This window comes from Gossypium hirsutum, chromosome D11 (assembly GCF_007990345.1).
Source record: "Gossypium hirsutum isolate 1008001.06 chromosome D11, Gossypium_hirsutum_v2.1, whole genome shotgun sequence".
Classification (NCBI taxonomy): domain Eukaryota; kingdom Viridiplantae; phylum Streptophyta; class Magnoliopsida; order Malvales; family Malvaceae; genus Gossypium; species Gossypium hirsutum.
This window is the reverse complement of record NC_053447.1, coordinates 16979342-17051430: the sequence shown is the minus strand read 5'-3', so window position 1 is coordinate 17051430 and position 72089 is coordinate 16979342. Positions and strand designations below refer to the sequence as shown.

Sequence of the window (72089 nt, the reverse complement as noted above, 5' to 3'; positions counted from 1 at the left end):
AATATTACCTCAATTTAAAAAAAATTCCTTTTTTGAAATATGATATTTATACATAATGGAATATTGAACATGATTGTGTGAACAAAAAACAAAACAAATAAAAAAACTAAATCAATTGTGCATATATCATAGCAAATAAAAATATAAAAAAATTAAAACATAAAAAATGGACATATAAGTAAATAAATAAATGCGCATGAAAATTACAATAACAATAAAGGAAGATAGATAAAAATCATAAAATATGAAAATATGAAAATATATATATATTATGAGGTATAAAATATAAGTATTTACATGTATATGTATACAGATTATAGAATACAAAAAAATGTGTGAATTATAAGTATATATGTTGTAAAAAACAGGTTTATGCACATGAATTTATAAAAACATGAAAAATATATGTATGTATTCTAAAATTAAAAATATATGAGTAAACATGTATATATGTACATATAACTATCACGAAATATAAAAATATATGTATAGATATATATAAACATGTAAACAAATTATAATAGGTACATAAAGCACATAAATATGTATACGTACATATATGTATATGAATTGAAACATAGATATTTGTATATATACAAGTGTATAAAAATATGGATTATAAAAATATTTAATAAATAAAAGTATGTACGCGTGAATATTATAAGGTATATATATGTATATAATTATGTATGCATATATATAAGAAATATACATAGGTATATATACATATATTATAAAAATAAAGCTATAATAATAATGAAACAAGTTAACATACTAACCAAAGCAGTGACGAATAGGTTTAAGGAAAATAAAACTAGTAATAATTAATATTAATAATAATAATAATAAAACTAAAGTAATTAATTAAACAATAAATTTACTAAAAAAGGGATCAAATTGAAATAAAAACAAAAAATTGGGCGAATTCGAAAAAAGAAACAAAACAGGACTAAAATGTCACTCGCCAAACAGAGAGGGACCAAAAGGGTAAATAGACCGGAGCCCTCAAAACGCATCGCAGCAATGAGGATTAACTTGAAACATGAAAGAAATTTTAAGATCAAATTAAAAAAAGAAACTTAATTGTAAAATAGTTAAAATGCGGAAGGGCCGAAATCGCAAATAGACCCTCAGGTACAAAACGCGCGGACCTTCATTGGGTCGGGTCGGGTCGGGTCGGCCTGATCCGTGCCAAAACGACACCGTTTTCGGACTATTGGTACTAGCCCTAAACGACGCCGTTTAGGGTGTCTATTTAAGTTGTTTTGTTTTTTTTTTATTTTTCATTCTTATCTGTTTTAAACAAAAAAATTCAAAGTACTCTCCCCACCCCTCTCTTCTCCGGCCAAAGACCCTGCCGTGGGCCACCATGACGGTCGCCGATTATCGGCGCCGGCGCTGCCGTAGGCGGCAGTCAGAAGGCAAAAGGTCGGGTTTTTTTAACCCCGTTTCAAAAGCCTTTCGAAGATCGGGTTTTAAAGACCCCAAGGCCAAAGGAAAGAGCCCCAAAAGCCGCCTTCCTCGTCCGTCCTCAATGACCCAGACTCCGGCGACGCCACGACCGCGACGGATCGGGTATGTTCTTTTTTCTGAAGTTATATTTTATATTTGCAATAAAGAAGAGAAATGAACAGAAACGAATCGAAACCGAAAGGAAACTAAGAAAATCACCTTTGCTGTTTTCTTTTTATTTCTTCAAAAAATTTTCTTGGCTAAAAATCGGAACCTCATTACAATGATTCATTCCTGGCTTTATAGCCGATTTACATAAGTTTTTTAGTCTATTTTTTTGCTTGCTGAAGTTTCCTCTCTGTCATTGTAGGCATGGGCGCACGTGGGTGGAGATGACAGTGGCAGTTGGCGGTGGTTGCGGCGCTGAGGGCAGGTAAGCTAGGGTTTCAATTCTGAAACCCTAGTTTGACCATGGAGGCTGAGACCTTGGACCCAATGCAACTGGGCTCGACAATTGGGTCTAATTTGGGGTATTGGGTTGGTGTTGTATTGGGTTTGGTAATGGGGTTTAATTGTTTTGGGCTGAAGGTTAGTGGGTCATTTAGGTGGGTTAGGTTAGTTGGGTATTGAAAGTTTGGGCTAGGGCAAAATGGGTCTGGTATTTGGGCCTGTTATTTGTGTTTGCTGTTTGTTTGTTTTTTTTGCTTTGCCTCTGCTTGTTGGGCCGGGGATAAATTGGGCTGTACAGGTAGGTTGTTGTTTAAATGTCTGGGTGACACCTTCGCCACATGTGTTTTTGAATGGTTGGGTGACTCGCTTACCACATCCACAAAAAGTTGATTTTGTATATATAGTCAATCAACCCAAGTGCTACGGAAAGACGAGTAGGGAAAGTTACGTAAGTTTTCTATTAACAAAAAGAAAAAAAAAACAAATTTTGTAGTAGCAATCAACTCTAATGCTGAAAAAGACAAGTCACGAATCAACCTCAGTTCTTTGGAAAGTGTAAATAGGCCACAAAGATCACGTCCACCAATCAAATGATGAAAAAGACTTTCATCTCATCTCCGATGGCTACGGTTTGGCTATTTGGCTTTTTCTTTGGTTATTTGTGTGGTTAAAAAAGACATTGAATTCAACTTAAATATCAACAAGATGCATTTCTTCCCCTACTGAAATGAGATTATGATATTTAGATTTCAACATTTTAGATATCTATAAAATAGTATCAAAATGTTATAATATAAAGTGTAATCTTATTACGGTTCATTTCTTAAGCTATTTTAAATTACAAGTGTAATTTTAAATTTTGATCAAATTTACTTTTTGTTTTTATTATTTTAATCAAGTTAATTTTTTTTCTTAAATAAATTTTAAGACTAATTAAAAACAAAACAAAAAAATTTGTTCTTAATAGTAAACCATTATAATTATTATATTTTATTTAATCATTTATTTATTAATATATTAATTATGGGTACAATTATAATTATGGTTGATGTTATAATTACTTTTCATGAATTATTATAATTATGATTTATAATTTTATTTCAACATCATACATTTACTTATTAATATATAAATTGTAATAAAAAGTAAAAATTATAAAAAAAATTTACGGAAATTGAGACTAAAAAATTAAGGAAATTAAACCAATTAAAAAAATTCTATAACAAGGAAAATTAAGTAAAATGTGCTTCTAGGTAATCTTAGTGTAACCTTCCAAACCCGGCCTAAATGTTATGACCAAATCCCGAAGGTTATATTAGTCACCGAAATGGCTAAGTAAAAACGTCTAATTGAAAAACCATTATTTTGTTTGATTTTTCAGAAAACTTAGCTTGGTCAAATAAGGGTTGCTAAAAACACTAGTTTGTTAGGTCATTTATTGTTAACTTCAATTTATTAAAAGGTCGTGTCGTTAGAAATAAAACTCAGTTGATTTCGTCGGAAAACCCTTTTAAAACCTTTGTTTTACCGTTACACGGCAGAAAAAGTATTGCATTTGATTTTTGTAGAAAAATTCGTATTTTTTAAGTCATATTAAGTCAGTTTTAAAATTTGTTCAGTTTTCATAAAAAACTCATGCAAGCAAAATCCAAGTTAAAAGTGTATCATACCACAGTCCATACTTAAATAAAAATTACAATCCCAAAATAATAATACCAAAATAAATAAAATAAAATTCAAAATCCTTTATTAGGTAAAAATACGAGATGAGACCTCCATACGCCGAATCCGGCCCTAGTCCTGAGGGTTATCTGTAAGAAGTAAATTAATGGGGTGAGCTTTAAAAGCCCAATGAGTCTAAGCAATATAAGCATTCAATCAGTCAAATAGGCATACAATTATTATATCATTTCAAACAATTTATCATGGCATTACAACATATGAATAAGGCATGATCAATAATACAGTGCAATAATCCTACTCAACTATCCTCTACACACCACAGGTTCCCTAGAACCAGTCATCCGAACTCCAAAATAGTAAGAGCCGAAGTTCGATGTGGTTAAAACTACCAGTAATAGTATGCAGATAAAACTGCCAGTAAAATGCAATAAATCACCCAATCTTCTCGGTACTATGGTGTAGTGTACTAAAAACAATATTACTGAATTTAAATGTCGTCGGTACTTCATGGAACTCCTCTGTCAACCACAAATACCCACCCTATATAGATGCAATATGTCATACAATCGGTAAGCACATCATGCCTTTAGTAACTATTTTAGTACAATGGCATGTTTAACAAGCAAGTCACTATCGACGTCGATGTATGCTTTGCATGTTTTTCATTTAACGTAACAATTGCATGCTCACATGGTTTCATATAGTCAATATCAATCATGGCATAAGAAATGCATCTTAATCAGTGTTTCAAAATCTAGCAAGCTATAAATGCACCCAATTCAAAATTTCATCACCCAAACAAGACCTTTAATAAACATGCTTTCTAATTAATTACATAACTTGCTTGGCACACCACTTATTTGCACTTAAGCCTTTCAGCCAAACCAAAACCAGTAAGAAAATTTATCATTTAAATATAAATTTATATGATTTTCAAGTTAATTAGACATAGAGGAAGACACTTATTAGCGCTAATCCAAATTCTATCACTTTCTCACAACTCTTATGCTTGAGATTTAGATAGCTCCTACTGAAATCTGTACCCAATAAAGTTTTAATCATTAATAATCAGCCCCCTTTTTCCCTCATAGGGTTTGACCAAGCAACAAATTTTAACCGAAAACTTCAGATCTGAAGCAAAAAATTAATGCTTACCTTAATTGACTTATGATGACTTTGCAAATAGTCTTCCCAACGCTACGGGTGATCTGTATGGTTTGGATCTAGATCTTGAACATTAAAACACCAAATAAAAGATAACTTATAAGATTTGGCCATGCCAACAATCAATTAGCCATATCAGAATATGAAAATAAGAGCAAAAAAAACTTAGATATGAAAGAATTAAAGTAAAATTTCTGCACTTACTTTACTTGCTCAGATCCGTGACGATAGAAAAAATAACGAAGAGTAGAGGAAAATAATCAAAAGGGTGGCAGCGGCAAAGATGATGGCTTATTAGGACAACGATAATGGAGGAGAAAAGGGGCTATAGAGGTGCAATAGTGGCAGTAAAAAATAGCAAATTAAAATAGGAGGCAAGCGACGTTGATGATCAATGGGGCGACACAAAGATGAAGAAAAAAATAAAAAAAATGTAGAGAAATAGTGAGGGAAAAGGCAGGGGACGACAAGGGGAATCAAAAAGTTGGGAAAATTTTTGACAAATGAGAGTAAAAATAATATTTATAGCTAGGTTAAACTAGGGGGTGACAGCTAGGGTTTTTTGGGCAAAAAATCAGTAAATAAAAATTATACGAAAGAGGAGAATCAAACTCGGGTTTCAAGTTCAAATTCATTAACTCCTAACCATTAGACCAGTAACTCATGTTTTCTATAATTTTACAACATTTTCAATTAGAAATTTGGGATGTGACAACTCTCCCCCCTTAAAAGAAATTTCAGCCTCGAAATTTGCCTGATTTGAACTGGTGAAGATACTGTTGACGAATCGACTCTTCTGGCTCCCAAGTGGCTTCATTGGTGTCATAGTTCCGCCAAAGAACTTCAACTAATGGGATATGTTTTTTTCTAAGAAATTTTACCATTTCTGTCTAAAATCTTCATAGGCTTCTCCCCAAAGGACAAGTCTGGTCTAACCTTAATCTCCTCAATCGGGATACTGTAAGAAGGGTCTGATTAGTACCGTCTCAACATCGACACATACAACACTCCATGAATGCGGTCCAACTAAGTAGGCAACTTAAGCTGATAAGTCACCAGTCTAATTCTCTTAAGAATTCGATACGGTCCAATAAACCTAGGGCTCAACTTGTTCTTTCCTCCAAACCTCAATACCTTTTCCTATGGTGATACTTTCAAGAAAACCCGATGGCCGAAAATAAACTCAATTTCCTTCCCCTTCAGATCCGTATAGGACTTTTACCTATCCTAGGCCGTTTTTAATTTATCCCAAATTAGTTTGACAGTACCCTCGGTCTCTTGAACCAACTCCAAACTAAAAACTTTTCTCTCGCCCAACTTAGTCCAACACAAAAGAGTGTGACACCTACAACCATACAAACCCTCATAAGGTTTCATCTATATACTGGATTGAAAATTGTTGTTGTAAGTGAATACAAATAACAGTAGATGCTCTTTCCAACTACCCTAAAACTCAATCACATAGCTCCTTAACAAATCCTCTAAAACCTGGATAACCCGCTCGGACTGTTCATCTGTCTATAGATAGAATGTCGTACTGAAATCTAACCGAATACCCAGTGCCTCATAAAGCTTCTTCCAGAATCGAAATGTGAAACGTGGATCTCGATTTGAAATAATTGACATAGGAACCCCATACAATCTTTCTATTTCGGAGATATAAAGGTTAGCTAGCTTTTTTAGGGAATAGTTAGTGTGAACCGGTAGGAAGTGAGCCAACTTTGTCAATCTATCAACTATAACCCATATCGAATCCTTTTTAGCAAGTGTTAAGGGCAACCCACTAATGAAGTCCATAGTGACTCTCTCTCAATTCTCTTACGAAATTCTAATTGGTTACAACAACCCAAAAGGAAACTGATGCTCAGCCTTTACTTGCTGACAAGTTTAGCACTTAAATACAAAATATGTCACCTCCCGCTTCAGTTTAGTCCACCAATACAACTCCCTTAAGTCCCGATACACTTTATTACCCTAATGATACATAGCGTAAGGGCTATTATACACTTCCTGAGAGATGGACTGTCTAAAATCTGGATTATTCGACACACATTATCTTTTTTTGAAACACATAATACCCTAAGACTTCAACCTGAAATCCTCAGGCTTACCATATTCAATCTATTTAAATCGAGGCAACAAGGATACATCTAAAGGTTGCTTAACCTCAATCCCACTTACCTACTTAGGCTTAACTTGCAACTCAGCTGAAAGACCACCATCCTCATACGAACTCAATCTTGTAAACATAGCCTTAAGCTTAGTCATTGATCTTCTACTTAGAGCATCAGCCGTAATATTAGATTTACCAGGATGATACTCTATAATACAGTCATAGTCCTTCAACAGCTCAATCCATCTCTATTGTCTTAAATTTAACTCCTTATAGGTGAGGAGATATTTGAGACTTTTTTTTGTTCCGTGTAGATAATACACTTCTCACCATAAAGGTAATGTCTCTATATCTTCAAAGAAAACACCACAGTTGCCAACTCTATATCACGAGTCAAATAATTGCACTCATGTGGCTTAAGTTGTCTCAAAGCATAAGCTACCACTTTGTAATCTTGCATCAATACACAACCAAGATTGGTGTGTGATACGTCATTGTATACAACATAGTCTTTCCCAAATTTTGGCTGAATTAAAACTAGAGCTTGAGCCAACACGAATTTAAACTTCTCAAAGATGGCTTGTTGGCCATCTGACCATTTAAAAGGTGTGTTCTTCCTCAATAGCTTAGTTAAGGGATCAGCTATCAAGGAGAAACCCTCAACAAACCTTCGATAGTACCCTGCCAAACTAAAAAAGCTTCGAATATCTGAAACACTCTTAGGCTGCTTCCATTCCAGAATGTCTTCTATCTTTTATGAATCCACACGGATACCCTCAGCATATACCACATGACCCAAAAACATTACCTCTTTTAGCCTAAACTTGTACTTACTCAATTTAGCAAAAAGCTTCTTCTCACGTAAAATTTACAGTTGAAGCATTCGTAAAGCCAAAAGGAATAACCAGGAACCCGAAATGGCTATACCGAGTTCTAAATGTAGTTTTAGGCACATCTGATTCCTTCAATTTAAACTAGTAATACCCAGATCTGAATTTTATCTTAGAGAAAATTGTTGTCCCTCGAAACTAATCAAATAGATAATCAACCCTAGGTAGAGGATACTTATTCTTCATTGTCAACTTATTTAACTGCCTATAATTGATGCACAATCTCAGAGAACCATCATTCTTCTTAACAAAAATAATCGGAGTGCCCTACAGCGAAATACTAGGTCTTATGAAATCGTGATCCAAGAGCTCTTGAAGTTAGATCTTTAACTCTTTGAGTTCTTCTGGTGCCATACAGTAGGGAACAATGTACACCAGTGTTGTTCCAGGTAACAACTCAATTCCAAACACAACCTCACGACCGAATGTAACCTTGGAATTTCCTCGAGAAAAATGTCTGAAAACTCCTTAATAGTTAAGATATTCTCCATAGCTAGACTAGTAACACTTGCATCTCAGACATAGGCCAAAAATACCTTACACCCTTTTCAGACAAATTTCTCTACTACCATAACAAAGATCACATTTGGTAGATAATCCCGACGCTCCCCAACCATGACGATATGTTTACCATCAGAAGTCTTCAATGTTACCCTCTTAGTAGCACACTTTGATTTGACTTGATGTTCAACTAACCAGTCCATACCCAATATCAAGTCAAATTCGTCAAATAGCAGTTCCATCAAATCAGCCCAAAAAATCGCCTCTTGAACTTCCAACGAGCACATCTTATAAATATTATCTACTACCACAAATTGTGCTAAAGGGATGACTATAGTAACAGTACTAGCAGTATTTTCTACCCCAATTCTAGTTTTTCAAATACATTATATGTAATATAAGAGTATATAGCTCCAATTTCAACTAAAGCAAAGTAAGGTAGAAAATGGATAGTGAAGGTACCTGTTATGACATCGATCGCATCTCAGTCCTCTCGGCAACTTGCAACACAAACTAGAACAGATTGCCTAGCCTCTTTTCTGTTTGCACCCTAAACCGGTGCTCGCTGGCCCTACCCATTATTACCATTCCTATTCGAACCACGACCACTCTGAGGTATTGACCCAACCCTCAAATTTTGTAGCTTATTTTGTACTAGAGCTTGCATCTGATTAACCTGGCGAAAGTAGTCCTTAACTCGGTGCTCAATCGAACCACAACCGAAACATGCACCCAACCTCTTCCAACACTCGCCCAGATGGCGCTTATCACAGAACCTATACAACTGAATTCCACCAACCCCAATACCCATGTTGCATCACTCTATTGTGGCTTGACTTCTCTGACCTGCTTCACAGGTTGCAGATTTGGGCCAGTAGAACCATACTCCCTCTTATTTTGAACCTTTTTTTATCTTTCTTTTCACGCTTAACCTCTTCAACAATTTTGGCCTTCTCAACTAAGTTCTAAAATACTCTCTCTTGATACGAGGCCACTTGAATTTTCATATCATACCTAAGGCCCTCATCAAAATACAAACTCTTGTCCTTTTGAGTTGCCATCATACCTGGAGCATAGCAATTCAACCTTAGAAATTCTACCTCATATTCTGACACAGACATGTCCCCTTACTTGAGTTCAATAAACTCCAACTGATGGGCCTCCACATACCTGGTACCCACATATTTTTTCTGAAAGGCCTCTTGAAAATAAGTCCAAGTAATGCGCTCAGCCATGGTACCCCTAACTAACAGTTACCACCAACGATAAGCTCCATCCCTAAGTAAGCACACAACACCCTTAAGCTTCTATTTGGAATGCAATCCATATCCTCTAAAATTCTCTCGGTAGTTTTTATCCAATATTCGACCACTGTAGGGGTTGTTCTAGAAATACCTTTAAATAGCTCAACCCCATTAGATCAGAGACTTTCAATAGTGGGCCCACGATTCCCAGTACCAGTTTAGGCCCCAATGACCCTCTGTATTACCCTTAACATTGCTTAGGATATAACATCATCCCCAATTCCCTTATTAATGCCCTCACTGATAGACGTTTTAGTAGTTTCACTAGTCTCTAGACTGGGCATGTTTCCCAGAAAGGATGACTCAGCCTGAACCACTCGATGACACCCCTACAACCTCACATTCCACAGGCTCGTGTTCCGTGGGTACTCATTATACCATCTCAGTTTATATTTTTTAAATCTCATCTACAGTTTCATAAAGACATAAACACTATATATTTTTAATTTCTAAAGTCTTAAAATTTTGTGCAATTCAATCCTAGTGTTTATCTACAGTGTGATATTAATAGTATTTAATAAAGTTGGCATCGGAGTCTCGGAGTTTAAGAATATTTTTTTAGAAAAATTTTTAAATAAAACACTGTGACAAGTTTTTCCCTAAAATACCCCTTTCAAAAGCATGCATGCAGATTCAGTTTCTTTCAGGCTAAGTTACGAAATCGGGCTCTAATACCACAAAATGTAACCTTCCAAACTCAAGCTAAACGTTATTAGGTAAAAATTTGATATGAGTCCTTGTACACCGAATCTGACCCTAATCCTAATGGTTATTTGTAAGGAGTAAATTAGGGGCGAGTCTAAGCAATATAAGCATTTACTCAGTCAAATAGCCACACAATTATTATAACATTTCAAACAATTTATCATGGCATTACAACATATGAATATGACATGCTCAATGATACAGTGCAATAATCCTACACAACCATCCTCTACACACCACGAGTTCTCTATAACCCGTCATTTGAACTCTAAAACTATAAGAGTAGAATCTCGATGTGGTTAAAACCACCAGTAATAGTATGTAGATAAAATTGCCAGTAAAATGCTATAAATCTCCCAATCTCCTCGATACTCCGGTGTAGTACACTGACAACAATATTGCGGACTTTAAATGCTGTCAGTACTCCACGAAACTCCTCCATCAACCAAAAATACCCACCCCATACAGATTAAATATGTCGTACAATCTATAAGCACATCATGCTTTCAGTAATTGTTTCAGTACAATAGCATGTTTAACATGTAAGTCAATATTCAATGTTGATATGTGCTTTACATACTTTTTATTTAATGGTAAAAATGGCATGCTAACATGGTTTCATACGGTCAATGCCAATCATGGCATAAAACATGCACCCCAGTTAGTGTTTCAAAATCTAGCATGCTATACATACATTCAGTTCACAATTTCATCACCCAAACAGGACCTTTAACAAATAGACTTTCTAATTGTTTATGTACCCTGCTCGGCACCTCACTTATTTGCACTTAGGCCATTCAACCAAACCAAAACCAGAAAGCATATTTACCATTTACAAATATATTATATGATTTTTAAGTTAATTAAGCATAAGGGAAGACCCATACGTTTTAGCACTAATCTGAAATCTGTCGCTTTCTCGCAACTCTTAGACTTGGGATCTAAATAGCTCCCACTCAGATCTGTACCCAATAAAGTTTTAATCATTAACAATTAGCCCTCTATTGCCCTCATAAGGTTAGACCAAGCAACAAATTTTAATTGAAAACTTCATATCTGAAGTGAAAATTAATGCTTACCTTAACTGACTTATGATGACTTTGCGAACAGTCTTCCCAACGCTATGGCTGATCCATATGGTTTGGATCTAGATCTTGAACATTCAAACACCAAACAAAAAGTAACTTGAAAGATTCGGCCATGCCAAAAATCAATCGGCCATATTAGAATATGAAAAAAAAGAAAAAAAAAACTTAGATCTGAAAGAATTAAAGTGAAAATTTTGCACTTACTTTACTTGCTCAAAATCGTGACGAAAAAAGAAATAATGAAGAATAGAGGCAGAGAATCAAAAGGGTGGCAACGACAAAGATGGTGGCTTACTGGGACGACAAAAATGGAGGAGAAAAGGGCTACAATGGTGAGATAATTGAAGTAAAAAAATAGCAGCAAAATAAAACATGAGGCAAGGGAAGTTGATGATTAATTGGGCGGCACAAAAAGGAAGAAAAAGAAGAAAAAATTCAAAGAAACAGTGAGGGAAAATAGAGGGGATGACAAGGGGAGCAGAAAGTGGGAAAATTCTGACAAATGGGAGTAAAAATAATATTTATAGCTAGGTTAAACTAGGGGACGATTCCTAGGGTTTTCTGGGCAAAAATTCAGTAAATAAAAATTATACAATAAAAGGGAATTGAACTTGGGTGTTAATGTCAAATTCACTAAATCTTAACCATTAGACTAATATATCATTTTTGCTATAATTTTATAACATTTTTAATTAGAAATTTAGGATGCGACACTTAGATTTAGTCAACCGTGAATCTTACATTCCAACCAAATGAATCGAACAAGGTAATCCCACATTCCACACGCAATCTTACATTCTCATAATCCTATTACAGGACGTAATTTAATATTTGGCAAACCAAACAAACTCAAAATGATATGGTAGAATAATCTATATGATAATTTAATTTATAAACAAAAAATTAGTTAAATTATTTATTTATTTCATACTTTAAAAAATAAAATAATGATATATATAATTGTTAAAATTTTTCAATAATTATTGTAATATTTTATCACCCATAATGAAGCTAGACAATTATATCTCCGAATTTAAATAAAGTTGGACATCCATTTGTCTACCTTTATTATGAATTTTATTAATTTGTTAAATAACATTTTAGATTTTTTAATTTTTAATTTTTTTGCTAATGTGGTATGTCACATCAGTATACTTATCCATGTGATGTGGCACAAGTTAGCTTCTCATGGAATTAAATTTTTGATATTTTACTGAAGGTTATTTTGACCCTTTAGCCAAAATAATTTTTTAAAGATTCTTTTATAAATTTCTTAAATTACTCATAGAATTTAAAGGCTTAACCCTTAAATTAGTACATAAACTTCAACGCTTGCTTTCTCAACCTGACAAGATTGAAAAAGTTCTTTCATTTGATCAAAACTAGTGTTTTCAAAATCGGACTAGACCAGCCGGTTGGATCAAGAATTGATTGAAGTACTGGTTCAAAGATAGAGGGTTGAACTAATTGATCTATGAACCGATAAAAACCAATTGAAACAAGCTAAAAAATCGATTAAATCAATTTTTTTCTATTTTAAAATATTTTTATGATTTTTTTAATAAATTATTTGATCAAACCAAACGAATCAAACAAACCAGAAATTGGTGGCCATACTAGTTTAGTCATCAATCGAGTTCTAAAAATCTTAATCAAAACCATGAAGCCAAAATGCTCAAACAAGAAGCAAAAATATAAGAGGAAGAAGGAAGAAAAAGAAAAAGAAAATATATCTGTATATATATAAAGAAAAAATAATACCTTTTTGTCTTTTTCTGCCCCAATTTTAATTGGTTATCTTTTTTAAATATACTTAATAGTTGAATTAATAAGGTACCAAATTTAGGAAAAGAAATGTATAAATGCTAAAATTGAAAAATGATATAATTTAAGTACCAATTTGTAGAATAAAGTATTTTTAAAACTTTAACTAATGAAATTAAAGAATGGATAAACTATACATAAGGTTACTAAACTAATAGTAAGTTTATGTTTTGGTCACTTAACTTCAAAAAGTTACAAAATAGTCATTAAATCATTCAAAAGCTTTCACTTAAGTCATTGAGTTATTCAAAAGTTGTTATTTAAGTCATTAGACTGTTAAGTTTATTTTTTAAAAGTCTGACTAGTGAATTCAAAGCGACAATTTGATGATTAGTGTGATGGATCAGTATCCATTGATGAATAGAAGAACATATCTTGTTTCTAAGTTAGTCTAACAATTAATGTCGAAGATTAGAAAAGAAAGTTGTTTGGATTTTGATTTGCAAATTCACGATGTTCAAAACTGTTTTATGGGAAAAAAAACACTTGAATTGTAGAAGTGAAGGGAGAGGAGTTTGTTCAATTAGTGTAGGTGATTTTATCAGTTCAATGACTTAAATGAAAGCTTTTGAATAATTCAATGATCATTTTGTAACTTTTTGAAGTTAAGTGACCAAAACGTATATTTACTATAATTTAATGACATTAAATGTAGTCTAATATTAAAATATTAGGGGGTGTTTAGTAAACAGAGTTTTGGGTCTTTTTTAGCTGATTTGGGCACAAATTAAGGATTGGGTAGTCAAACCCTCTAATTGTAGTATTTGGTGAATGGAGGTTTGTACGAGCTTGTTGAGCTAAAACCTCCAAAATAAAAAAGGCAAAGATGTACAATTTTTTTCACATTTGATTGTGAATGAGATATGTGGAATGGCATATCTGACCATGCTTGCTAAAAGATTACTCCATTTGCCACATGCTCTCAAACCTAATATTTATCTATTTCCTAAATATTCATGTACTCTTAATTTATTTTCAATTTACTTGTGTAAAATGATTTCTTATGCAACTTTACATTAATTGAAATATGCTACTTGACAAATTTATTCAGAGTGTGACATAATTATCACTAATTTACATGCTAAGAGCATGACATAATTATCACCAAGAATATGGTTTACAATTATATTGATACAGTATTAATATTTATCAATTTCCATAATGTTAATATTTACAAATAAGGAACTTAAGAAATTTATTTATTTAAAATTTCAAAAGTATTCACTAATTAATTTCATAATGGATGTTTTAATTTCTTGGTAATAGTGTTTTATTTCAATAATTTCACTCAAAAAAGACTAAAGTATTATAAACAAATAAATATTTAACAATAAAATATGTCATACCCTTATTTATCATTGTACACATATCAACATTCAACCATCAACTAAATTTTAGTTAACACTTTTAAATAATTAATTAATAGAATGAATTAATGATGAATTCATCCACTACCACCTCAGTCAGCCGATTTCAAACCTGGAATTGCAAAAATAAGTAGAACAAAGTTTCGGGGTAGGCCCAAGTTGGCTAAAGTAATCTCGACACACGTCTTAATCTAATATTGTGCCAATTTGTTGAAAACATCACTGCTTAGCTCATTTCATAGAAAAGGGGAATAGAAAAGCAAATGCAGCCTATAATTCCTCTGTTATTTAGGAAACTAATTATTATTCTATTTTATTTTATTTTATTTTATTTGCTTATTTTTAATTTTATTAAATTTTACCAATTAAAAATAATTATAATATCTTTTATAAATAAAATAATTATAATGTTGAATGTTTCTTTTATAAAAATATAGACAAACATTTAATTTTGTATGTGTTGTAAAAAGGTCTTCCATATGTCTATTCACACGTGGTCAAATATGGTGCGTGGAATCGAGTAATTTTAAGAAAATTTAAATTTTACGAATTTGAATGTTAAAATAACTATTCGCTCAAGAGATATCCATTATCCGAGTGTATTGCTTGCAAAATATTTGCTTCCTCAATATATTTTATACATAAAAGCTAGCTTTCACCATCAATATTTACATAAATTAATAAATAACTTAATAAAAATATTTTTTAAAATTAAATATAATCATTTTTATCAAAAAAAATTGGGTAAACTATCAAAATACTCACTTATGTTGAAATGTTACGTTTTAGTCACTTACGTTATCGCCTTGTAACATTTTAGTCACTGAGCTATTAATTGTTGCTAACGGTGCAACGGTAAGCTGATGTGGCACATTAAATCATCATTTCAAATAAAAATTTTAGGTTAATTTATAAAATCGATCCCTATATTATTTCGTTTTGAGTCATTTAATTTTTTTGAACTAGTCCCTATACTTTTATTTTTTTGAACAATTTAATTTTTTTGAGTGAGGAGAGCTTGTGGACTGGTTTTAACAAATGGAATCACGTTAAAAAAATGAAGAAGGGAGGAAAACAAAGGGAGAAGCAAAAGAGAATGGAAAAAAAAAGTTAAAAGAACATAAAAGAAAAAAATTAAATTGCTCAAAATGAAAAAATATAGGGCCAATTGTAGAATTTAACCTAATATTTTCATTTGAAATGATGATTTAATATGCCACGTTATCTTATCGTTACACAGTTGATGGCAATTAACGGCTCAGTGACTAAAATATTACAACACGATAACATAAATGACTAAAACGTAACATTTCAAACATACATGACTAAAATGTAACATGAGGCAAACAAAAGTGTCTATTTTGGTAGTTTATCCAAAAATATTTTCTTTGACATCTTATTCTCTTAAATATTATGCAGCTTCTTTTAAATTATATTCCTTCCATAAAGGCTACTGAATAATGAGATGGATCATAGAATCACTAAATTTAGGCGTACCCTTTATTTTTTTAATCAACTCAATTAATTAAATTATAAAAAATTAATTAATATTTATATAATTAAAATAAATATTACAATATAAATTATTTTATAACTTAACATAATTATATTTATTACATATTATACTATAAAAAATATATACATACATGTTTAGCTAGATATAATATATCAATTTGTTATATATAAGAAAATTATGAATGCATAATATTTAATATACAATTATGTTATTACAAGTGCAATTTTTTATTATATGTAGCTTAAACCATAAACATGTAATAATTCTATGATAAATTATAATATATATAATTATCATTATATAATTAAGATCTATTATGAATGATATGCAATTTTATATACAACTATGTTATTATATTGTACTTTTTTATATTAATGATATGTGAGCTTAAATTTTAAACGTGTAACTAGCTTTATGGTAGATTATAACATATACTGTTAGCATTATATAATTAGAGTATATTATTAGTGATATGTAACACTATATAAATTATTATATTATAATGTTCATTTTTATATTAATGATATTGAAGCCTAAACTCTAAACGTGCTAACTTTATGCTAAATTTTAATTTATACAATTAGCATTATATAATTAAGGTTAAGTAATTAAGTTATTTGGGATTGTTATGAAACTTATAATTATTTGGAATTCTTATGTTTAAGTTGTTAGGTATATTTAAAGTATTGTGAAATTGTTATGTTTAATTTGTTTGGATTGTTATTTAAGTACTTTGGTTAATTTGCATTTATTTTTTTGTTAATTATGAATTATTTTAATTTTTTTTATTTATATTATTTTATAGATTTGGGTATCCGATGGATAATGATATTTAATTCATATTTAAATTTGGAATGTAAAACTCAGATAATTTGCGTATTAATTTTTTTACATGTTTGTGGATTCGAATTCAAATAGTCCAAAAAAACACAGATATTCGAATTTATTGGGGATCAACCTGTATAACCAACAAACAAGAAAAGTGGAGAAAAACAAACACAAATATTTTACGTGAAAAACTCCTCTAAAAAGAAAAAAATCACGGGCAAATGAGGCTTCAGATTTTCACTAAATGAGTAAACAAACAAGACTACAATATAGAGAAAATAAACTTAAATGTACTAAACATACAAACCCAAACCCCAAAAACAAGTCCTAACTCGTGAAAAAAAATTCTCTCCATAGTTACCACGAAACTCTCACCAAACTCATATGCGACTACATCTTGTCACCTTTAAGAAAAACCTTAGTGATTGGCATGTCTAAATCAGGGTTACAAAGGCCTTTTAAATAAGCTCAATACTAAGGGCTAAAACAAATAAAATAACCCTAAAGTAATCAGAGTCCAACTGGGAGAAGAGGTCCTGTTGAGCTATACAAAAAGTGGTTCCATAACATCAGGAATCATTGTAACGTCGTGACGTGTCAGCTCTCCTTGTCAAGGTGTCATCTCCATGTCCATTGCCAAAAATCGCCGCGTTATCCCGACGTTGGGACTTCTTTGTCCCAATGTCGGGCCTATTTTGGCCCTTTTGTTGGTTGCTCATCGATTCCCGTCTAAGGTGCCTGCAATGTGTTCGATAAATGCAAGACACACCCCATAGACTTGCTGCCATTCATAATAGCTTTTGCCATGTTCGATTCAAGTCATTTCGAGTTCATAATCTTTGGGTCATTTTTTAAAATTTAAAATATTTTGGGTTCGGGCTTTTTTAGGATTCTAAGTATTTCGAGCTTGGATTTTTTTTTCAAGTTCATATATTATTGGTTAACTTGTTTCAAGTTTGGGTTTGGTTTAGATTTGTTTACATTAAAGTGTAATCTTTTAATTATATTTTTATTAAAATTTATATTTATCCTTATTAGTTTTAAGCACAAAAATTATATAACATTAATCTTTTATATAAAATTAATTATTTGGTTACAAACACATGGCCATAATAGTGTCCCTGGATATTGTGCATTGATTGGTGTTGAGAACATTGTATGAGATGTGTTTGATTAATCAAATGGAATAGCTGATTCAAAGCATAGTCTACCATGCAATTTCGATTAACTTTAATATGTTTTCACTAAATGAATGTTCAATCATAAGACACCTTCATTTATGCAACCGATTTCCAAGATTATCAAAATCTAGAATATTTTAAAATGGGGAGAGATTGTTGGAACATTTTCAAAATACATATAATGTTCCAATAGTTGCAAATGAAAAGTTATAAGTAACCAAGAATTATCACATTTCATAGTGATAAATTATGTCTTTTAAATTCAAAAAATTACTTCACTTTATTATTAACAATGAATCATGATTATTCAAGGAGGCATCTATTGAATAATTATGTCTATTGTTAGAAGATGTGACTATCCATTTAGATAGTTGTGTTCGTATGAAGAGACATGAGAGCTCCTATAAATAGGAGCCAAATTTTATTTGTCTGATGCAACAGGAAAACATAAAAAAATGTATTTCTATTCTCTTACCATCTTTTATATTCTTAGATTGTTCTATAAAGAATTACTGTAGAAATTTTTTTATAGAAATTTATATCCTTGTTATACTAAGCTCAATGCTCAATGGATTGTTTTTGTTAGTGCAAAACGTAGACTATAACACCCCTCACCCTATCCATTTGTCAAACCCGAGTTATAGGATGCTACAACAGTTAACGAAGCAAATCACATACATTTTCAACTTTAAACATTCAATTAAACAGTAAAAAGAATTCAAAATCCATGCATAATATGGTTACAAACAAATCTGAATATCAGTCGAGCTTATGAAAGCTCTTAAACCAACCTGAGAACAAATAAAGACTTAATTGAAAACTTACTAAAAAGTATAGAAATTTCTACAAACAGGGGTCACACGGCTGTGTACCCAGGCCGTGTGATAAATTGTGACCGTGTAGAAAAGGAGTCGCACGGCCATGTAACTCACTGAAGCTGTGTGGACCTAAATTCAAAAATTCATCAAAATCTCGTGTGGTTGGACTATTTAACATAATGAAACCGTGTGAAAATTAGATGACCAATTTAATAGTGTTCACACGGTATACATGCTTCCTAATTTCTAAAGAGCACACGATCATGTCACTAGCCCGTGTGTGACACACGATCATGTGTCAAACCATGTGGTGCAAAAATAAGTCACTAAATGCATAACACAACTCAACCATTAAAAGGAGCCTAAAATGCATATTTTAACCAACCTATACCTGTTCAAAACATGCATATTTCATGCCAAAATACAACTTATAACATCTGTCACACCTGTTTTACATTAAAGTTTTGAATTTAAAGGAGAGTTTGGAGTTAATTAAATAATACTGTAAGTTTACGGGCTCTACTGGAAAACTTAGAAATATTGGTGCTGATTGACAATTAGTTGAGTTCCAATCCTTATTCAATTAAGTTGGAATCGACTAGTTCCTTAGTGGGAGACAGAATGATTACCGAGTAATGGCTTAATTGGAGCTTTGAGTACCGTGAAAGAAGGGTTATATATATAGGTATAAGAAGTCTTATGCGAGAGACGGTGTAACAACCCATTTTCAATAAAATTAGAACAGTGATTTCAGAACCACAAATTTGATAAGTAAATTATTATTTTATTATTATTTTAGTGTTTACAGGATTTTATTAGGGTCATATTAAAATTTTGTCAAAAATTTTTGACGTTTAAATAGTTAATTAAGTGAAAAGGACTAAATCGTAAAAAGTATAAAAGTTAAGTTCCATTAGTTAAAAGGGTCCAATAGCTATGAAATTTTAAACCAAGGGACTTGAATGGTAAATAAACCATTCAATAAATTAGTGGATATGCATGGCATGGTTTTAATGAAATTTTGTTAGTTTTTAAAGGTTAATTAAGTAATTTGATAATTAATTGAAAATGTTAAAGAATTAAAAGATGAAAAAGGCTATCATCTTTCTTATTTACTTCATCCATAGCCAAAATTCACCATTAAAGGGGAAGACAAGTTTGTTCAAGCTATTTCTTTGCATGTAAGTGTACACAAGTCATATTTTTAATTATTTTTTATGTTTTTGAGTCCGTTTTAGCTTAATCTAGCTAGCCCGGGGATCAATTTGTAAAATTGTTAAAGGTTGAGGGTTATGAAATGAATGTTATTGAATGGTTTTTGATGTTTAATGATAGATTATGGGTCTTTTTTGAAAAATAAACAAGTTTTACAAAGCATTTTTGATGCAATTTGGAATTAGGGACAAATTTGTTAAAGGTATAAATTCTAGGGTTTTATTGTGAAATGATGATAAATGTGGGTTGTTTAAATGTCCCTTAGATCAAAATAAACCACGTACAAACCTAGATTGAGGAAAAAAAAAGCTACGGATTAGCTCAATATACTTTTACGTCCTTAGTTGTCGAGGTAAGTTTGTATAAATAGTTATCGTATTAATGTTATTTCAAATTTTATGTTATTATTTTATTTATAATATAAATTGATTGATGTATAAATAAATCAATGCAATGAAGGTTATCGAGTCCCAGTTGAATCTTAGGAATTCGTAAGATACAAATGACATGTCATTAGGAATTTCATGTTTTGGGTGCTGGTATTAAATGTCCTACCAATGACTGAGGTCCTACATTTGTTACAGATACTCCACAGCTCGTGTGAGCAGTATCGTGAAGCTTACATTCCGACCCACAGCTCTTGTGAACAGACCCATTTCGCAGCTCGTGTGAGCAATGATGTAAAGGAAAGGTTACGGTTATGTAAAGGCACACTTCATGTGAGCTTTCCCGAGTATCCGATGTAATTCTAGATGGTTCAACGAGTATGAAAAGGAAATGAAATAGTAAGTGTTCAAATGAAAGGTATCATCAATTTATGAAAAGGAATGGTGATCTAAATGATGTGAATACATGTATGAATTACTTGTTTATTGATGAATTCATTTGAACCATGTACAAATGTACTAACTTGTGAATTTAATGATGTTGTATAGGCATTATGCCAAACTTATGGTTTTAGTTGGTGTTACACTTATGCTATTTACATTATGCAAATGAAATGGTAAGTTGCGTTTAAGTTATACGAGCTTACTAGCATTAATTGCTTAAATAGTTTCTTTCATATGTTTTATAGATTATAGGAAGCTTGATTGGTTTGGAAGCTCATCGGAGATCTATCACACTATCCAGCATAAATATCGGTAGTTTTTGAATGTTTTAGTCAATGTTATAATGACATGTATAGGTTGAATTGTAATAGCATTTTGTTGAATGATTAGTTGGTGAATTGGCATGTGTAAGTTAACTTTGTTGGTACCATTTGATGCCTTACTAGAGGATCTCATTTTGGTTATGATGCATGTTTTGAATGGCTCATATGGTATGTTTTGAATTGGTATGATTATGTCAAGTTATGGAATGTTTTAGATAGTATTAAACTAGAATTTGATGTCTGAAATTTGGTAAATTTGTCATGTTTAGGTAAGTGTTGATGATTTCATTTGAGGTGCCTTTGAATGGCATATTGGTTAGTTGAGTTAGGACTTTTGGAATGGCAATGTATGTATGTTTTGATAGGGTTTTGGTGCATTGAAATGTGCACAAAAGACCTAAATGTTAATGCATGAAATGGTATAGGAAATGGATTGATTTTAGACAAATTTGGGTCCACATGGCCTGAGACACGGGCGTGTCACTTAGCCGAGTGGGACACACAGCCTAGCGACATGGCCGTGTGTCATATGAGAGCTCCTTTGTATGCAAGTCAGTGAGTTACACGGCCTAGCATACAGCCTGGCACATGGGTGTGTATGGCAACTCAGAGAGTTCGATGCAAAGTCGAAACTGAAACTTAAACGCTTACCCTCACTTATATCTGGCAATACAAGTACTTAAATCAGTAGAGAATCTTGATATGCAATCCCCTCACCTAAGAAAGAGAACCAACTGAACCCTCAAAAATAAAATTGGACAAAACGAGCAGAACAATTTCAGTTTTAACAAATAATGAACAAGAGCGAACATTAGCAGAAATTCGACAACAAACTTACACTGTTAACCTTTCTGTCAAAACAACGAAATATGCAATCTCTTAGACAAAGCCAATTGCGGAGTTATCAAAAAGAAAAAAAGAAAAAGAACCAAAAAAAGAAAAAGAACAGACGGTTTAAAAAAAGAAGTTTTTGAAAAGGAGTTTAGTTATTTTAAAATAAAACAACTAAAATAAAATAGAACAATTTCATACGGCAGCATAAAAAATTATTTTTCTCATAACTTTTGCAAGGACTCGAACACGAGAGTAAAAAGTATACAAAAACTTAACCACCAAACCATTAGACTCATTGTTAACAATAATTGGTCGAAAATATTACTTATGCCAGACGATCAGGGATAGAGGTTAAGATAAAATTAACAAAAATTCCAAAGAAGAAATTTGAACACAATACCTCAGGCACACATTCAAAACACTTAACCACTGAACAAAATTAAATTATTTTGCAAAATTTTCAAAATCCTAACTCAAAATCAAGACATAACTACTATTGGTTTCGCTAACCCAAGTTCTTCTAAGACGATTTTTGGGATGTTACATTTATAATTTTTTTTAAAATATAAATTTTGGAATTTTTATAAATATTTTGAATTTTTTTGTAATTTTTATTGAGAGAGACCAATTTGCTCATTTTGAAACTTGACATGGACCGAAAGGGTATTTACACCAATCCGTTATTTAAATTATTCAAATTGTAAAATTTAACTTGATTCGAACTTGAAACTCGAATTACTTATTCGAGTTGACTCAAATAATTTGAATAACACGATTCAATTAACTCAGAATTTAAAATTTTTTAATTTTTTTCGAATAGAATCAAGTTTTTCTCACCCCTATTTACAATAGAGAAAAAGAAATAGCAAGCGAACTAACACTAAAAATGATAAAAACAAGCAAAATTCAAATAAAGTATAATTAATTCAAAAAACTATAGAATGAAATAAAAACTAATCTAAATGCTAAAATACTATAAAACCTATACTAAAATAACTCTAAATATAAGAGTAATTAAAAAACAAAAGCAAAAATAATTTGATTAAAATTAGGGATGATAATGAAGCAGGACGGGTTGGATGTTGCCAGATCACTACCACTCCATAGTTGGCATGTTTTGCTACATCACCTGTCTCGCTCCACTATGAATGTGTAATCTTGAAAATTGCTACCACTTCCATGGGTTGTTGGATACATTTATTCCAGCTCTGCACCACTCTGGTTCAATTTAATTTTTACTAGTTATTTTTATTATTTTCATTTTTTAAAGACAAATAAATATTTAAACATAATTATTCATTAAAATATATAAATGTAAAACATATGAATTTTTCAATAACATATTTTTATAATTTTACCGTTTTAATAGTTATAAATATATAAAGGTAAAATATTATTTTTCATATAGTGGAGCGGAATAAAACAAGGTAATCAATTACTATAATCTCTTCTTGTCTAAATAAATTTTGCTCTACCTCACTCCACATACGCTTTTCAAAAAAAAATCTTTCCTAGCAAATTGATTTGATATTCATCGAATGGTTCGAATCTCGTCTTCCCTAAATAAAATACTAAGATAAAAAATAAAGGAGAAAGAACTCAAAATTTAGGAAACGATACCACAGAGCTTTTGTATGACAACCACAGTACTTCCTCTAAAGCTACTATTCCCTTTGTATAATATATATCAAAAATTAATTTTTAATTATTTTATTAAAATATTAGAATAAAATTAGTACTGAGAAAAATAAAATAAAATAAAAAATTAAAGTTTTTATAAAATTATTTAGCTAAAATTTGATTAATTTTTTAAGTATTAATTTAGGGTTGAAGTTTAGGTTAATATTTGATTAATTTTTTTTTAAGTTGGAGCAATTTAAACTTTTTGATAGGTTAGTCTTCAAGTAGATTTTGAGTTTAGATTGATTTAACTACCTCTTTTCAATTAAAATTTGACTCGTCTTTTCAATCTTTTCAAGTAGATTTTGAGTTTACCTCTTGTAGCCAAGTAAAGGTTCTCTTCTCAGAAATATATATTGTTCCTATTTATATACCTATATAAAAATAGTGTCCATGTTGTACACCTGTTACGTGTCCACTTTTGCTTTTTGAATTTCAATTTTGATTTCAATATTATATCATTTAAATGACCTAAGATTTTGGAGATTGAAACAAGACTTCTCATTTCTTTTAAGTTCAGAAAAAGAGCATTAAAAGATGATAGCCAAATTTTAATGAAATTCGTGATTTAATCTATTATTGACATAATTTGATCCATTTAATTGTTTTTTTTAATGTCATTAGTTAGTCTGAATAATTACTATTGTTAGTTATTTTTTTAAAAAGTTGATGCTAGATTTTTAGATTTAAAAATTAGAGGGACTAAAATTTTAAAATATAAAAATAGAAGGATCAAGTTTCAAATGTACACTCTGTATAGAAACTTAGAATATATTTTAACTTTATAATTTGACACAAACAAATAATAATGAGATATAATTTTTATTAATATTTTTATATATTTTATAGATAAAGTCAGATTTATATTATTAAATTAAGGACAAAAAAAAATTAAAGAAAAGCATATCCAAGCTTGGTCTGCCTCACTCAGTTTATAACAGGAGAATAGAGGTAGGAAGCGAGCTGATAACACCCATAAGTGCTTGTAGGTATATGAATGGCGAATGAAATCCCCTTCCCCTTGTATCACAAAACTGCTCGTAAAAACACTATCCAAAGAGCACTCGATACCACACTCTTATTCCTTCTCATTTCCCTCCTCTTCTATCGTCTCCTCTCTCTTAAAACCCATGGATTTGTCTGGCTCCTTGCTTTCTTATGCGAGTCATGGTTCACTTTCTTTTGGTTTCTCATTGTCAACGCCAAATGGAATCCTGTGGACATCAAAACCTACCCACAGAGCCTTGAACCAAGGTATTGCAAACAAACCAGCCAAAGATTAATTATGTATTATTGCTTATAAGTGGCTCATAGACGTAGTTCATATAATTTGTTGTCAGGTTTCCGGAGCTTCCCGCGGTAGACATGTTCGTTACTACCGCAGATCCGGTGCGAGAACCGCCTATTATGACCGTAAACACCGTTCTCTCTTTGCTGGCCGTCGACTATCCAGCGGACAAGCTAGCTTGCTATGTATCCGACGACGGTTGCTCCGCTCTCACCTTTTATTCTTTGGTGGAATCTTCCAAGTTTGCTAAGCTTTGGGTTCGGTTTTGTAAGAAGTACAAAGTTCAAGTTAGAGCTCCCTTTAGATACTTCTTGGAGGACCCAATATCCACATCCGCTCCGAATTTGGAATTCAAAGAGGAGTGGGAAAAGATTAAGGTACGTACGTAATCCCAATATTGGGGGAGGGATTTTATCAACCACTAATTATAAAACATGGTATTCCATTTATTTTTGTTATACGATTATTATAATTTATTTATATTTATAATTTATATTTTATTATATAATAATCAGACCCGAGTCCGACGTGGTATGATAAAAAAAGACAAGACTTCCGACCATTTGGGGGTCCTCCTAATCTCTCTGCTTCTTCACCCTCGTCCTACCTTGACATTTCTCTTCCCATCTCTCCATTTCTGTTGATAAATTGTATCAGCAACTTTATTTGGTGTAGGCTGAGTATGAACACCTCTGCCTTAAAATAAAGGAAGCAAGCCGAAAATCAGCTCCATGTAATCTAACTCACGACTTGGCTGTTTTCGCCAACATTGAAACCAGCAACCATCCAACCATAATCAAGGTAACTCATTTATGTTTCAACAGAGGCAAATGTTGTATATTTTTTATGATTAAAATGGAAACAAAATATGATATGGTTAAGAAATGTGTTGTTGTAGATAATAGGCGAGAATTGTGAGGAAGACGTGCCGCATTTGGTTTATATTTCCAGAGAGAAACGGCCAAAATATCCACATCATTTCAAAGCAGGGGCTATGAACGTGCTGGTAATTATTTGAATACGGACTCTTTCAGTCGGACCCATTCTTCACTCATACTTTCGTCCAGAATATTCCATTTCTTAAAAATAAGAAAAATAAAATGTTAGAAATATTTTAATTTAAAATTATTTTGTCAAAATTAAAGCTACCAAATGACTTTTACCAACAAATTTAGTATTTTAAAATCTAAAAAATAAAAGATCAAATTTTTAAAAATAAAACTACAAATATTAAATTTCAAAGTATTAAAATACAAAACCTATGACCTATTTCAAAGTACAAATATTAACTCATATTTCATTTAATTTCTTCTCTAGGAATATTATAAATGAATTCAAAATTATATATTAATTATAATTTAATGTGTAATTTAATACATAAATTTTAGTATGAAGCTTTGATTATGATTCTAATGTATAATTAAATTTTAATTTCGATCTAGTTATACACATTTAAATAAACAAAATATCTCAATTTATTTTATATTAGATTAATATAATTATTTATGTGTGTAATATATAAACATAAAATTATATTATACCAATAATTGTGTTAATATTTGTGAGAATTAGAGTAAATCAAAATTTTATGCATAAAATTATACAAAACCAAAGTTCACATTAAATTTTTTTGAGATTTATCTCTAATTGAAATTATTATGTGAAAAAAAATATTTAGTAACGTTATTTAGAGACGGCGGTGTAAGTAAAATCTCCTAAACTAATCATATATGTATATATTCTCAATGGTCGGTTTTAATGTTAAATTTTGTAAATGATTATTTTATAAAAGAATTTATTTTAATGGGATTGAATTTGATAATAATGTGAAAAACAGAGTAGAGTGTCAGGGTTGATGACGAATGCGCCGTTCACGCTGAACGTAGACTGTGATATGTTTGTGAACAATCCACAAGTGGTTCGTGAAGCATTGTGTCAGCTTGTTGGCCGTGAGAGCGAAAGGGAAATGGGATTTATCCAGTATCCTCAATGTTTCTACAATGCCACTAAGGACGACCCCTATGGCAACCAGATGGTGGTTTTGATAGAAGTAAGTCATTACATTTACATTTACATGCATATATATACTTTGTTTTTGTCATTACTGGAGAACTTTGCATATATGTATCAGTATATAGGGCGTGGATTAGCGGGACTCCAAGGACCTCCATATTCCGGAACAGGATGTTTCCATAGACGAAAAGTCATCTATGGTGCATGGCCTGGTAACGCTGCATCAATTAACGGTAATATTCCTTTTTTTAATTCAATTCTATTTTATTCATATTATGCTCACATACATTATACATGTTAAAATAATTTTAAATTTTTTTGGACTTCCTCATATTGTTTCCCTATTATGCTCACATGAAAGTTAAAAGAGTTACTTTGAGTATAGTTTTATTGTTAATTCTTTAAATTATTAATCACAAAATTTATAAAATTCTTTTAAATTTTATAAAATTATAAATACATTTCTTTTTTTTTAATTTTACTTGTTAAATTTTTTGGTTGGTGTCACATATTAATTTGATATCAATTTAGTTAATAAATTATTTAAAATTAATTTTTATTTTTTATTTTTATATAAAATAAAATTTATATATTAAAAAAAACATAAATGTTAGAGCTTCTTTTATTTTTATTTTTTAAAGAAAGAAGTTTTACAAGTACAAATAACATGTAAATACAACTACATATTCGAACAACTACATAATGTTGATATTTAAACATAAAATAAGTTCTCAAAATTTTATTATTTCAACCAAAGCTTCATAAAAAAAATTTTCAATAATTTTTTATAAACATATTTTTACCTAATCTTTTCACTCACATCATAATTAAATTTCTTTTTTTTTTCTTTTCTTTTTTAAATTAAGATCTAAATAGTCTCACAGTATTTTTAATTTTTAATTTTGCAAATTTGCTATTGTACTTCTTCCTTTTTAAACTTACTTATTTACAATTTAATTTAATTACGTTGAGTTTTGGATTTAAAACAAAATTATAATTATTTATGGAATAATTCGTTATTTTTAACTAAATATTAATAAAATAGACAAAATTTATTTACAGAGAACGTTAGACCAAAATTTATTTGTATGGATATTTTTGTTTTAATCCTGTTGAAAGGGTAACTTGTTTGGGTGAAGTTTTTAAACTGTTGTTTGTTGGGTAGTTGGTCGAACTCCCAACAATCAAAAGTATTATTCTCAAGTTATGTCAGGATTTTGTTCCCTCTGTCGAAAATCGTGTATGGTGCACGGAGGGGATCACCCCAAGGCAATGGGTCATGCACTTATGTACGATGAACAATACTTTGAAGATTTCTCCTAAAGGAGTTGGCCTCCCTCAAAAATAAAAGGCGAGGGGAGAGCAACATTTTTGGGAGAAATCTTCAAAGTGTCATTTGTCGAGTAGTCAATTGGACTTCCAACAATCGAAGGAATTGTCTTTAGGTCATGCTAGGATTTTGTTCCTTGCCTACATTGAAAGTCATATACAGTTCACGGAAGGGGAAGCACCTCGAGACAATGGACAATCTGACATGAGCATTTCACTCTTGGTGGAGTTTGAACCCTTAACCTATGGCATGTGGTGACTACATGTTATAAGTTAAGGGTTCCCTCGAAGTACTTTTCTTCCGTAAATTGTACAGCTCTCGACAAAGGTAAAAGATAAAACTTGTGCACAACTTGAGAATAATACCTTCAGTTGGAGCTTCGATCGACTGCCTGAGAGAAACTTTAATACTAATCGCTAACTACCAACAAATCTTTTTAATTAGCAATATATTTTCTATTTACGAATTCTCTGAAATGAAATAGGTTCCGAACCATTATGGATCTTCTCTTGAAGAAGTTTCAATATATATATTACTAAAAAAAGCCTTAAAACTCCAATGGTAATTAAAATTATAAAGAACATGCATAATGCTTATTCTGTTTTATCACCAAAAAAAAAAACAGATTATGAAGCGATGAAAGAGTTCGGGAAATCAGAAGAGTTTCAGGAATCAGTAACTCATGCACTGAAAGGCGAAAAGGGGATTCGAAAAAGCATTTCAGATTATCTCGAGGCATCGTTCCAAGTTGCAGCTTGCGACTATGAATCTGGTTCCAGCTGGGGAACAAAGGTTAGTCGAAAAAACCCTAAGAAAATATTTACATTTAAGCATCAACTTTGTGTATTAATTTGATTACTTTTTACATTTCAGTTTGGATGGATATATGGATCCATGACAGAAGATGTCTTAACTGGCTTAAATATTCATAAGAAAGGGTGGAAATCCAACTTCCATTTACTAGACCCACCGGCCTTTTTAGGATGTGCGCCAACCGGTGGCCCTGCAGCGATGACTCAACAGAAAAGGTGGGCAACTGGCCTGCTTGAAATCCTTGTTAGCAAAAGCAACCCCATAGTTTTCACCTTGACCGGAAACCTCCAGTTCAGGTTGTACTTATTCTACATCTATTTGCTTTCTTGGGGGCTTACCTCTGTTCCTGAGCTATGCTATGCTGCTCTGCCTGCATATTGCATCATTGCTAACTCGTATTTCTTGCCCAAGGTGAGGATAAAATCTGTTGGATACTATGTTTGTGTGTTTCCAACAATTCATCATTACAAGATATTGACGATTAATGCAGGTCCAGGACCCGGCTATATTAATTCCAGTGGCCATTTTTGTGACTTACAACATGCTGACGCTCAGGGAATACTTGAAAGTAGACCTGTCTTTCCGAGCATGGTGGAATAACATGAGAATGGCAAGAATTACAGCGACTTCGGCGTATCTCTTTGGAGTTCTAGCTGTCGTTCTTAAACTCTTAGGTTTGTCTGATACAGTTTTCGAAGTTACGCAAAAAGATGACGAAGCTTCCGAAGATGAAGATGACGACGAAATAAACGGTACCGCAAAGTTTACATTCGATGAGTCACCGATTTTTGTACCGGGCACGACCCTTTTGCTGGTGCACCTCACGGCACTGCTTTCCCTTTGCTTAGGGTTGCGACCATTAGTTCATAAAGATGGGCAAGGGTCAGGGGTAGGGCTCGGTGAGGTTTTGTGTAGCCTATGGGTGGTGCTATGCTTTCGACCATTCATGAAAGGGTTGTTTAGAAGAGGAAAATATGGGATTCCTTCCTCCACCATATTCAAGTCAACTTCTTTGGCGTTCGTTTTAGTTTGTTTGGGTACAGCCTCATGGGCTTGAGACTTTGGATTATTAAAATCATAAAGCGTATGTTGTAAAAGAAATGATGGTATGAACGAATTTATTTATTATATTGCTTAAATTGTTAACATTATGCATTTTGGTATCATTGTTTGTAGCAACAGAGGAGGACGAAGATTGTTGCTATTGCACTTTGGTATTGTTGCTTAAATATTCATATTTAAGGTATAATACAAACAAACAAATGAGGAGTGTAGTTATAAGACAAATTACATTTTTAAGGATTGAAAAAGTAGTAACAAATACAAACATAAATTGTAAAATATGTTAGTATAAATCTCCAATGAGGAAAATCTCGAACACACGAACGGAACTCGAATAGAAAATGAAGAAATAGGATAAGGCTCCAAGACGTGTATCAAGCCACCATCTTTAAGGTTATATTCGCCCTCACCTATATTCGGTGTGCAAAAGAATTTCAAACAAATTAACCTCGATGATACAATAAAACCAATGACTATTTGTGTTTTGCACTGACCAGAATAATCCACTAAGCACTGAGCAATGGATCACAAGAAAATTTCTATAAAGAATTTCTGCAGTAACTCTTTATAGAACAATATAATAGTATTAGAAAATGAGGAAGGATAGAAAGAACTTTTAGAACTTATTGGTGTGATTTCCAAATGAAATCTCATTCTTATTTATAGGAATTTTCATATCTCTTCATAGAGACATCTTTCAATAGGTGTCTTTCTGAATAATAATGTCTTTAAAAAAATACATAATTATTCATTTAATATTATAACCATTCAAATAATATTATTTGAATAGTTATAATTATTTTTCAAAAAATCAAATGATATAACTTTTGACCAATGATCAAAATATTTATCTTTTGATTAATTACACCCATTCATTTATAGTTATTGGAACACTATCAATATTTGAACATGTTTCAACAATCTCCCCCCATTTTCAAAATATTTTAGATTTTGATATTCTTGGAAATCAATTTGCATAAATGAAGGTGTCTTACGATTGAACCTTCACTTAGTGAGAATATGTTAAAGTTAATCGAAATTACATGGTAGACTAAGCTTTGAACCAAGTATTCCATTTGATTAACCGAACACATCTCACACAATGATTTCAACATGTGTCAATGCATAGTATCTAGGGACACTATTATGGCCATGTGTCTGTGTCCTCTTTTCATGAGTGCTATCAGAACCAAGCCCTTAAGCTCCTAGAAGTGACCACACTTCCATTCACATAGGTAGATCCCATCAAGAGTGTTCCCGTAATTATAACATTCTAACATATTTATGTTATGGGTCTATTAAAAGTACATTACTCATCATTCTCTTATCATTACGAGTACCTAACACTTTAATCTTAGGATGAATTTATTTATAGTGCTAACAGTCACAAACTAATAATGTATTTTGTCTCATTGAACTCAAGACTTAACGTTATACCAAGCGTTGAGTCGAGTTTTCATCATGGGTGACTTTAATTAATAGCTTGAGTCTCATCCTTTTTGAGGTTTTCTTGACTACATCTCTAGCAAGATTTTTTGTCAAAGTATCTGCCAAATTTTCACTTGACCTCACATAATTAATAGTGATCACTCCATCAAAGATTAATTTTCGGACATAGCTATGTCTTAATCTAATGTGTCTAGACTTTCCATTATATACTTGGCTATATGCTTTTGCTAGAGTAGCCTCATTATCACAACGGATAAAAATAGGTGAAATTGGCTATATCATAAAGAAAATTTCTTAACCATTTTACTTCTTTAGATGCAGCCACTAATGCAATAAATTCTGCTGCCATGGTGGAATCAGTAATACATGTTTGTTTCTTAGACCTTAAGAAATAGCTCCTCCACCAAAAATGATCCATCCACTAGTGGATGGATGATCTTCCAAACTTGTAATCCAACGAGCATCCGAATACCCTTCTAAAACTTGAGGATATCCATTATAACACAAACCATAGTTAATATTTTTCTTTAAATACCTAAGTACTCTATTCAAAGCTTGCCAATGCAAACTACTTGGATTACTTGTACACCTACTCAATTTTTCAACAGCATGTGCAATATCTGGTCTCGTACAAGTCATTATGTACATAAGGCAACCAATTGGACTTGCTTATTTCAATTGACCAATTTTCCTACCAGTATTAGATACTAATTTTATTTGAGGATCCATGGGTGTAGATGTTTGTATACAATTGAAAAGGTCAAACTTTTTAAGCACATTTTCAATGTAATGTGATTGTGATAAAGCTATAGTGCTTTCCTCTTGAGTTATTTTAATATCAAGAATAACATATGCTACACCCATATCCTTCATAGCAAAGTTGTTTAATAATAATTTCTTTGTGTTTTCTATTTGTTCCAAATTTGTGCCAAAAATGATCATGTCATCTACATATAAGCAAATTATGACACATTTTTCATTTTCAAATTTGTTATATATGCACTTATCGGATTCATTTATTTTACAGCCATTAGCTAAAACAACATTGTCAAACTTTTGGTGACATTTCTTTGGTGCTTGTTTAAACCCATATAGAGATTTAACAAACTTACATACCTTATGCTCCTATCTTGGAACAACAAATCCTTCCAGTTGTTCCATGTACACTTCGTCTTCCAGTCCACCATTTAAAAATGTAGTTTTAACATTCATTTGGTGAACAACTAAATTATATATTGAGGTAAGTGATATTAAGAGTCTAAGTGTAGCAATTCTTGCTACTGGAGCATAGGTATCAAAGTAATAAATACATTATTTTGTGTAAAACTTTTGGCTACCAACCTTGTTTCAAATTTATCAATGGTTCTATCGACCTTCATTTTCTTTTTAAAGATCCATTTACAACCTATTGGTTTGGAACCCGGTGGAAGATCAACTAAGATCCAAGTTTGATTTCTCATTATTGAATCAATCTCATCATTTATTGCTTCTTTCTGAAAAGTAGAGTCTTGAGATTTCATTGCCAATTCAAATGTAATAGGATCAAATTTCATATTATAACAATAAGGTATCTTACTGCATATACTTTGACATTTTTAATCATTTTACTTCTTCTTAATTTTTGACAAGATTCATCATTATTATCAATTTGTTCTAATGGAATCTCATTCTCATTTGAAGAATGAATCAATTGTTGTGGTTGTAATTGTCTAGAAATAGAATTAAATATATTTTCATCAAAAATAGCATCTCTTGATTCAATAACAGTATTAATTGAAATTGAATCATTTGGTTCAATTACCATAAACCTATATGCCTTGCTATTATGTGCATATCCTATAAATATGCATTCAATTCCTCTTTCACCAAACTTTTTACATTTAGGTGTTGGAACTTTGACAATAGCTTTACAACCCCAAACCTTCAAATAATTAAAGTTTGGTTCCCTTTTCTTTCAATTTTCATAGGGGGTTATTTTAGTTTCCTTATTAGGAACTCTATTCAATATATGACAAGCTGTCAGAATAATTTCTCCCCAAAAACCTTGTCCAAGACTTAAATATGATAACATTGAATTTACCATTTCAGTCAAGACTCTATTTTTCCTTTTAGCTACACCATTTTGTTGTGTTGTGTAAGAGGCTGAGACTTGATGGATAATCACTGCGGATTCAAAAAAACTTGGATTATAGTATTATCCACCTCTATCCGATCTTAAGTACTTGATAAATGGTTCACACTAAAGTTCAACTTTAGATTTATAAACTTTAAATTTATCAAATGTTTCATATTTTGAATGCAATATATATACATATCCACCTAATGTAGGAGTATTATGCATGTCACATAAATCACTATGTACCAAATCAAGAAACTTTGTTTTCTTTTTAACCTTAGGGAAAAGGGTTTCTTGTAATTTTAGTCAACATACATGTATTGCATTTTTCAATATTATTATTAAAAATAGGAATTAAATCTAACTTATGCATGTTATTCAATTTTCTATAATTCAAATGACCTAATCTATAATGCCATAAACAAGAAGATTCAACCATATAAGCAGGAATAGTATTTTTTTATTCTTATTAATAATATTGAGTTTGAATATGCTCTCATACATATATCATTTCCCTACAAAAATTTCTCCCTTAGACAAAATAAAGTTATCTGCCTCAAAAACAAGTTTGAATCCAAACTTATTCAACAGACTTCCAGACACTAAATTCTTCCTAACTTCTGGTACATAAAATACATCATTCAAGGTTAAAATGTTTCTAAAAATGAATTGTAGTTCAACAGACCATTTGCTTTTGATTGTTGCGATGGAAGATGTAACACCCATAACTCGTATCCGTCGTCGAAATAGGGTTACAAAACATTACTATACAAACAGAACCTTAAAACATACATTGATATAAACATGGTATAAATTGTTCATTCGAATACAAATCATCCCTAAATCGAGCCCTCGAGACCTTAAAAATACATTAGAAACAATTCGGGACCAAATTGGAAACAATCAGAAATTATAAGAAAAAGTTAAAAAAAAAATAGACTGCAGGGGTTACACGGCCGTGTGACTCATACGGCTGAGACACACGCCCGTGTCTTAGGCTGTGTAATAATCAAAATAGGGACACATGGCCGTGTCTCAACCCGTATAACTCTCTGAGTTGGGTCACACGGCCAAGCCATATGCCTGTGCACCAGGCCGTGTAACAGCTTGACTTGCATGCATTAAAACCTACAAGAGACACACGACCGTGTTGCCTGGCCGTGTGTCACACACGGTTGAGTCACACGACCGTGTCTTAGGCCGTGTGGACATGAATTTGCCCAAAAACAAGCCATTTCCATCACCAATTCAATCAACCTTCTAAAGGCCTTTATAACACCTAATCAAAGCATCAAAACATGACCAAAACCAACATAAAATGACCAATTCAAAAGTTCAAAACCATTCAAGCAATATGCCATACAAGGCACCTCATTTGCAAACATACAAACTTACCAAAAACATGCATATATTGATCACATTTTTACTACCAAGCATAACTCAAATTTTACCAAATCATATCTCAAACATGATTACTAACACTTCAACATAACTTAGCATTTGAGCCACACCTATCATACATCATAAGTACTAAAATGACACAAACTAACCAACATCAAATGGTACCAAAACAACTTGTACATGCCAAATAACCTCTTATGTATACATGACATCAAAACACAAACATATTTAGTTATTATGTACACATTCATCAAACATCATTTTATAACATCGTAAATACATTTCAATCTCAAATTCAACTACCTAAGTTTATACATGCCACTACCCTAGGAGATACAAAAACTACCAAAGTCGTTGGATAATGTGAGCTGAAGGTTTGATCCGTCCAAAGTGTCAGCAGCAACTATCTACAAAACAATCCACAAGAATGAATAAGCTTATAGAGCTTAGTAAGAACATAACATATCATTTAATTTGATAATAAATTAAATACGATTCACATAGTAATCAATTCAAAATTACCGAAGATAAAACAAGGTACAAAAGTATATCCAAGGGTACCGTAGTACAATCAGGGGCATGTATGTGCAATTCAAGGTATTGAAGTACAAACAGGGGCACGTATGTGCGATTCAGGGGTACCGATGTATAAACAAGGGTTCATATGTGCAATTAATCATTAATCTTCTAAAAATTAATAATTAAAGCATCATAGTGCAAGTGCGCAAATAAAAATTTGTTACGTATTAAAAACACTACGAACTTATCGCGACAATTAAAGCGTAGAAACATAATCGACTAATCCGAGGCTTTAGCTTTTCCCCAATCTAAATCCGTTCTTGGTCTATCTTGATCTAAATAGACAAATTTAATTCATTTTAATAACCCTAGCATTCAATTTAGTTCACATTTCATATTTTTGCAAAATTACTATTTTCCCCTAATATTTTAACTTTTTAGAATTTAGTCTTTAAGCTCATAAATTGAAATCTAAGCATTTTCATCCTTTTCTCAAGCTAGCTGGTTTTTCCAGAGATCTACATCAACTCATACAAACCATCATTTCACATATTTACCATGAACTTTCATTATTTTTACAAACAAGTCCTTAAATGTCATTTTTATTCAAACTGATTTTACAAAACTAGTTTATTTATCAACAAGGACTCATAATCTTCCATTAAACATAAAAATCATACAAGAAAATTCATAAAAAACCCTAAATCTTTAACAGTTTTATAAATTGATCCCCGGGGCAACTAGATTAAACTACAACGATCTCGAAAACATAAAAATAATTAAAAACGAGATCAAAAATCACTTACATACACCACCTAAGTTTTTCAAATCAAGAAACCCTAAGAATAACTTTTTATCCTTCAAATTTTGGTGGTTTTAGCATTTGGAGAAGATGAAATATTTTGTTTTATTTAATTTTAACTTATTTACTCATTTACCTTTTTACCCTTTAAAAACATTCAAAATTTTGAATAAACCTTGCCATGAATATCCGTTAACCACTCAAAGTTTCATAACCATTAGACACCTTTAACTAATAGAACTCTACTTTTGTACTTTTTACGATTTAGTCCTTTTTACGTAATTAAGCATGCAAACGTTAAAATTTCGTAAAGAAATTTTAATGACTTTAATAATATCCCATAGACATTAAAATAATAATAAAATAATGATTTACTTATCAAATTTGTGGTCCCAAAACCACTATTCTGATTTCACTGAAAATAGGTTGTTATAGAAGAATTTCTCGTGTACAAGACATTGCCATTTTCACATTGTGTGAAATTTTTTTAACATGCTTTTGTATTTTCACACATGTTTGGTTACTCCGGTATAAATCTACCATGCATTATCATCTTGTGCCATATTAATTTCAGATAGCATTGCAACAAACTTTTCGTTATTATCAGGTTTAGAAGATGATTTCTTTTTTAAAAATCGATATTCATTCTTGAAATGTCCCGGCTTACCACAATGATAGCTTGATCCCTTTTGTTTCTTTTTAACTTAGGTGTTCTATCAATCTATTTGAACTTTCTCTTGAATGGTTTAGTAATCGGTACTTCCTCCGTAACATGCACTTTGGCATTTTCAGAATTTAGGTTCTTATCTTGCTTTCGATATTCTTCTCCAATATGAAGATGATTTGCTAAAGCCTTAAGAGATATTTCATCTTTCTTATGTTTTAGACTTCTTTTAAAATCTTTCCAAGATGGAGGAAGTTTGTCTATTATGGAGAATACAACAATTATTTCATCCATTTGATAACTATTGAAATAGTGACAAGAAATTTCTTACTTGTATCATCTTTGGTCATGTATCTTGTCTCCAATTTGTCTCATAATTCCTTAGCGATGACCTTGTTTTGGTAGATGTCGAACAAACCATTCAATATGTAGCCTATGCACATGTAATCAGCATTGTCCCATTTTTGCTTTTCTCGAGTTGCAGCAACATATTCGTTTTCATTCTCTTCTGATCTTGGTGTATCCAGAACATAGGCAACCTTCAAAGTTGTTAATAAGAAACGCATCTTTTTCTGGTATCGTTGGAAATTGACACCATTAAAACGATCAAATTTGATAAAGTTGGAAGCCAACTCCCTTAGTGTTCCACTTTTATGTGTTGTGGTAGTCATCATGATTTATAACCTTAAACTTGTTAGTACAAATCTCCGATGAGAAAAATCTCGAACACATGAACGAAACTCGAATAGAAAATGAAGAAATAGAAGGCTCCAAGGCGTGTATCAAGCCATTATCTTCAAGGTTATATTTGTCCCCACCTATATTTGGTGTGTAAAAGAGTTTCAAGCAAATTGACCTCTAGGATACAATGAAACCAATGACTATTTGCGTTTTGCACTGACGAGAATAGTCTACTAAGCACTAAGCAATAAATAACAATAAACTCAATTTCTACAAAGGATTTATACAGTAACTCTTTATAGAACAATCTAATAAATTAGAAAAAGAGGAATGATAAAAAGAACTTTTAGAGCTTGTTGATGTGATTTCCAAATGAAATCTCATTCCTAATTATAGGAATTTTCATCTCTCTTCATAGAGGCATCTTTCAATAAGCGTCTTTCTGAATAATAATATCTTTAAAAAACACATAATTATTCATTTAATATTATAACTAATCAAATAATATTGTTTGAATAGTTACAATTCTTTTTCAAAAAATCAAATGATATAACTTTTGACCAATGACCAAAAGATTTATATTTTGATTAATTACACCCATTCATTTATAGTTATTGGAACACTATAAATATTTGAAAATGTTCCAACAAAACAAACACAAAAATATTAAAATATATATAATATTTAATCTTGAATGCAAATATCAAATTTGGATATTTGTAGAAAGCATAATAAAGTAATGGCTAAATTTTGCTATTACTCCTTGTAGTTTATGAAAATTGCAGATTTAATCATTGTACTTTTAATTTGGTCATTTTCAGTCTATCTACTTTTCAATTTTTAAAATTTCAGTTCTCACCAAACAATAACTATTAAATTCATTAAGTTTTGTTATTTTCAAAATTTGGTACATGTTATCATATATCTAATGTCATATTAACTTGTTACTTTCACATATTACTCACTAAAAAGTTAGTTAATAAATTAACTATTATCATTTGCATCAAGATTGGAATTTTAAAATTCAAAAAGTATAGGGACTTGGAATGATCCAATTGGAGAATATAGACTAAATCTGCAACTGTACGCATAGTACAAGACTAGTAATTAAAGTTAACCAAATGGAATTAACTATTAACATTTGATTTAGAATTAAAATTTAAATTTTAAAAAGTATACGGACTAAAATTGACAAGTTCAAAAAAGTAGATAGACTAAAATTATGAAATTAAAGCACACAGACTAAATTCACAATTTTTATAAAGTAGAAGGACTAATAGCAGAATTTAACCTAAAGTAATTTACTAATTGTAATTGTTTTAAATTTTGGTTGGCTAAAGTTGGTACGCGGCCCAAAGTTTGACATTGTCGACAATAGATCTTTTGTTCCTTGCGTTGTTGTTGCCATAACAGTTTGCTACTTCGGTCCCATTCGCATTCCCACTCCCACACGCTCATTTCGATGAAAGATTGACGAACCCACCCGCAAATTTTCGACTGTCGAAGAACCGTTAAATAAAAACAAAATGCATGGTTAGGATTTGACATTTTGCCGACTACTGCATCAAATTGCTTCAGACTTGATTTGGTTTCCAGTTAGACTCTGAGATAGAAGAGATGGCAGTGAACCAGACGGCGGCGTTGAAGGTCGGGTTGTGTTTATTGGGCCTCTGTTTATTCGGCTACATAGTGGGTCCACCTCTGTATTGGCATTTCATGGAAGGATTAGTAGCCGTCAGCCACACTTCCAACACTTGCCCACCTTGCCTTTGCGATTGCTCTTCTCAGCCTCTTCTCACAATCCCTGAAGGTATTCCCAGATCTGGCTCGATCTCATCTCCTCCTTTCTTGTTTCCGTTTCATATATATTGGATTTGATGAGTTTCACAAACCTCAAAATCTAGTAAACTATAATCTGAAATGAGTGCTTTATGCGTTTCCTGCCCAATTTATTTACACTTGGAGAATGGAGATCCTATGATTTCCTCTCTCTTTTTGTTCATTGAATGTTCAATTAGTTACTGCCTAATTTTAATTTACAATACATGAGTTTTGCAATATTATTCTTCGTGCGAATTTTCCCCCGAAGGCATAATATTTTCACTTAGCATTTTTATCAATGTTGTTTCTGTTGTCCATTAATAGAACACCATATCCTTGGCTATGGGGTTTTGCTTGGTAGTTATGCAGCTAATTATTGAAAGTTGAAACTTATGCTTGTTTTATGTATGCTTACATGCATGGCAAGCTGTTGTTAGCCTTTCTTTCTATTATGTTTGTTGCTTTGTATTAGCATTCTCTATGCTACTTGCCCTGCAAAGTTCCAAGTTTCCATTTTTATTAAAGATGGCAATCGGATATTTGGAAATGTTAGTTATCTGATCTTTGGCAATTTTGCCCTGCAAAATTAAGCTAATTTTATGGTTCTATCTTTAATTAATGCAGGACTGAGCAATGCTTCCTTTACAGGTCAGTTTCCTGTTTCTTTATCATGGATGGATGTATTTATTGGAATATGGGGCTAAGTAATTTAATACAAAGAAATTTTACATTTGTTTTTCTATGCCTTTTGGATCACCTCTAATTTTAGCATGACAACAGCCCTCTCTGCTGGGTTTTTTCACCATTGTTGCTGCTATCGCTTTCATTTAAGTGTCAACTTTATTTTAACAGATGTTATGCCTTATATGATGCGATATGAGACAAATATATTCCATAGTTTTTCTTATCCCTCTGTTTTTGTGCCGTTATACTCTCTAATCACATGATTTCCCTAAGCCACCCCCCTTCAATAATGATTGATTGCTGATGTAACAATGTTTGATTGCTAATGTCACATGATTGATTGCTAATCACATGATTTTCACTTTTGTTTTCTCGTCAACAATGATTGATTGCTAACGTAACAATGTTTTTTTTTTTACCATGATGCTGCTATCTAACAATTGCATAACCGAGCCATGTTTTTAAGATTGATTGCAAATGAATGATATTATGAAATAACACTTGCATAAGATAAAGTAGTAACTCTGGCTTTGGTATGCAGGATGAACTGTTTTGGTTGGGATTGCTTGATAATTAATGTTGTGGTATTTTTTTATCCGAGAGTAATTTGGATGTGAATGTAACATTAAATGTAATAACCTTCTGTATTGCATTGACAAAAACCACTGCCTTCATCTAGCAAATGATTTCATTTCAGGGTGATATTGGTGATTTTGGGTTTTATTTATGTTTTGATATGGCTGGTAATATTTTGCAGATTGTGCAAAGCATGATCCAGTGGTAAATGAGGATACAGAAAAGCACTTTGCAGAACTTTTGACAGAAGAACTGAAGCTAAGAGAAGCCGAAGCTTTGGAAAGTCGGCAACGTGCTGACATGGCATTACTCGAGGCTAAGAAGTTAGCATCACAGTATCAAAAGGAAGCGGACAAATGCAATTCGGGTATGGAGACGTGCGAAGAAGCAAGGGAGAAAGCTGAAGAAGCACTATCGGCTCAAATGAAATTGACAGCAATGTGGGAAATAAGAGCTCGTCAGAAAGGGTGGAGAGAAAAGGTCGCCAAATCTAATGCGCAGACACAAGGTAACCTCCAGTTTGTCTAAACCATCCAACATGGCCTGATAGGAAGAAAATTAGTAGAAAACGTATTTCTTTCCTTCTTTTCTTTTCCACTGTTCAGTGCTTTGCGACATGTTCTGTCGGTTCTGGACCGCGAAGCGGAATTTTATAGTCATCATGAATTTCAGAGTTAATCCTATAGGCAGTCTAATTTAACATTGTAGCAAACATTATATTTGATAATCTTGGATACGATATATAAGAAAAATGATTAAAATACAGCATGATATGAACATCTAAATGTGTCAAAGGGATATACTGATTACCATATCTAGTAAAATATGATTTATTTCTAAGATCAACTAATTCACTCTAAAACTACTCTTTATTGTAATTTCTCTTCAATAACTCATGCTTCGTTCCAACTATCATTTTTCTTTTTTATGGATTTTCACTAGCGTTGATGACGCAAATTAATCATTATTCATTCCAATATATTTGAAGAAAGGAATATTTGTTCAGAGAAAATATAGTATATATTCTCTGCTCCTATCTAATTTATCATCAATTTGCCTTCTCGACGGCTGTTATTTTACCAGAATCCCCACTGATTGAATCATACTTTTGAAATACGCGAGCTACAATTAATGAAGCTGACATTGTCACCAAATCCTTTGCTGCACATTGCTTGTTAGACTCAGTCGGTGATCCGGTCTGCGGCCCATTCGACCAGAACAAGTAGCTCAGTAATTCTTTCCCTTTCCCCACAAACCGGTCCGGTTTAAAACTCTCTGGTTCATCAAAAACATTACTGTCCCTCATGGCCAAAGGCTGATACCCACAAAGCAACTCACCTTTTTTTATGTCGAAAGCCGAGTCATGAGAAGCGAGTTGAAAATCCTTCCTAGCTCGTGCGTACTGAAGTTGAACCGGTGGGTTCATACGCAACGTCTCATAAACAACTGAGTTCACCAGCTCCATGTCTTTCAACGAGTCAAAACTCAAACCAGATGAGGACGACCCACATACTCGTTTCACTTCGTCTCTTAACCTAGCCTGTAATCCAGTTTTATCACTGGCTATGGTGCCGATCAATGTGGGTAAAAAGAGGGAGAAACCACCGAAGGCATTGAACCCAAGAGTGAATATCAAGTTGTTGATGGAGTCGGATGCGGAAAGACCGAACTCCTGTTCACCGCGCTGAACAACTTCTTTACCGTGCCGCTCAATGAAGCTATAGAGCTTTTGGTAGCCCCCACTAACGAGGGCGGAAGGGTAAGTGTAGGAGTGAAGAAATATCTCAACCAGGGGCTGAAAAGCTAGGACAGGGACGGTGGGGAGGAGTTGGAGGCCGAGCCATAAGTTGATGGTCAAGGGACCAGAATTGGCAACGGCGGGGTCGAGGGCAGGGTCAGCTCCGAGGAGGGACTTGCTGAGGAAGTAGAAGAGGAAGGTTTGGAGGTGTGAGAAGAAGGATGAGGTGCCGTTGGTGGAGATTTCGGATTCAACGGTGTCGAAGAATTTGTCGAGGTTGGCTTGGAGTTCGGCCACCCACACCTTGGAGCTCCGCTTCAGGATGTCTAGGGAAAAGTTCTTCAGCTGTTGAATTCAAACACCGGATATTGCAATCTCAGTAACATGCAAAGTTGATCTAATGTCTAACCTTGCCTCGCCCATTTGATATATTTTTAGATATATGAGAAGTTCCCTTTTTCTCCATTTCTCTCTCTCTTTCTTTTACACTCTTTTTTTTTACAAGTCTAATCTTTGACTATTTTTGGGACTTATTAATTATTGTTTACTTGTTAATTTGAATATGGGTTTATTTGGTGAGGATTAATTGTATAATTTAACTTAAAATTTTTATTTGAAATGATGATTTAACGTGTCATGTTAGTTTATGATTATACTGTTAATGACAATTAACAGCTTAGTGATTAAAATATTACAACACGATAACACAAATGACTAAAATATAACATTTCAAACATAAGTGAGTTGAGGTATAGTTCAGCTTTCAATCATACCTCATTTTTCAAACCTTTTCCTATTCTAAATGGTCACATCATGAATAAATAACTTTTTTATTTATATTTTAAGAATTTTTAAAAATTAATTATTATAAATATTAAATTAAACAATCAATTAGATTCAACTAATTTGAATAAGATCTGAAGTCACGAATTTGAGGGGGACAATTGTACTAAATGATCTAAAAAAGGTTATGTTCTTGCTTTAACATTTAAAAATCAAATTCTTTTTAAATCGGTCTCCGTAAATTTGTATAATTTCATTTTTAAAGTGTCCCTAATAATGTCGTTTACACTTTACAGTCAGATAGAGAGTTCTAGCTCTTTTTCTTTTAATCCATAACGTATGATAAGATTAATTTATAAATAAAAATCTAAAATTTACTTTTAGACTGCCATTTTATTTTAATTTAACATATGGATTACCTATATTATCAAAATCCCCACACATTTACCTAAAATACATCATTATCAATTTCCTTCAAAATTAAAAAGCATATATGGAGAGAAAATTTAGGTTAAATAAAATTGTTTGTAAAAACGCTCTCTGGATTATGTTGGTTATCATCATCTCAACCAGTGTCTGTGAGGGAGATAGAGACAACATCAATGAGGATCGTAACACAAAGAAGGTTAGATTCTAAGAAATAGGTGATGACCATGGGGAAAATATGGTGGTTGATTCTGTCCCGGTGTTCAGAACCTCTTGGAAGGACAAGTTATTGGAAGGGAGAGTTGTTGGTTCTTCTACTTCTCCTATGACTTTGGAAAGTTGTACTGATGAGGAATTTGATTTTGAAGATGGTGATATCTCAAGATCTACTGTCAATGGAATCCTGGCCATTGACTTCTCTAAACGAATTCAGAAGCAACTGGTTAAGGACATGGACTCAACGGTTGTGGTTAAATTGCTGGGGTGCAACATAGGGTACGGAGTCCATTTGAATCAGATTTCTAGTCTACGGAAACATTCCCAACCGTTCCACCTCATGGATGTAGAGAATGGATACTATCTGGTAAGATTTCAAAACAAAACAGACTATAAAATGGTTTTAACGCAGGGTCCACGGGTTGTGTTCGATCATTACCTTATCGTTCAGCCATGGTCGATGGATTTTAATCCTCTAAAACCCTTTCCAAGCATGGTTCTGGCTTGGATCCACTTTCTTGGGTTACCGGGGTTCCTCTACAAGTGGCGAGTTTTAAGAGAAATCAAAAATTTGGTTGGAAAAGTAACCAAACTTGACATAAAAATCGACAATGGGGCGAGCGGTAGATTCGCTAGAATGGCAGTTTTTGTGGACTTAGAGAAACCGCTCACCTCTCAAATTTTAGTTAATAGGAAAGTTCAAAAAGTTGAGTTTGAAGCTTTACCAGCTGTTTGCTTTACCTATGGTCGTTATGGTCCTTTGAAAGGCCTTTGTCTTTCTACATTAATAGATCAGAATATAGACGTTGATAAAGGAAGGGTCTTCGATTCGTTGGCCAAGGAATTCAATTCGACGGCGATGGGGGATTCATTTGGGCCATGGGTGATCGTTGAACGTAAATATAGGCGTTATCAGGTTGGCATTCAATCTCATAAGGCAAAAATTATGGCTACGAGATTGGAAGGGTCTAGATTTGAAGCCTTGAATTCGCTGGATGTAATTTCTGTTGAAAAGGGGGAAGGTGAATCTGCTACTTTGGGGGCTAAGTTCTAGCAAAGACCTTTTATAAAAAAATTTAAAAGGTAAAAGAAAATGGCCGAGAATTGGGCCGTCGGATGGAGAAATGAAAGATAGTAAAAATATGGGCCAATCACCTGTAATGAGGACCAACGAGCTGAGGGGAAATTTTTCATTTGAGAAGGACGGGCTTGGGACTGGAAATGTTGGTGAATCTGCTACTTTGGGGGCTAAGTTCTAGCAAAGACCTTTTATAAAAAAATTTAAAAGGTAAAAGAAAATGGCCGAGAATTGGGCCGTCGGATGGAGAAATGAAAGATAGTAAAAATATGGGCCAATCACCTGTAATGAGGACCAACGAGCTGAGGGGAAATTTTTCATTTGAGAAGGACGGGCTTGGGACTGGAAATGTTGGTGAGGGCTTGGATAAATCGGTTGGGCATGCGGGGGTTGTGAGTGGGCTAGTGCAGCTGGAGATTCAACATAGTTTGGATGCCCCTTCTCAAAAGCATGCTGGACAGGCCTGGGGTCATTCGACCAAGAGGGAACCAGCAGGTATTAATATTCTTAAAAATGCTTCTCCTACTATTCTATTTGATAATTCTTCTATGCACATTAATCCTACTTTTGAAAGCCCTATAAAGACAGTGGTGGACTTGAATGCAGAATTTCCAGACCCTAATAGGCATTCAGTAGTTACATTCAAAGAAAATTGACCTAAATTCCTTAACGAATAAGGTTAAAGATGGGGCATTGTCTTGTGAAAATCCCATTGATAATGCCAAAAAAGGATGTTTCTGGTGGTAAAAGAGCAAAATGCCGTCTTGGCAATATCATTAACATATCAATTAAGAGCCGTGGGGGATACTTTAAAATTGTTGGTAGTTCTCGTTTTCCACTCCCTAAAGCTATGAATTCCATGGCAAAAATTCTCAGCACTCAAATGGAGTTGGTAAAGGAAAATACGGATGTTCTTAATGTCAGTGCTGATTCACCGAATGCCTCTTAATGGTTGGTTCTCTTCTACCCTTTTAATATTTTTTTTTATAAATTTTACGATTTTTTGTTGGAATTGTCAAGGTTGTGCAAGCTTGAAGTTTCTTTGTGTTTTTTATAAATATAATAGGGAACATAGACCAGATTTGATTGGCCTTTTCGAAACAAGGGTCAGTGGTAGCAAAGCAGAGTCGGTCATTGCAAAACTTAGATTCTAGTATTCGCATTGGGTAGAGGCTATCTGATTTTCAGGTTGTATTTGGATTGGGTGGAGGGAATCGGTGTTTGTTCAGGTCCTCAAAAGTCATCCTCAGTTCATTCTAGTTAAGATTGTTAGCAACATGTTCAAATGACCATTTTATGTCATCTTCGTTTATGGTAGTCATGATAGTCGGAAACAGAGATTTCTTTGGGGAGCTTTGCAAAGACTTGTTCCATTTGATGGGTCTTCATGGTTGGCGATTAGGGATTTTAATGCCATTTTATCTCATTCCGAAAAAGAGGGGGGCGAAGCATTGGGAAAAGGTGTCCACTGTTTGGGGATTTCATAGATTTGTCTAAATTGCATGATTTGGGTTTCAAGGGACCACAATTTACTTGGCAGAGAGGTGGGGTTGATGAGAGATTGGATAGGGTTATCTGTAATGATGATTGGAAACTAAATAATATTCAAGATGCACTGGAAAAAAGGAATCGACCTACCTTAGCCAGGTCAAAATTGAAGTTAGAAATAAATTTAAAAGTGTTTTACATAATGAGAAGATCATTTGGTGCCAAAAGCTAGGTGTGATTGGTTATTACTTGGTGATCGTAATACTAATTTATGGAAAGGTTGGGTCATAATATTCGCTCAGCCATTGATCCTGGTAGTTGGACTCCCATTCGCCTTGCTCGTACAGGTCCACCTTTGTCCCATCTCTTTTTTGTAGATGATTTGATTATTTTTGGACATGCGGAAGAATCTCAAGCCAAGGTTATTAAGAATATTTTTTATCAGTTCTGTAGTTATTCGGGTTAAATGATTAAAATGCAAAAAACTAATATTTTCTTTTCCAAATGAGTTGATGGTAACCTTAGGAGACGTCTAAGTAAAAGCTTCGAATTCCAGGAAGTGAGTAACTTGGGCTTTTATCGTGGTGTTCCTCTTCTTCATGAGCAGGTCTTTAACAACACTTGAGATTTGTTCTGACAATGGCTAGTAATAAATTGTCTAGCTAGGATGTCAGACAGCTCTCTTTAGTTGGGAGGGTGACCTTGGCTTAGTCGATTTTGCTCTCAATCCCGAGTTACTTTATGCAAACTATGCTAATTCCTCAAGGCCTTTGTAATGAGATTGAGCGCATAGTCTAACAATTTATATGAAGCTCCTATAATGGTGGTAAGAAGATGGCTTTAGTTAGTTGGGACTCGATGTGTCAACTTAAATCAAATGAGGTCTAGGGTTGTGACATTTGAAAGAGCATAACTCTTCTTTTATGATGAAGATCAGTTTTAATATCGTCTGAAACTCTAAGGCTCTTTGGGTTAAGGCCCTACGATTGAAGTATGGGGTTCAAAAAAGTTTACCTAAGACTTTATCAAGAGAAAATTGTTCTTTTTTATGGAGATCTCTCTCTAAGGTTTGGCCCCTCTTACGCAAATTTAATATGGTCTATTGGAGATGGGAGTTGTATTAACTACTGTCGATATCCTTGGATCCCAAATTATGGACCATTGTTTAAACAGGTACCTTCCATTGCTAATCTTAATATGGACTACCCTCTTAGAGACATGGTCACTGAAGATGGTTCGTGGAATTTAGAGCTATTTCGTCTTTGGGTTTCTGAAGAGGTCATTAGTAGGATCGTAGGTGTCCCACCGCCTCATCCATCTTTTAGACCTAATAAAATTATCTGGCAAGGCACTATGAATGGTTCCTTTTCTCTCAAAAGTGCCTATGGTAAGTTACGAGATGGTGTTTTGAACTTAAAATATTCGATTTGGCAGCTTCCGTAGAAGTTTAAAGGACCTCAACATGTTAGATTCTTTATCGGGCTTACCCTTAAACAACGCTTACTTATGAATGCGAAAAGGGTAAGGAGAGGAGTTGGTAATGATAGTACGTGTGGTCTTTGTAGTCAAGATTTCGAAAAGGTTTTACACGTCCTGAGTGACTGTCCCGCGGCTAGAGAAATTTGGAACAAATTTATTCCAAGAGAAAGGTTATCTAGCTTCTACTCCGGAACATTATTCAAATGGATGTCAGGTAATCTTCAAAATAATCAGTATCCCATTTTGGGTGAGGTTTTTTGGTCGTGTCTATTTGGAATTATTTCTTGGCGCATTTGGAAGAACCATAACATGTTTATGTTTCAAGGCATCCCTTGGAGCATTGATGAAATTATCAAAGTTTCCTTTAGCTGGGCTAGACAGTATGCCTTAATTTCGAAGCTTTTTCCTCACAAAAAGTTCAACTCTGGTGGTAGTTCTCAGCTTTCTTGTAATTGGGTGTGCTTGAACACAAACAGTTCGGTATGAGTTAATGAGGTTTTTGCTGCGACTGGTGGTTTAGTGAGGGATCATAACAAACGGTGGATGTTCGATTTTGATAGATATTTAGGAAATTGCACAATTTCAAAGTGTGAGCTATGGGGTATATTGGGTGGTGTGAAGCTTATTTCTGATCATTGTGTGGAAGGAGTCTTAATTCAAATAGATTGCCTTGAAGCCGTTAATGCCATTCAGGAGGGCTCTATCAGAGATTCTAATTCTGCCTTGATTAGAAAATTTATCAGCTCTTGGGAAATTTTAAACATTGGAAGATTCAACATATTCCTAGGAAAGAAAATGTTTTTACGAATAACCTTGTTAAGATGATGTGAGACAGAAGAATCGGGTTAAGATTATTTAAAGACTCTCCCTTGAAAAAGCTAGTTTAACTTAGTTTTATTGTCATTTTTTCAAAAAAAAAAACATATATTACCTTTCTTAGTATTTGTTTATTTTTGCTAAATTCATTATTTTTATCCCAATACCAGCAATGATTGCTGCTGTTCCGGTCTTTCTCCATATTCCTAAACGTGTTTTTTTTTTTTTTAATTTTACAAAGGAATAAAATTAAAAAAATTAATTAAGGTTAAAATATGCTGTTAGTCCCTCTATTTTGACAATATTTGAGATCTAATCTTTATATTTAAAAAGTTAATTTTTTTCATTTAAAGATCTTAATCCAATCATTAAAATTATAAGTATTTTTTGTCAAAATTGTCAACTTAAAATTTTGATTAAGTTGTCCTCACATAATATAGTATATAATTGACAGAAAATAAACATGTTTAATTAACAAATTTTGATAGAATCTATTAGAGAATAATAATAATTGGGACTAAAAATTTTAAATTGAAAAAGTAGAAATATTGAAATTTTAACTTTTAAAGTAAAAAGACCAAATCTCAAATTCTATAGGATTAACCAATCAATTAATAATACTTTTCATGTTATTAATGAATTAAATCAACGTGTTTTGTTGGAAATATTATTTAGTTTTCCTGCCTTGTCTATTTCTCTTTGAACTTTCTTAAGATCCAATCAATTAAGAATCCATCTTGATCTAGTGTTTTAATTTGTACGCAGAAGAAACTAAAGGACAGGACAAGCCATAAATATGTGGTCCCCTCACAGCAACCACTCCTTTGGTCCACCCGCAGTGGGGGCGTCCTAAAAACAGCCTAAGCTTTTTGTTGTTTTTCATGGCAAGTAATTTTTGTCTTCTTTTACAAATGGTGATGTATTTAGGTGTGATTAGTGAAAAAATAATAGTGACTATAGGGTGAGATAAAAAATAAGTTAAACACGTCTAATTGCCCCCATCCAAACCCACTAAAAATCGGCACGGAAAAAACACTTTCAAAGGGAAAATGATTCATAGTTAGGAAGAATCATCCCTTCTCCTTTCTTTAATTATTATTAAATAAATATATTTATCAGAGTCAAAACCTGATCTTCAAATATTTAAAAAACTCTCTGCTTACTTGTGATTTTTTTTCCTTTTATATAAAAAATGGAAAAAAAAAGACCCAGAATCATGGAAGAAATTGTTGAATCAGGTAGAGTTTTTAAGTGAATATTGAAGGGAAAAAAATTGAGAAAAGCAAGCGTACCTGGGCATGTTTAGGCTCAGAGGTATCGAGATAAGCACAAACCCTAGTATTTCCGGTGTAGCCGACGCTAGGCATGAAATCCCCTAACAAAACATCTTTTTTCTCCACGATTTCCATGTCGAAAAGATGAGCGAATGATTTGCAGTCAACAATGGCGACGACGTTGGGGTTCACTCGCAGGAAGAAAGGGAAACTTGGGGGAACATTGGTACGGAAAACCGTGCTCTTGTGCTTCTCCATTCTCGACCGGAAGAAGGTGTCTGGTCCTTGGAACCAGAAGTAGTCTAGACGGTCGGATATCGGTCCTACCAAAGGCCACCCGTAGGATCCTGGTATTGTACGGAGTGGGAGGCTGCTTGCTTGCCTTGATGAAGATGGTGATGATGGTGTTGACATTGACTGAGTTGCCAACGGCGAAGAAGAAGATGATGGTGTTGACGATGACGATGACGGTGGCATATTCATCATTCTACTCATCATCATGGTTGCCGTTGCCATGGCCATGGAGCAGTAGCTAGAGTGTTTACTGTGTCTCTTTTATTCTCCACAATTCTGCCTTTACAGGATTAGCTTACCTTGTAAGTAGGGAAATGACTAAATTTGGATGGGATACATCATGAGCTACTCGGAAATTTTGGAAAATTAAGTAAGAAGGTTTTGTTTGGATAATGGGAAAAAAGAGGGAGAAAAAAATCAGAGGTTATAATGACACGGTGCTTATAATGAGATTTCTTGGATTTATATACACTATTCAACCTCTTGTATTAATTGCATATATTCGTTTTACACCCATACTTTACTAGTGAATGCTTTCACGTTGCAAGTCCCTCCACATTTTTATTTTTAAGAATTTATTATTCTTACTTTTCAATTTTAAAAATTTAAGTCTAATTATTAACACATTAAATTTGTTTATTAAATTTATTGATACAATATTTTAATAAAAAAAATACTCACTTATTAATTGTGTAATATAAAAATGACATTATAATGAAATTTATATTTTTAAATTTGAAAAGTAAAAGGGCTAAATTCATAAAATTAAAAATAAAAGACTAGATTTTAAATATATAAAAACTATATGTACTTTTTGGTCCTTTGATTTTAATCAAGAAAAATGTGTCTCCTTACAAAAGAAAAAGAAAAAGAACAAGAAAAAAATGGTAAATTTACACGTCAAGTCCTTAAAACTGCAGATAGTTACATTTTAGTCCTTTGGCACCATTGGTGCTGCTAATCTCATTGGCACCTTTGGTGCCTCCAATGTGATTGACCTGATCAGGCTGTGTCAGGTTTTTTTTCTGTTTTTTGTTTTTTTTGTATATTTTGGTAAATAAAAAAATTTTATAATATTTTTGTAAATAAAAAAAGTTATAATATTTTGGTTATTTTTTATTTTTTTATAATAATTTTGTAAAAAACCCACATAATCCCATTTTGATTTTGTATTTTAATTTCTTTTTCATGTTTTTCCTTTGGTCCTAACAATTTTAACCCCAAATCTAAAATTGCACCAAAATAAAGAGTATTCAAAACATCGGTCAATTTAGTCACTTTCTTGTAATTTTTATGTTTTCAAAATCCTAGGAGCTCAAGCTAATTGAACCATGTCATATTTTATGATACCGTTAAAGTTTGAGGATGTTACTATTGTTGAATATTTAAAGTTTTAGGGACCAATTTGATAGATTTTAAGTTTAGTATTGAAAAAAGACTAAATTGTAAAGTCAATTGATGATTTTGTGCAATATGGGCTAAATTGCGCAAATTTCAAAATTTGGGGTAGAAATGAGAAATAGGAAGTTAAATTAGGCCTAGAGTGAAATCGGTATACAAATTGGTGATTAAATTTGAAAGTTATTTTAGTCCTGATTTTAGGGACTAAATTGAATAAAATATAAAACTTGTATAAAATAGCAATTGATTGTGAAAATGGTTGTGTATTGACAATTTTATATGTTTATGCTAATCTGTAGCTAACGTTGACTCGAATTCCTCGAAAAAGAAAGGAAAAGACAAAACCGTCAACGAATAGCTCAGAGTTTTCGGTTTGTATTTTTATAACCCGAATATTTTCAATTGTTGCATTCACGAGCTGCACTACATGGTAATAACATAAGGTAAGCTGGAAGTGATAGGACAAGTTGAATTGAACCGATTCAAATTAGTTGTTTGTGATAAGGACTAAATTGAATAAATTTAAAAATATGATATATTGTTATAATTGTGCATTTGAGTTCAACTAGTGATGAATTATGCTGTCACATATGTGATTTAGTGATTGGTTGATGAAATTATATTATAGAACTGAGAAATTGAGTATAAATGAAATTGAAACAATGGTGGATAATGGATATCAATTTATAAGCTTGGAATTATGGATTTGGTTTTGTACGATCTAATCAATTCGATTGAGATAGAGAAAAATGTATATGCTTCAACTATAATAGCTCGGTTTAAGATTTGTAAATAGGTTAAAAATTAGGTGATGTAATAGGATTTCTAGATTAACATGTTAAAATGCGTTATAGAATTTATATTATGTTTTAATGTTCGATTATAGAAATACCACTAAGTTATACTCAGCGTACGATTTTGTTTTCTGTACACAAGTTAGATACCTTACAATTACGTCGACTTAGCATCTAGTGACAAATCCCGAACTCACATGTTGGTGATGTGTTCATTTTAGTATTGGCATGTACCTAGGATGTCTTATGTTTATATGGATTGTATTGGTATTTTGAGAAATTATATGTATACAAATATATTTATGTGTGTGTGTAGTATAAGTAATGGCAATGATCATGTTAATGGTATTTGGTTGAGTACTTGGATTGTATAGTTGATAACTTAATTTCTAACTAGGTAAGCTGTTATAAAATAGATGTGCAAAAAGTGACTCTTATGCCTATATTATGCTTGAAATGGTTTGGTAGTTTTGGTGTATATGGAATGAAGTTGAATAGGAGTCAATTTGAGATTGTTTCAAATGGTTAGTTTGGTGTTAATTGAATCATAGTTTGAGGTGCCTTGGAGGACATATTGAAATGGTATGCACATAATGTTTTAGTTTATTTTGGATTATTGATTGAGGTGCCAATGTGGCATATTGGTTAAGCACATAGGTTGGTTGTTATAAATGATGATGTTGGTTTGAATTTGATGCTTTTGAATTGGTTTGGATGTGATTAAATGGATGCTTGTTGCTTAAGTTAATGTAGGTTGAATGGATTGAATTGAAAGGTATTTTTTAGGTACACACGACTTAGCACACAGCCGTGTGCCCTATACGGCCTAAGACACAATTGTGTGGCTTGTAGGTTTTGGTTGATTTTTGGTGCATACAGCCAAAGTTTGTTACACAACCCAGGGACATGGTTGTGTGATGTATTTTTGAATATTTACACATTTGACCTACACGGCCTTGACCATTTGACACAGTCAAGGGACACAGTCGCGTGACCCCTATTTTCAAATTGATCATTGTTTAATATCGAATTATTTTTAACCTTCCATATGCTCGTTATAAATCCAAAATAGATTGAAGAGCATGACATACTTGCTCCTATGTGATAAATTGATATTTATTTGAGATTTTGATAAATAAATTGCATGTAATTGTTTGATATTTGTTCCTAGCATTTTATAACTCGGGTTTGGCGACCAAATTGGGTAAGGGGTGTTACACAACCATCATTATTAAATAAGATATATTGATTTGCTTTACCTTCAACTCAACACCGTAAGAGTCAAGGTCCTTGAATCTGTACTAGATGCATTTTTTGTATTGATAAATATTGGGTTAAAAAAATGACAGTTGCATTTCCCATGAAAGAACTTGAAACCTATGGATGTTGATAGGGGTGTAGCCAAACGGGGCAAGTAGGGACTTTGGTGTATGACTCGGTTCCAATGGTGTCAAAAAATACGGTTTCAGAACCCCGTTTTCATAAATATTAAATAGGAAAATTTATGGGGCTAGTATATAGATGAATTGAAATTTGGTTCAGTAATTTAGCCAAAATTATAGTTAATTAAGACCCAGGAACTAAAATGTAAAAGTTCAATCGCTATCAAGTTTTAATTTACAAAAGGCTTAGGGACTTAAATAACAATTAATCAAAGGTTAAAAATGGTAAATAAACTATTTTCCAATAGGAGATAGTGCATGATGATGACATCTTCCACTAATTGTGATTAAATGTTAATTATGTTAATTAAACTATATTTAATTAAATTAATCAAGATTAATTAATGGTTAATTATTATATAAAAGAGAAAGTTAGTGGAAATTGCACCAATTTTCTCATTTCTTCTATCGTCCACCATTTATATAAAACCTAAGAAAGCTTCAAAGTACTTTAAGCATTCAGTCATTGATTTATGTATGAAATTCAAGTCATTTTCTTGTAATTTTTATAGATTTTAGGTAATGGAAGCTTAATTTAACTAGCCTGTATACCAATTTGTGGAATTGTTAAAGCTTTTAAAAGTTGCCATTATTGAGAATTGGATGAATTTGGGTGAAATTGATAGGAATTAAGGTTAGATTATGAAAATGACTAAATTGTAAATATTAATTGTTAGTTTCGTACATTAGGGACCAAATTGAATAAAATAAAATTTTGTTATGAAAATAGAAAGTAGAAGGTTCCTAATAAGTATATGTGAAATTGAATTTTAACCCGAAGCTTTCGTCTAGGGACTAAATTGAATAAATTGAAAAATATATTTTTCTTTGTAATTGAATGTAAATTGGATAGGAAATTAATCATGTACATGTTTTGTGATCGTATGTAGCTAACATTGACGTAGATCTTGCGAGAGGGAAAGGAAAAACGAAAGTTGTCGACGATTGACTCAGAAACTCGATTTGTATTTCTATGATCCAGGATCAATTTAATTATTGCATATTTGTGATATTTTGCATTATATGACATTGAAGTGAGTTGAAAATGATCATTTGAATGGAATTGATATGTTTGAGATTGATTATCGAGATAGAGGATTAAATTGAATAAAATAAAAAATAGCTTAACTTGAAGGATATATGATATTGGTATTAAATTGCATTGAAACAGGTTATGTTATATGATGAAATGATAAATTAATTGATGAATTGAATATGATGAAATGTGAATTGAATTATATGATGGAATTGTATAATTGGTTACCCTATTAACTGTTTGGGTAGAGTTAGATATAGTTAGCATGCCAGAAAATAGATTGAGTACGGGTTACTTCGAATATATCTCGATGAGCTTTAGGCACATTTTCCTTCAGATGTACCGATGAGTGCTAGGCACAAATTTTCCTTCAGTTATCCAATAAGCATTGGGCGCAATTTATATACTTCGAAATTTCGATAAGGCACTGGGTGTCAAATTTGTGTATTGATTGGGATTCATGTATCCATTCGATTCTAAGTCATGTTAATAGGGGATATAAATAGCTCAATTGGTTAAATGATGCTTGAAATGGATTAATGTTATGAAATTGAACTATGAGTACTTAAATGTGATATATGATTACTGATAGCATGTGAAAGACCATGTGAACCGATTAAATGAGCCTGAAGATTGATATGGAAAGGTAATGATCGAATTGACTCGATTCAAAAATGAAATGTGAATTTGATTAAATATACTAAATTGGATAGAATTGTGAACATTAATGATATTAGTATGATATATTCAACTAGCTTGCTAATTGGGGTAATATATATATAGTTGATTCATTTGACATATTTGAGATACCTTGTGGCATATACATGTTGTTTTTGTGGATTGAGGGTTAGCGTGATTTATATATGAATTAGTTGATACTGGTATTTGAATTGGAAATATGCTATTAATATAAACTTGTTTTGCTTCAACCTAAATCATGGAAATACCACTAAGCATTATCGTTTAGCATATGATTTGTTTTCTCCGTGCGTAGGTATAGGTACATCTCAAGGCCCCGAGAAGTGATTCCATCATCCAAGAAGCAATTTTTGTAAAGTTATTCCATCTCCGTGCGTAGGTATAGTAAACACAGAACAGATAGTCTGCTGGGACAGTAAACACAGATAGAGTCCGTCGGAACAATAAACATGGGGTAAATATGCCAAAACAAGGGAAACGAGTGAAGAAGGGTGCAAGACCATAGCTTGGCTACGAAAACCTATAAAGTCTACTAAGAAACAAATCCGGAAAGTCCACCAAGACCTCAAGTGAAGGGTATACTGTCAGTGCAACAAGTATGAGGAACTATTGAAACACCCCTTACCTGGCCCGGCCGCCGGACTCGAGTAAAAAGATGCTACAGTAACATTCAACAATAGATAACCACTTTACTAAACAATACTTACTTATTGATAATTGATATTCTATATAATCAAACATATTAAAATTTAAACTCTGAAAGTACAGAATTGTAATATCCAAGCATAGAATAAGATCAATTTACAAAATTTCTGAAGTTTTAAAGAAAATAATGAAAATCTGTAGTTGGTATCGATATCAAAATGATACCTTTCTGAAAATCAATAACAAAATTGAATATTATTTTCTTTACAAAACAAGGGTATCGATAATTATTTTAAGGTATCGGTACTTTATGAAAAAAATATTGATACCATTTTGTATTCTGTTTATTTTAAAACTGTTCATATGGTCAAGAATTGATATCAAATGCCAAAGTATCGATACTTAGGTTCAAAATGATAAAAATGTCATCTTTTCAAGTTCATTTCATGTCAAAATTTCCTATCACACAAAAGGCATTAACTTTACCTATTCAAACATTTAAAAATCTAACCAATGTACCCTCATTGACACCATAGTTCAATATTCAAATCAAACTCACATTCCATACTAATCTAGATTCCATTCAAAGAACTAAAAAATTTATAAAAAATCACATACCAAACCTATCATTACCAACCAAACTATTCACAACTATTATACTATATTTCAATTACTTCTTTGAAACTTAAACTAAATAGCTAAAATCAAATTCACAAGCAACCTATTTGTACCAAATACAAAAGCTCGTTTACAAGCAAACTAAAATAACTTTACATCAAGCTAAAGTATACCATATGGAGTAAGTATCTAAACATATATAAACACACGTATACTAAAGCTTAGTAAGATCAATGGTCAAAATGATAAACTTACTATGTAAATTTATACAATTCACACATTATCATTTTATAAACTACAAACTTATCAATCAAAACCATTCAACAGGTGAGTCTTACTAGCAATACCCTTATTGAATAATATATTTAATAATACTAAATCATTCAATTTGAACTCAAAGTTAATCTATCAAGAAATCATATAACCATTTAAAATTTGCCTGATGAGCGATATAACGGATTCAGATACACGGTTAACCATCCAAACACACCAAAATGCTCAAGTGAGCTTAACCAACCGAGAACACACCTAGACACCAGGTGCCTAGCCCGTAGGCTAACATCCCTCCGAAACACACCTGGGCACCAAGTGCAATGCCCGAAGGCTTTAAATCCTCCCCCGGTAACACACCAAAATCATTATATTATAACTCGAAAGTCTGCAACAAATGTTGGACTTTGGTATATTTAGTGAACAGTAGTGAATCAATAATCATTCTCCCAACACAATCAAACCCATACATCGCAAATTAAAACATATTGGCATGCCAATTGTATCCTATCATATGTTCATCGGCTTCGTATGACATCGAGTAATAATGTTCAAGTTACTTAATTTCTTGACTCACATCAACTTATTTTAATTCAATTATATCAAAATATTCAATTTATATTTAGTATAACATTTAATTTAATACGCAACTAAGTCGTACAAACTTACCTAGGCAAAATTGCAGAGACAACGAAAGTTCAGGGACTACTCGGCAACTTTCCCTTCTCCTCGATTATCTACTTGTTCTTGATCTATAAAATAGTTTATTTTAATTTATTAACCTCAATTTCATATAATATTCAACCTATTGAGAAATGTGCCCATATTGTAGTAAACAAGTAACTGTTTTCTATTTATTTAAACGATGAATAAATAAATAGAGTTAATTTCACATTTCACTATTATGTCTTTTGTATTTTCTGTGTTTTATATTTTGCATGCATAGCAAAATTGTGACAAGGAAATATTAGTTCACTGATTGTCTAAAGTTCAAACTAAAGATAAGTGGCATTGTAAAGAATGTTTACATTGCGAGAAAGACAACTTAATTCAGTAAATAATCTAAATGAGTCTATAATCCCGTAAAAGAATCAAATTGAGCATTTGATTCAAATACTGATAAGGATTATTATGTCATGTACAATTCCAATTAGGGAGATGGCTAGTCTTGGCTACCGGAGTAGTTGACTCCACAAGTAGAGACATAGATGTATTCATTAGTAGAATGATACATTGGACTGGACCTAAGATGAATTAATTCTAAATCCGTTTGTGAACTAATTCACTTGTGATGTTCATTGTGTGATTTACCTAAATCCTGAGTTAGTCACTGGCCACACGTATGCAACTCATGTGCTTTGTTATAAGTGGAGGCTTATACTCTAAAGTTGATCGAGCCCATAGCCGGTATGTTGGGTACATGAATTGTGCATGACATGGCTTTACTAGCAATAGTGTAATTCTTAAGTCAATTAAAAAGTTAATGATATCCTCCCATTGGCATTGTGTGGATTGATAAATATGGAACGTGGTCATAGGTTGCTTGTTCTCGAACAAGCAATTTATCACAATCATTTGTTGATAGTGATCATATTAATCATTAAGAAGACACAATGTTGACAATGAGATAAAATATGATTGTATTGAGTGAACGGATTTAACTCAAAGGAATCAAGGATATCGTATGAGGGTAACACACACATGACGAGGTCATTGGACAAAGTAGTTGGATGAATTGTTTTCGTAAAAAGTATACAATAAGGAGTTTCCAATCATGGTACTTCTTGTAGACTGACTCTATGATTGAATAATTGCGAACTATCGGAACGATGCTTCTGGACATAATTGCAAGAACTAGAGCCTAATTGTACATGTCCAATTGGTCCCTCTGCTAGCTCAACAAAAGCTCGATTGGACTGCATTTGAATTAGAAGAAAATTCTACAACTTCGGGAATAATTTAATTGAGTCGATTTATTTGATGTGGAATTAAATAAGGTGGTCGTAAAAATTGTTCAACTAGTGAATTTGATTAAAGAATTTTCTTGAAAAATTAATTTGAAAAATCTAAGTGATTTTTGGTAAATTTTAATTTTGATCAAGTAAATTTAAATTAACCAAAACAATTAAAATTAATATGGTATTTTTGGAAGTTAATTTTCAAGTTAGACAATTGGCCCAATGGGTAATTGAACTTGAAAATTGCACTTGAGATCATAAATTGAGCCCAGGAGCCCAAAAATCGAGACCAAATCCAGAAAACTAGTTGACTCGGGTTCGATATGTGAAATCAGGCCGACGGTCCAACCGGTGGCTAGATCGTACTGATCGGGTTGTCATTGACACGGACCAAATCGACAACAGTCGAACCGGGTCGGGATGTCGTAAGGGTGTCGCACCTGCATAAGCGATGTTAGTGGCTGCGACGATGGCATCCCGATGGCCGGCAGCGATTGGTCATTGGTGGTTGAGCAGTGGAAAAGTTACACTTCTACTGGGACTCTATTAGAGAATTTGATTTCAGATTAATTATTCCAAAAATAAAATTATTTTAATAGTTTAATATTAAATTAAATTTAATACTTATCTTAATAGTATTTTATTAATTTAATATTAAAGTGATTATCTTAATATTAAATTTAATCTAATATTTATCTTTATAAATATTATACTAATTTAATATTATAGTGATTAAGTTTAATCATAGTTGAATTCTCTAAACTCTCCCTATATAAAGAGAGTCTTGGGTCATTATTTACATACACTTGAATTCATGAGAAAATTTCTCTGAAGAGATTATTCCAAAAATTTCTAGAGATATTTTTCTGATTTACCACTTGACATAAAAGTTTAGAGAAATTATAGAATTACCCCACTAGTAATTTTTGTGAATTTTTTTATTTAAAGCAAGCCCACACTCGACAGATGTGAGCTTGAGGATAGCAGAGATGACTAGTCTATAGAAGCCCTCATCCTAGACGAATCGAAAAGGTACAATTTTGATTAAGTGTTTATTACTTTAGATATCACAACCAAGATCTTGTTTTGAAAAATTTTTAAAACTATGGGTTTTCCCTAAATTTATTTTCCGCTACGTTTTCCAAACCCGTTTTTCCAACAAAATCTAGTGCGAATTATTTCCTATTTACTAATTTTCACATTTGCCCCAAAATTTTACACTTTATTCAATTTGATCCTTAAGACCTAAACAAGCTTATTTCTACAATAAAATCTTACACCCATGTAGCCAAATTTTTATCCATCTTATTACAGCCCATAAATTTTGAAAATTCACAAGAAAACTAAGCTAACTTCTACGTTTTACCCATTTAATCCCTAAACTAAAAAATATTCAAATTTACTTTACAAAATAGTTCAGAACTATCATCAAGCCTCAAACATTGGCATAACCATCAAGGAAGTTTCAAAAACATCAATGGTGAATTTTTAAAACTTTGACAGTTTCACAAATTAGTCCCTAAACTGGCTAGATATCAATATAACGATCACAAAAACATAAACATCATAAAAAATAAATAATAAATAACTTACATGCAAGGACTCAAACACAAACCGAGCTTAGGGCTCCCCCAACAATGGTGTTCAGCCAAAGAAAAGAAACCAATGAAAAAGATAATGAAATTTCATCTTTTGTCCATTTTAATTTATTATTTAATTATTAAAATAACCTTTAAAATTAATGAAAAATTCAAAATAACCAAGCCAACACCACCCATTATAACTAATATGGTCTATTTACTATTTAAGTCTACAAATTTTTATTTCCATAGCCATTTAGTATATATAAATAATAGGAACCAACTTTTGTAACTTTTACGATTTAGTCCTTTTTAATTAATTAACTATCTGAACGTTAAAATTTCTTAACCAAAATTTAATACTACACTTACGACTTTGTAAATATTAAGTAATTAATATTTATTGAATGTCACGTCAGAATTGCGGTATCAAACCACTATTTCCAACACCATAGAAAAACAGGTTGTTACAACCACGCAAGTGGAAGAAGAGTCCAAAGAAAGTGTAAGTAGTGACAAACGAATCTTGAGGAATCTGCCAAAAATGTTGAAAGTGGTAAGGATAGATGTGAAAGCTAATAAGGCATGGACTAAGACCCAATAAGAATTAGAGAATGATAGGTCGTGCGAGAGTTGGTCGATTTATGGAAATGTTTAAAAAGGAAATTATCTTAGGATCACAAAAAATGATTCACTCAATAGCCACCAAGAAGTGTTCTTTTAAGTTTTATGCAAGAGGTGAATCCCGTGGGAGACTAGAGAAGTTCCCCCTGAGATAAAGAATCTACCCAAGAAACTGTATGCTTGTCAAGACTATTCCTCTTTGAGGAAAGCCGATCACGTGTACATCGTCATGATGTTAGCATCGTAAGGAGGAATCGAGTAAATGAGTTAGCATAATTATATAATGGCACGGGCGATAGTCTGTTGGTTTGGCAAGTTAGAACGACCTTTAATTATAGGCCATGTGAGTTCCCAAGTAAGGGCTGGAGTGAGGGGATAATTACTGGAAGTAATCCCCTATTGTTACCAATAGGGTGGAAAAAAAATAGGTTCACTAGAGAGGCGAGGATCGCTGTAAGTCATCTCAATACGGGAATGAAAATTAGCTCTTCGGGACTATAGTATGAAACAAAAGGAGTTCGCCAAGGATTGGTCCAACCAGGAAAGTTCACCAAGGAAGGTATGACTTAAGGATCCTTAGGTAGGGAGACGGGGAATTCACTAAAGAGGTCTTCGAAAACCCTGTATGTGGGGTGTATGAATGGAAAAAAAGACGAGAAGTAAGGATAAGACTCACTAATGTGGTGAGGTGTCTGGATTACAGTTAAGTGGAGAGTTCGACCAAATGAAGGTCTTATAATGAGCTGAGTAGCTTGAAAGATTGGGTGGAGTCCGCCACCCTGGTAAAAAACACTCGCCTCAAGTGTGCAGAGAGTAAATTTATGTTTAGTTTAATTTACATTTGTTACCTTTGTGTGATATGGTTAATTTATGGTGCAGTGAAAGAAATCACTAAGTTTATTTGAACTTACAATAGTTTGTCCTATGTTCGTAGGATTTGCGAGGTTGATTGAGGACTCAGAAGAGGGACTCATCCAGACAGTAATGAGATCGATGATTGTAGGCAGTTAGAGTCATGCACATAGAAAGATGGTACTATTGGGGGCTTCGCCTCAGGACCAATAACAATGAAGTCAAATAACATCCCTAAAATCTAGATTTTTAGGATAGTTAGTCCTTAGCTAAATTTTAAGAATTATTTTGTAAACATATAGTCTATATAAAGACAAAAACCTTGTAAGACCAAAAGTTTTATATAAGTTTGAGGCTTTTGCTATTAGAAGTATTATTGTTTCAATATAGTCTGTTTTATAACAGTTAGCCGATAGAATTCAGGATAAGTTAATCCGGTCCATTTGTGATGCTCCGTACTCAGATCCGACGGTCGAGTCGAGTTAGGGGTATTACAAATATACAAACTTTGTTGAGTCAGGGGTCGGTTGCTGGATTTTGGACCAACTGCTCGAACTATCAAATATCTTCTATACCTGCGCACGGAGAAAACAAACTGTACGCTGAGCAAATATGCTCAGTGGTAATTCTGTGATTCAAGTTAAAATAATACAATCAAATGCATATGCAAACATTCAAATCTAATTCACGTTATAGTCAATTCACCTAAAAACCTTAAGTCAACAATTTCCAATACCATAAGACATACATGAAATCAATTTAATTACAATAGCTCACTTCATATTTATATACTAAATTGTAAAAGTTTTCAATCATTTCACATTTTTTCCAATTCAACCCATTTTGTCACCTATAGTACTTTACTTATTCATTTAACAACATCAACATTTACAAATATATATAATCAATTTCATATCAACCACGTCCATGCCTATTAGCTCTTTCATACTCAATCGGCCCTTAGGGCTCATTTCAATTCTTATAACCAATTTTTATATTTGTAACCCTATTACCTAGACACAGACTCAGAATGGATACGCAAATCTATCATGTAACAGCTCATTTTTCAGTGGTGTTAGAAACAGTGGTTTTGATGTTACAAATCCGACTAGTGAGTCCATAAATATTATTATTTAATATTTACGAGTCAAATATAGTATTATTATAAATTTTTATTTGATAACTTATGTTATTTGAATGAATAATTAGGTTTAAGTGGTAAATCTTTAAAGTCAAGTGGTTTTGACAATGAGGTAATGAGACCTCATTTCTATAAACCGAGCCCATAAAAATTTTATTAAATATGTACGCAGTTTTATTAAGGTCATAGTAAAAATTGGTTAAGAAATTTTAATGTTTAGATAGCTCATTAATTGAAAAGGACTAAATTGTAAAAGCTGCAAAAGTTGAATTCTATTAGTTAAATGGATCAAATAGCTATGAAAAGGTGAATTAAAGGACTTGAATGGTAATTATACCATATTTAAAGTTAGTGGATATTCATGGATAGGATGCATGGTAAATTTCATGAATTTTAAAGGTTACATTAGTAATTAAATAATTAAAACTAAAATAAACCTTATTAAAAGTGATCATATTCTTCATTCTTTCTTTTCATAACCAAATGACCATGGATAGGTGGGAAAAAGCATTTGGCCAAGCTGATTCTTGATGCATGGTATGTGATTTTGATCCCATTTTTAATGATTTTTATGTTTTTAAGCTCGTAATAGCTTAATCTAGTTAACTTAGGGGTCAAATTGTAAAACTGTTAAATTTTATAAATTATTCTATGGATGAATTTGATATATTATGAAGCTTTATGATAGATTGTTAAGTTTGGTTGTTAAATATATATTTTATTAAGTAATTTTTGATGATTTTAATATTTATGGACTTATTTATGAAAATAGTAAAATTCAAGGAAAATATTGTAAATTTTTTATAAATATAGGCTGTTATAAGATTAGGTAAAAATTGGCTAGCATAATTTATATGGTTAAAATGGTGAAATTGCAAGTTTTGGGTTTAGGGACTAAATTTCATAGAAGGTAAAGTTTGAGGGCAATTTCATAAATTTTTATTATTAGGGGTTGTAAGCTAAATTGATTATTTTAAACACTGGAATATTATTAATTGAATAAAAATATTTATTTAGATCAAGAAACGACCCAAACGAACACTAATTGTGGAAAAAGTCAAAATAGCTGATTAGTCATTGGATCATGTTAGGGCATCATTTTGGTACAAGTAAGTTCGTAAATTAATTAATTTTAATTTAATTGTTGTTTTTGTGTCTTAATATCCATATATGTATGTTGTGATTGAGTTCATTTGCTTAATAAATTGTAAGCAATGAAATAGATTTAGTTGAAATGTTAATTAAGTTAAAGATTATGCTTGAAAATGAAAACTACATAAATGAATTTTTGTTATGAAATAATGTGCTTATAATTATTTGAATTCAATTATAAAGGTTTTTATTTATATATATTATGGTTAACATGAGTAATTGAGGTAAGACATGAAATTGAAAACAAAGAATTGATTTGTGAAGCATGGTAAATAAGTATGTATGAACTGAATGGTATATCCTCTGAAATATCATATGAGTAGGTTCATCATTATTCAAACGAGTAAGACCATAGCTGAAAGACGTTATGGCATCATGATTCAGATGAGTAAGACCATAGTTGAAAAACACTATGGCAGCCTATCGAAAATGAATAAGACCATGGTTGAAAGATATTATGGCATCATATCGAAAAATGAATAAGACCATGGTTGAAAGACACTATGGCATCATATTGGAAAATGAATAAGACCATGTTGAAAGATATTATGGCATCATATCGGAAAATGAATAAGACCATGGTTGAAAGACACTATGGCATCATATTGGAAAATGAATAAAACCATGGTTGAAAGACACTATGACATCATATCGGAAAGTGAGTAAGACCATAGTTGAAAGACACTATGGCATCCTATCGAAAATGAATAAGACCATGGTTGAAAGACATTATGGAAATCCTATCGAAAATGAATAAGACCATGGTTGAAAGACACTGTGGCATCCTATTGAAAATGAAAAAGACCATGGTTGAAAGATACTATGACATCATATCGAAAATTGAATAAAACTATGGTCGAAAGACACTCTGGCATCCTTCAATCATTACTATTCAGATAACATGTTTCAAGTAAGATTTGTATGACAAGTATGAATATGAGATGAATGTTTTTATTCGTATGATTTGATAGTGAATATTAATGTCTTGGTGTGATTATATGTTTCATATGTCTATAAATAGGTTATATTATGTTATTGTGGTGTGTTTAGGGAATTAAGTGGTTATATGAGGTTTTTTTAGTGTTTAACGTTATTTTATTTGATTCAACGGGTGATTAAAGTTTTAACAAATGGATGTGTATATGAAATGAACTATGTTATGGAAACATGAAATGGAAAATGTTAGTATATGAATATGAAATGAAAAGAGAACCAGTTGAGTAATAAATTGAGGAATTGTGTATTGAACTTCATATTGATATGTTTCATGTTTAATTGGTTGGATATGTTCATTAATACACCTACTAACCTTGTGGCGTGTTGTGACTAGGAAGGAAAAGTGAGCCTAATTTTAAATGAGCAATGTTTTAACGGTTTAATCATTTATGTTCGGTAAGTCTAAGTTTCTTTATTCGATTTTAATAAGCACTAGTTGCTTACGTAATTGTTTTTCTATGTTTTGTAGATCATTGAAAAGCTCGAATGGTTAGAATCAACGTCGAAGCACAATCACACTATCTATCGATCCATTTTGGTAGTTTTTAAATATATGGAAAAGGTTATAAATGACATGTATAGAGTTATATATTATTTTGGTAACTTGGGATGTTTTGAAATTGTGCCAAGCTTTTTTTGTGTTTTAATATCCTATGATGATAACTGGTACATGATGATATAAATATGTGTTTTGGTTATTAGTGAATGTCTTGTGATTAGGTAACTTTTTGGTATACTGAAGTGTGAATGAAACGATTGAATGGTAGGTTTGTGATGTATGTTTGGAATATGAAACCATGACATTGAGGTTGAATTGTTTAGGTGTTTAATTGTGGTACCAATGATGATACATTGGATAAGCTTTTGAATTGTATGATTTATGTGTGATTTTGGCATGTTTTGGTCTTGTTTAGGTGTGTTTTGAGTAAGTAAATTGGTTGGTAAATGGTAGGTTTGTGTCTCAAGTAAGCATATTTGGTAAACTTGATTTTCAAGGTACATTTTGGTGCACATGGCCTGGGACACGGGCTGCCACACAGTCGTGTGCCATACATGGTCTGCAACATGGCTATGTGTATCAAGTCAGAGAGTTACACGACCTATGACACGGCCTTGTGATCTAAGTCAATAAGTTACACAGTTTAAGACACGGGTTGGGACACGACCGTGTGTCTCATTGTTCAAACACTACACGGTCTAGGCTATGTCACACGGCCGGGCCATATGGCCGTGTGACCCTTGTTTTCTAAATTTCTAACTTTTTCTCAGATTTTTCTGAATTATTTCAAATTAGTCTCATTTTGATCCCAAATTGTTTTTAGGGCCTCAAAAGTTTAAATTAAGGCCCAAATGTGTATTTTTACTGGATTTGTATGAGATTTGAATATTTAATATAAATAGCATTATTATTCTAATTTGAAGTTATTTGTTTTGATTTGTACGATAACACTCTGTAACCCTAGTACGACGACGAAAACGGGTTAGGGGTGTTACATGTCACCCTAGGTTGCCCAGCAATGATGATGCTATACATGTACATAATACCACCCCGAATTGCCCAACAACAATAGCTTTCTCAATTTGATTAATCTGCCACCTCGATTTTCCCAACAATGATGACTCACTATATACAATCTACCACCCAGGGTTGCCTGACAATGATGGTTTTCAATTAATAATCTGACCATATTGCATGCCAATTATATCCGACTCTGTCCGAACAGCTGATAGGGTAACCAATTTTTGATTCATTACATATAGATAAATTCACATTCTTTTCTTCTCAATTTATCATCAAATCATCGATTTATCATATAACACAACATGCTTCAACTTAATTTCATACCAATTATCAATTATCAATCAAATCATGAAACTTTTATTCTATTCAATATAGCCATTGTCTTGGTAATCAATCTTAATCACGTCAATTCAGCTTAAATAATCATCAAGACTCACCTCAAACTCCATATAATGAAAAAAAGACATGAACATGCAAAATGAAATAGTTACCGAATCATAGAAATACAAACCAAAATTTTAAGTTATTTGTCGTCGACTTTCGATTTTCCTTTCCCTCTCGACGATTTCATGTCAACGTTAGCTAAATAAGATCATAAAACATTTAATATTATCATTTTCCATTCAAATCAGGACCAATCAAAATATTAAGCATATTTTATAATTTATTCAATTTAGTCTCTAAACCCGAGACAAACATAACTTTCAATTTAAAGCTTCAGATTGAAATCCGATTTCACAATTACTCATTAAGGACCTCCTATTTCTTATTCCTACTGAAATTTCACATCAGTTTTAAAATTTATTCAATTTAGTTCGTAATGTACGGAACTAAAATTAATTTATATCAATTTAACACCTAATTCTTCAAGAAATCAATAACGAAAACTTTTTAAAATTTTAATAGTTTTACAAATTGGTACATGAGCTAGCTAAATCAAGCACTTAAGACCTCAAATATATAAAAATTACAAGAAAATGACTTAATTGCACTTACCAATTATAGCTGAATGTTTCTAAGCTTCAACTAGGTTTTTCTTTCTTTTTCTTACGGTGGATTAATGAAGAAGAAAATGATGATGAAATTCATCTTTTCCCGCTTTCTTTAACATATATACTTTAATTAAGCATAATTAATCTTGTTTTATTTAACTTAATTAAGCTTAAATCACATTTATCTTAATGTTAATCAATCTAAGTGGATTCTCACTTCATCATCCACCAATTATATAAAATCTATGGTTTAATTATCATTTTGAATATTTGGTTAATTTTTATTTAAGTCCCAAAGCATTTTCTAATTAAAAATCTATAGTGATTGGATTTTATAATTTAGTCCCTATGCCTTAATTAATCACAATTTCGGCTAAAATTGACTATCTAAATTTCAATTAATCTATATAATAACTCCTTAAATATCTTTATTTAATATTTATGAACTTGGTTTACAAAAACGGGGTCCCAAAATTATAATTTCTGATACCACTAGAAACCAAGTCATTACACGTTGGGTATACGACTTCTGCAGTATGTAGCATCATTCACAATAGTGGAATTCATAACCTAAGAAATGGGTAAATGATATCCTCTCATTGACATTACATGATAGATGAAAAGTAAACGTAGCCACAAATCGTTTATTTCTGCGATGAATGACTTAATTACTATATGATAGTAATTGACTTTTCATAAAGGAAGATGTAATAGTTACTATAATATAAAATAGGATCATATTGAGAGAATTGATTTATCCCAAAGAGATTAAGGATATCTTATGAGGGTAACACATTTATGACAAGGTCATTGGATGAGCACTAGTCGAGTAGCTTTTGTAATGGTATGTAATTGGGGAGAGCTCAATCACAATACTATAGTGGAGTGACTTCGTGACTAAATAAGTTTATAATTAATAAGTGAAAAGCTGAGACTCAATTATAAATCATTTGAACCCTAATCACATACGTCCACTCGACCCTTTCGCAAGCTCGTTGAAACCAGAAATGAATTGCATAATGAATCAAATGAACAAAAATGGATAGAAATGATAAAGTTAGAGAAATGGGTTACATTCGGAAATGAATGTGGTTTCTCACTTACTATGAAAATGACCTAAGAATTAATTTAAATTTTTTTAATTATTATTTAATTTAATAATTGAAGTTCGAAAATGGAATTAAATTAATTGGTCATTATGAAATCTGTTGAATAATGAATCAAATGAACAAAAATGGATAGAAATGATAAAGTTAGAGAATGGGTTACATTCGAAAATGAATGTGGTTTCTCACTTAGTATAGAAATGACCTGAGAATTAATTTAAGTTTTTTCAATTATTATTTAATTAAATAATTAAAGTTCGAAAATGGATTTAAATTCTATTTTCTAAGAATAACAATTTTATCGGGTTCTATAGACAGAGAAATACTTTCCCACTGAATGAAAGAAAATATTTTTGATTTTGTGTTTGATTTGAATTTGTTCGAGCCCACACTCGAAGCAGCTTGTGGTATGAGAATAGTCAAGAAGGCTGTTTGGTTGAAAGCCGAGAACATCTAAGATCCATCTAGTTTAAAACATGTGTACGATTTCAGGAAAAAAAGTTTATTGCTATAAATATCACAAACTGGCCGCTGTGCTAGAAAACCGTTTTCAAACTAGATTTTTTCTAACAATTAAATTGATTATAAATTATTGTAGCCACTTTGGTAACAGATTTAACATCTCGTAACTCGGACCTAGCGATCAAGTTTGGTATTGAGGTGTTACACTTGGCTCTTTTGGTTGAATGAGAAATTTGCTTTATAACCCCTCCCAAAATTTTAAAAAAAATCATTTTAGTCTTTTTTAACCTTTGATTAATTTAAGAAAAAAAATTGTAATTTTAGTCCTTTTGAAAAGTTAATAATTTAATTTAAGCATTTTTAATTCAAGATTTTTAGCTTTGCCCCCTCCCAAAATTTTATAATCTTACTTCGGTCCCTGTAAAAGAATTTCTGACTTCTCCTCTGATTGTCGAGATATATCTAAAAAAATACATTATAAGAGATTACGTTAAAATATATCTATTTTAATAATTATTTTTTTCACTATATTCAATCCGAAAAACCTAATATCTACCTAGACATGTGCCAGCAAGACTGAAAGTGGTGACTTCCCCTTTGACTTCACTTAAGGTAGTGTCTTAATTGACCACTTGTCCAAACTAGAGGAGCGGCACCCTTTCATTATTAGGACTAGCTGCTAGACAAACAGCCCTAGTGAGCCCTCCCTCTACTTCTCGATAATGAGATGAGCACCTATTTTTAGGTGTGAACATTCCTTAAGTGTGAACATGCTCTCAATTCTATAAGGGGTTCATTTAGGCGTAACAACCTCATATTGATTGAATGCATAACAAAATGGGTCCCACAATGCACGTCCTTCATGTCCGTGAATATTTTTTACGTATTTGAAGGGACTGAGTATTTATCCTGCCACATCATACTACTGGACAAAAGAACCTCTCATATAAATACCCTTCTAACGATGAAGAAGATATCAAAATTTTCAACCTTAAAGTTATTCCGAACAAATCCTTCCTCTCTCCTTCAATCAACTTGCCTTGTTGTCCCTTTCTGGCTCTTTGCATCTTTAAGTGAACCAGCCTCCATTGAGCCATCACTATCTCCTCCCTTATTATATCTAGTATCAACTAAAGATAAAATAGAAACACGAATACATAAATTTACTAAGATTTATATAACATAATTTTTTAATAAAAATAACTCGAAAACGAGAGAAATTCACAAATCAACTTTAAAACATATACTAAACTCTTATCAAGTTCTATATATATATATTTTTTTTAATTTTTACCATTAAAGTATAAAACAAAACTTTTCCCCGTATAGTTATAAATATGCCTTTTACCAAGGAGCCCACCTTTGAGCACGGATTTTATAATTTCAAATAAAATTGATTTGATTCGAATTATTGTTTACTAATAAAAAAATTTATTCAAATTAATGTATAATTTAAAAATTGATTTGATTCGAATTATTGTTTACTAATAAAAAAATTATTCAAATTAAATTTATAATTTAAAATAGGTTGATATTTTGTACACCTGTAATGGAGCTTTTAATTTTTTTAAATGGAGTTAATTTCATATAAATTTACTTGTGAAATTTAAATAATAATGTATCAAATAACTTAATAAAAATAATTATAAATTTTGAACAATAGTTGAAGTCGACTCGAATCTTTTGAGTTGAGCTTGTGATTAGGGGTGAACAAAATCCTATTCGATTTAAAAATCTCGATAAAAAAATTTGAATTAAATAGTTCGAGTTAATTGAGTTATTTGGATCAACTCGAATAAAAAATTAAGTTTTTCAGTTTAACTCGAATATGAATTACACAATTTGAGTTATCTGAAAATCCGAACAAGAAAGATAAAATTATGTCGTTTTGATAAATGTTTACCTTTCTAAAGTTAAAAGTCAAAACCATTAAATTACCATTATATTATTTATGTAATTAAATAGTCTTGTAATTCGTCTACTAGTTAAATAATCGATCTATATAAACGTAACATTGAGTATAAATAATATGATTCGTTAACTCGATTTGACTTGAAAGTTTTTGACTCGATTCGATTTGAAAAAAATTTAAATTGAGTTTAATTACTAAAATAAGATTTATCAACTTAATTAATTTAAAATTTTTTTACTCAACTCAATTAAATACTTACCCGTACTTGTGATCCATTTCAATACGGTGGATGAAAATGTTCATTAATGTC

General features: G+C 32.1%; 3 protein-coding genes and 2 long non-coding RNA genes across 6 annotated transcripts; 3 read left to right on the top strand and 2 right to left on the bottom strand.

The window, feature by feature from the left end:
• Window positions 1-3500: 3500 nt before the first annotated feature.
• LOC107912647 (uncharacterized) lies at window positions 3501-11899 on the bottom strand. The gene is made up of 4 exons (XR_001688242.2): window positions 11555-11899; window positions 11342-11446; window positions 4741-4814; window positions 3501-3713 (listed from the first exon to the last, which is right to left on the bottom strand). It is a non-coding gene; the product is annotated as an uncharacterized lncRNA (long non-coding RNA).
• A 12737-nt stretch (window positions 11900-24636) lies between these two features.
• On the top strand, window positions 24637-30338 carry LOC107912646 (cellulose synthase-like protein H1). The gene is made up of 9 exons (XM_016840921.2): window positions 24637-25020; window positions 25107-25431; window positions 25730-25855; window positions 25953-26060; window positions 26892-27104; window positions 27186-27300; window positions 29023-29189; window positions 29271-29621; window positions 29701-30338. The coding sequence occupies exons 1-9, from the start codon at window positions 24764-24766 to the stop codon at window positions 30265-30267; spliced, it is 2229 nt and encodes a 742-aa protein (XP_016696410.1). The 5' UTR covers window positions 24637-24763; the 3' UTR covers window positions 30268-30338.
• An 8684-nt stretch (window positions 30339-39022) lies between these two features.
• On the top strand, window positions 39023-41746 carry LOC107912645 (uncharacterized). Of its 2 annotated transcripts, XM_016840920.2 has the most exons (3): window positions 39023-39714; window positions 40350-40373; window positions 41167-41746. In XM_016840920.2, exons 1-3 carry the CDS (start codon window positions 39522-39524, stop codon window positions 41511-41513), a joined length of 564 nt encoding a protein of 187 aa, XP_016696409.2. In that variant the 5' UTR covers window positions 39023-39521; the 3' UTR covers window positions 41514-41746. The 2 variants fall into 2 exon arrangements, with proteins under 2 accessions (XP_016696409.2, XP_040962237.1); XM_041106303.1 differs by lacking the exon at window positions 40350-40373.
• Window positions 41747-41933: 187 nt separating this feature from the next.
• Window positions 41934-51125, bottom strand: LOC107912644 (fatty acid hydroperoxide lyase, chloroplastic). The gene is made up of 2 exons (XM_016840918.2): window positions 50302-51125; window positions 41934-43068 (listed from the first exon to the last, which is right to left on the bottom strand). Exons 1-2 carry the CDS (start codon window positions 50803-50805, stop codon window positions 42034-42036), a joined length of 1539 nt encoding a protein of 512 aa, XP_016696407.2. The 5' UTR covers window positions 50806-51125; the 3' UTR covers window positions 41934-42033.
• Window positions 45689-51038, top strand: LOC121223798 (uncharacterized). The gene is made up of 2 exons (XR_005921173.1): window positions 45689-46177; window positions 49775-51038. It is a non-coding gene; the product is annotated as an uncharacterized lncRNA (long non-coding RNA).
• Window positions 51126-72089: the final 20964 nt, after the last annotated feature.

Excerpts from the sequence above, each read along its gene's own strand:
- LOC107912646 (XM_016840921.2), top strand. The coding sequence starts at position 24,764 with ATGGCGAATGAAATCCCCTTCCCCTTGTATCACAAAACTGCTCGTAAA. Across the intron at positions 25,432-25,729 it reads AGGAGTGGGAAAAGATTAAG|GCTGAGTATGAACACCTCTG; the intron begins GTACGTACGTAA and ends TATTTGGTGTAG. Across the intron at positions 29,622-29,700 it reads ACTCGTATTTCTTGCCCAAG|GTCCAGGACCCGGCTATATT; the intron begins GTGAGGATAAAA and ends CGATTAATGCAG.
- LOC107912645 (XM_016840920.2), top strand. The coding sequence starts at position 39,522 with ATGGCAGTGAACCAGACGGCGGCGTTGAAGGTCGGGTTGTGTTTATTG. Across the intron at positions 39,715-40,349 it reads TCTTCTCACAATCCCTGAAG|GACTGAGCAATGCTTCCTTT; the intron begins GTATTCCCAGAT and ends TAATTAATGCAG. Across the intron at positions 40,374-41,166 it reads GAGCAATGCTTCCTTTACAG|ATTGTGCAAAGCATGATCCA; the intron begins GTCAGTTTCCTG and ends AATATTTTGCAG.
- LOC107912644 (XM_016840918.2), bottom strand. The coding sequence starts at position 50,805 with ATGGCCATGGCAACGGCAACCATGATGATGAGTAGAATGATGAATATG. Across the intron at positions 43,069-50,301 it reads CTGAGCCTAAACATGCCCAG|CTGAAGAACTTTTCCCTAGA; the intron begins GTACGCTTGCTT and ends TGAATTCAACAG.